The following is a 72,089-nucleotide window of genomic DNA, read 5'->3' as shown; positions in this document are numbered from 1 at the left end:
CCTGGACTACTGAGCCTGCCTCCACTACCTGGACTACTGAGTCTGCCTCCACTACCTGGACTACTGAGTCTGCCTCCACTACCTGGACTACTGAGTCTGCCTCCACTACCTGGACTACTGAGTCTACCTCCACTACCTGGACTACTGAGTCTACCTCCACTACCTGGACTACTGAGTCTACCTCCACTACCTGGACTACTGAGTCTGCCTCCACTACCTGGACTACTGAGTCTACCTCCACTACCTGGACTACTGAGTCTACCTCCACTACCTGGACTACTGAGTCTACCTCCACTACCGGGACTACGGAGCCTGCCTCCACTACCGGGACTATGGAGCCTGCCTCCACTACCTGGACTACGGAGCCTGCCTCCACTACCTGGACTACGGAGCCTGCCTCCACTACCTGGACTACGGAGCCTGCCTCCACTACCGGGACTACGGAGCCTGCCTCCACTACCGGGACTACGGAGTCTGCCTCCACTACCTGGACTACGGAGTCTGCCTCCACTACCTGGACTACGGAGTCTGCCCCCACTACCCGGACCACTGAGTGTCTCCACTACCTGCACTGCTGATTCGTCATGTACTAGCACCATAAACCATTCATTCTCCACTTCCTGCACTACTTGGTCTACCTCCACTTCCTGCACTAGTTATCATGTGTCCACTTCTTGCACTAGTTATCATGTGTCCACTTCCTGAACTAGTTATCATATGTCCACTTACCACATTATTCATCATATGCCCACTTCCTGTCCTGCTGATCAAACCACCACTGCCTACACTAGTCATACGTCTAGTACGTATCATGCTTCCACTCCTCACATTACTGGTGATCTCCACTGCACTCTCCACTGTACAAGCTGGCACTTTTACCACTACACCTGTGGCACTGCTGATCGTATTGTCACTTGCAGCGCTGCTAATCTGTACAACATTGGTGATCAGTTCTGCACTGCTGATTGGAACAGTACCTTCCACTTTCTTCACCTGGATCACAGTTTCCTTAGCCTCGCTTACCGTGCTAATAGCGTTATCGCTGTCAGTAGTCTGACACACGGATGGGAACGAGACTACTACAGTTTCTACAGTGCCTATGTCACCTGTAAAGACAGGGTCAATCATTTGAACATCCCTGCTAATCCTACCTTCACTCTCCATCAAGGTTGTTTGAGCTCTATACTCCCTGTGGACAATTGAACCTCACATTCCGTGTGCTGATCATCTCAACCACACTTGCTGCCATTTTAGTCAGATCACCACCCTCAGCACTGTGGATCTCAACCACACTTCCAGTCAGGTCACCAGCCTCATCAGCACTCTTCATCTCAACCACACTTGTTGTTATGATTGTGCTAGTCAGGTCACCACCCTGAGCAATGCTCATCTGAACTCTACTCTCCTCACAGTTTGTTTGACCTGCATCTTCTGCATCACCAACTACAGAGGTGACTTCCAGCTCATCAACCAGTCTTCCGCTTTCAACCCTGCTGCTCACCACAGCTTCACTCTCTCTGGATATACTGCTTATCTCCTCAATTATAGTTTTTTCTATGATAACAAGCTCTCCATGTTCAACATTTCTCATCTCAAATCGGTCTTCCGAATGGGTGATAATTACCTCTGTTGGCTGACTGCTTGGCTGAGCCTCATTTTCTGTGATGTGTATCTCCAAGGAGCAGAGCTGTGCTCCAGTTTCAACACAGCTGATCTGACTGCCATTTCCTACACTGGTTATCTGAACAACACTTTCCACAACACTCAGAACTCCACCTTCAGGACTGCTTATCTGAGTTTCAATTTGGCAGCTATTCATCTGACTCGTAACCTCCACGCTGTCAATCTGAGTCTCCTCACTTCTGAATTGGTTTTCTTCCTCTGCTGAGATAATCTGAGCATCACGCACAGTACTAAGAATCTGATTTTCACTGTCAATCTTAGTCTCACTTTCCACACTTCTCTCCGGGATCTTAGTTTCCCTACATCTTATCTGACCTGTGCTTTTTACATTACTGACACCAACCACCACTACGGCCTCCTCACTGCTAACTTGTACTGTGTCATTGGCAATGCTTATCTCTTCTTCTTTCACAGTGCTGGCAGTCTGTCCTCCACAGTTAACACTGGTAACATCAACATCACTACTAGTGATCTGAGCAACTTCTGTGTCTTTAATCTGAGATGCATCTTCGCTAATCTGAGTTGTTGAGATAATCACGCTGATATTATCATGTGGTATGTCATTGACTCTACTGACAGTGGGGGATTTACCCTCAACGCTGCTCACAACGTGAGCTCCATGTTGTGCAGAGCTGGTGTTAGCTCTACTCTCAGAATATTCAACCCGATGCCCACTTTCTAAACTCTTGCTTTGGACCTAATTAGTTGTTTGTACACTCGGCCCTGTTTTTATAAAGAGGCATTATAAAGAAACACTTTCTGCAGACGAGTAACCTGCTCCCCAATGGCTACACCTACCACTTGTCCTCCATTTTCTAAACTGCTTGAGGTCTCTCTTGAGGTCTCATTAATACTTGGCACACTAATGGAGGAACTCTGAATTGGCATGACGATGTGTTGGAAGGCAGTTCCATTACTCATTGCGTTGGAGCTTGATTTCCTGCTGAAGACAAAAATATCAGTCAGACCTCGGACATGGATTTAGCTTCTGTCAAATCACCTGTTGACTCTTTTCTTGGGTAATCACTAGTGACAACCCTTTTCTTGGCCTTACCTGGCTCCCCCTCCATCCAGCAGCCTCCTGTACTCAGCGATCTCCATCTCCAGCCTGGTCTTGATGTCCAGGAGCATCTGGTACTGGACAGCCTGCTGCTCTGTGGCTGTACGTAGCTGCAGCAGCTCCTCCTCCAGGCTGTCTAAGTGCTGCTGAAGCTGACTGAGGTGAACACTGTGTCGCTCGTTCACTTCCATCTCGTCCCTCTCCGTTGACAGATTCTGTAAGCGAGCGAGTGAAGTGAAAGAGCAGCCATTTTAAAACCTGTAAATCTCTGATTCTGTCTCCAGAGTTTCAGTGCAACAACAAAGACTGCAAACTTCATAGCGTAAAAAAAAATATGTGTATGTGGTTTCTTACCTGGGTCTCCATTAGCTTCAACTCCAAAGTTAGATCCTGGACTATTCTCTTTAGGTCGGCTATCTATGTCTGCCTGACCTAGGACCCATCAGAACAGGCGGTCACCTGGGTCTTCATGCTGTCCACCTGAGGTGTCAAAACAAACATGGAGAATATATGATATATTCTGTATCTCTAACATCTTCAGGACTCAGTATTTATGTGTTGACAGTGGCCCACCTTGCTCTGAAACCAGCTCTCAGCCTCTGTTTTGTTCTTCAGGATCATCGCCCCACACTGCTCCCTTAGGAGATTCAGTTCCTCATTCAGGTCCACTGAGTGAGCACAGTCCATATCCATGTTAACCAACCCAGACATCTGGGCTATCACTCCCTGCACTTCCTATACAGACACAGGAAATACAAATGTGGATGTCATTGTTGTGTCCAAAAGCTCTCAAACAACATTGACAATAGAAAATCAATGCAAACAGTATGTGCCATAATGGTACTAGACCTATGGAACCATACGATACATAAAATGTCATTGAAACAGTAACAGTATAAGGACCCCAACTTGTCATGGTTTCTCTTGAGGAGGTCCATTTCCTCTAGGTTTCCATCCAGTTGGATGTGCAGATCTCCTTCCCTATAGATTAACTCAGGGGCGGTGTGTTCAATAGGGCGATATGGGCGACGCACTGCCAAACGGGAAAAGGAAGGGATTTTTTTTCTAATCAATTATATCACGGCAACAGTAGTTATCAGTGTTGTAATCTAGACGTCTGATCTGCCACAGTGCCACTAAATGTCCAATCAGGCTAAAGTCGTGCTTCAAATGCCCCCCCCCCCCCCTTTTGGGGCGATTTCAGTCAGGTTGAAAATCGCCCAGAAGTCTGTCATAGACTCCCATGTAAAATCTATTTTTTTCAAATATCAGAGCTTTCAATACAATCTCTATGGGTTTCTGAGGGCTTGCACTTACGCGCTTTCGTCATACGTAACATATAACCATGAACGTAACTAAGAAAAGAGCGGGTAGCAGCGTCAATCAATTCACTACTTCTATCAAAATGGCTAGGCTTCAGTGCAACTCGATTGTGTCTTTGAAAGAAGTTCCTTTTTGTCGGCGAACAAATGAAGATAAATTGGCAACGAAACAATTAGGACCTCCCAGACCAAATTTAATAATTCAACAGGTTTCTACTAAAGGGGGGAAGTCCTACACCCGAGGATTTTCCAAAAATTGGTACGAACGAAAAACCTGGCTAGCAGGCTGCGATGTAGCTAATGCAGTCTTCTGCTACCCCCTGCTTACTCTTTCACCCTGAAGGCGGCACGGCAGACAGCACCGCTTGGACAGCGACTGGTGTGTAACGGACATGCACCATCTTTCAGGAAAGATTAAGAAACATGAGCTGTCAAAGACCCACATGGATAGCTGTTTGAGATTGTCTGCTTTGGGGAGAGTGAACATTCCCACTCAACTGGATGAGGGATACAGGTTAGCTGTCCGCCGCCACAACGATGAGGTTAGTGTTGATAATCACAAGTTTACTGGAGAACTGAAACTGACAAGGCTGACAAGATAGGACCCTTTTGTCCATTGTTATTGGATAGGAACAGAACTTATAACCAGCTCCTGACCTAAATAGATCTTAGCACAACATTTTACTCAACATATCATATTCCATATTCACTATAACAAATATATTTACTACGACATTAGCAAGAACCGCCACATCCTCAGCCGGCTAATCCAGTGTGTAAAGTTTTGCGGAGTGTTTGAGTTAGCTTTGCGAGGCAAAGATGAAACTGAGGGCTCCACCAACCCTGGTAAGCCAACACTTTTGAGATCAGTCAATAAATGCTTCTGGTATTGACTTATATGCTGCCCCTGTCTTCATGTTGTTGCTGGACATATCTTTTTTAAAATGTGTGTAGGTCACCTAAATCATCAGAAAAATTGCCCCCCCTGAGAATTTTTTTAGGAGCCGCCACTGGATTAACTCATGCTGAATACTCTGCAGGTGGCTCGGCTCAGCTCTGCCTCCGCTGCCAGGAGACACCTCTCCTCCTGCTCACACCTATACCAGACTGCAGATTAACTATAGAGTGTGTGTGTGTGAATTGCATTCTTGTCCATAGACGTGTGACCTTTAAAAGATCACATGAGTAAGGAAAATAATGCAATTTACTTGTGACCAAAATTCAGGCCCTTGTTTGCGGAATCCTTCATGGTGGACCCACAAGACACAGTGGATCCACACACATACACATATACTATAAACAAACTAACTTGGATTTAGAGTCATAGACTTCCAGTTGAGCATTGACGACCTGCAGGCTGAGTTGGGCATGGGTTGTGTACCAGTCAGAAATCTATGGGAGAAACACAGATAGGCAGAAGATAATACCTTTCATTAACTTGTTTACTATCAATCTTCGTCATTACAAATCAGTGATGATGCAGTTCAGCTGTTCCAATTAAATGAGTAATCTGACATTTTAATTTAAGAGCACATGCACTCAAGTCAAAACACGTCTGACATATAAGGACTTTGCCAAGAACTTTGTCTTTTTAATTGTTTTTCCCCATGAGATTTTGTCTGTATCCCACAACTCTGTTACAACTTTCTTCCCACTGGGCACACACTGGTTGAATCAACATTGTTTCCACGTCATTAGATTATTCAAATATGTAATACAAATGTATTTTTGTTTAGTTTTATAGCATTACTAAATGTTCCAGGGAAAATGTTGCTAGCATTTTGGCATGTTTTTCTAGATTTAGAAGATTAATAGATAGATAAAATAACATTTATAAAGCAAACATTATCCCTGCATTGATTACAAAAAAATATCAGAATATTGACCCAAAAAAAGGTGGTTAGCCATCAGTGAAGGAGTTGACAAGCCACTGACGGAGTTGACAACAGATACAAAAAACAGACTTATTTTTGCCTCTAAAAATAAAAGTTCAATACAAACATTTGTAAAATATGGAAAACGATTCATTTGAAAATCCCCAATAAAAACATAACTATTCTATCAAATCGTTCAGCACTCTGATGGAGTTGACGTTAGACAAAAATCTGACGGAGTTTATGTTTTACGGAGTTGACAAAAATTGAATTTTTTTTCTTTATTCAAGTGGTATACACAGTAGCAATTAGGTTTTTCCTCAGTTGCTTCATGACTCTAAAACCTAATTAAATGTAACATATTTGAACCAAAATTCATATTCCATTTTAATCTATAAGGAAGATGATTATGGTTGTGACCATGGTGATTCCAATATTGTTTGTTTAAATCTATCAAAAGTAGAGAACTTTACAGACCATGAGTGGTCTTGTTGCAGTGCATGTAATGAGGACATGAATAAGGGGTCCTTATGGTATAGCTGACCCTGCTCATTCCTGATTAATTTAGGATTTTAGACTAATCTGACGGAGTAAACAAAATCTCCAGACACATCTTTTAGGAATCTAAGTTTTGAGAGAAATATTATATAAAGTCACAGAGGGCTATTGCAAGAAACTATACTGAACCAAAATATAATGAGCTGTTTAATTAGCATTTCTCTATGCCAAGATAATCCATTCACCTGACAGGTGTGGCATATCAAGAAGCTGATTAAACAGCATGATCATTACACAGGTGTACCTTGTGCTGGGGACAACAAAAGGCCACTCTAAAATGTGCAGTTTTGTCATACAACACAATGCCACAGATGTCTCATGTTTTGATGGAGCGTGCAATTGGCATGCTGACTGCAGGAATATCCACCAGAGCGGTAGTCAGAGAATCAAATGTTAATTTCTCTACCATAAGCCGCCTCCAACGTACATTTTAGAGAATTTGGCAGTACGTCCAACCGGCCTAACAACCGCAGACCATGTGTAACCACGTCAGCCCAGGGCCTCCACATTCGGATTCTTCACCTGTGGGATGGTCTGAGACCAGCCACCTGGACAGCTGATGAAACTGTGGGTTTGCACAACCGAAGAAGTTCTGCACAAACTGTCAGAAACCGTCTCAGGGAAGATCATCTGCGTGCTCGTCGTCCTCACCAGGGTCTTGACCTGACTGCAGTTCGGCGTCGTAACCGACTTAAGCAGGCAAATGCTCAGCTTTGATGGCCACTGGTACGCTGGAGAAGTGTGCTCTTTACGGATTAATCCCGGTTTCAACTGTACCGGGCAGATGGCAGACAGCGTGTATGGCGTTGTGTGCGCGAGCGGTTTGCTGATGTCAACATTATAAACAGAGTGCCCCATGGTGGCGGTGGGGTTATGGTATGGGAAGGCATAAGCTACGGACAACGAACACAATTGCCTTTTATCGATGGCAATTTGAATGCACAGAGATACCATTATGAGATCCTGAGGCCCATTGTCATGCCATTCATCCGCTGCCATCACCTCATGTTTCAGCATGATAATGCACAGCTCCATGTCGCAAGGGTCTGTACACAATTCCTGGATGCTGAAAATGTCCCAGTTCTTCCATGGCCTGCATACTCACCAGACATGTCACCCATTGAGCATGTTTGGGATGCTCTGGATCGATGTGTACGACAGCGTGTTCCAGTTCCCGACAACTTTCCACAGGCCACAATCAACAGCCTGATCAACTCTATCCGAAGGAGATGTGTAGCGTAGCATGAGGAAAATGGTGGTCACACCAGATACTGACTGGATTCAGAGGCATGGATCAATCTTTTTTTTTAAGGCATCTGTGACCAACAGATGCATATCTGTATTCCCAGTCATGTAAAATCCATATATTAGGGCCTAATGAATTTACTTAAATTGACTGATTTCCTTATATAAACTGTAACTCAGTAAAATCTTTGAAATTGTTGCATGTTGCATCAATATTTTTGTTCAGTGTACATACCATAATTTTGTCAGTTAATATAAATTTTTGCCAATTTTAAACACTTTTTTTGGAGAGTTTGAAATTGGGATCCTTCGCATTTCCAGGCAAAGAGCCGACATGAAAATTAATAATATTTGAAAATTCCCCAAACAAATATTTTCCCTTATAAAATTCACATAATGTACATTTTAAGCTTAAATAATGCAACAAAATTAATTCATTTAAACTATCAAAAAATTATGTTTCCTTGCAGGACAAGGATTGTCCCGACTTTCATCGATATGAGTCAGAAATATTAATCCTACTGTCAAAATTGACTACAAAGTGTCAATCGGATAATTTTGGTCATAAAGTCAGTCTCGTCCAAAATGGAGTTTTTTGAGATTTGTGGTTGTGATTGCATCACAATGGAAATGAAGGTTGGGTTTGTTTCAATCCTGCCCACATCCCCACAGCACACAAGTAATCATCAATTTGGAGTGCAGCTACACGCAACCCAATCGTAATGCCCATGATAAATTTGGGTCAACTTTGGATATCCCTATGGGGCTAGCTAGGGACCATCGGTAAATTACACAATGTACATGGGAGAATATGTTAAATTCTAACTGCTCCAAATTTCAAGATTTAAAAACCTCGAACCGCACACCAGCCAGCTGAAGCCAGTTAAAACTAATTGGCGAAATAATTTGTCTAACTCTGCAAACACACACAAGAGACACCCACATAAAACCACACTCCGAAACCAACTCACGTTTGAATTCAGTCATGGCCATTCATTTAAACTATCAAAAAATTATGTTTCCTTGCAGGACAAGGATTGTCCCGACTTTCAATCATTTTTTATATTTTGGGGGGAGTGGGGGGCCCCCAAAGCTCGTGGGCAACCCTGTTTTTCTGGGGGGAGGGGGGGGGGGGGGGGGTGCTACGCCAGTGCCTGTTATGTCTGACAAAAACAATTCTAGCTATCAACCGCACATAATCTTTAAGGTCAAAAGATCACTTTCAGTTTTTCTTCCATGAGTAATTTACACTGCCACAGAAAGATTAATGACTTGTTTATTCGGTGGGAAAATGTTCTCAGACCAGCTTGACATTATTTATAAGTGAAGATATGAAAAGTGACAATGACGATAAAAGCCACTGGCTCGGTGGATGCCATTCTGTCTCTACACCAGTTTTTCCCAAGTGGTGCGTCAGGACTTGGGACCAATTGATGGGTTGAGGACAGTTCCTAATGGGTTACGGACCCCAACAAAAGAGTGAGTAGAAGTGAGGGGGAGGTCACAAGACACAAACAACAGTAGCCTACTGCAAGACCATTGAGTGCCAATGGGTGTGTTGTTTACAGCAAGAAAGCCACTCATGACACTTTTCTCCTTTGGTGGCACTACACCAAACCAATGTTGGTGTCAATGATGTACAACAACAGTAATCTCTTAATTATCCTTTTGTGTCACTGTCAAAAGATTACCTTTAAAGAGCAACTGCCGTTAAATGACTTATCATTAAGAAAACAGCCTATATGGCATCGATATGAGTCAGAAATATTAATCCTACTGTCAAAATTGACTACAAAGTGTCAATCGGATAATTTTGGTCATAAAGTCAGTCTCGTCCAAAATGGAGTTTTGTGAGATTTGTGGTTGTGATTGCATCACAATGGAAATGAAGGTTGGGTTTGTTTCAATCCTGCCCACATCCCCACAGCACACAAGTAATCATCAATTTGGAGTGCAGCTACACGCAACCCAATCGTAATGCCCATGATAAATTTGGGTCAACTTTGGATATCCCTATGGGGCTAGCTAGGGACCATCGGTAAATTACACAATGTACATGGGAGAATATGTTAAATTCTAACTGCTCCAAATTTCAAGATTTAAAAACCTCGAACCGCACACCAGCCAGCTGAAGCCAGTTAAAACTAATTGGCGAAATAATTTGTCTAACTCTGCAAACACACACAAGAGACACCCACATAAAACCACACTCCGAAACCAACTCACGTTTGAATTCAGTCATGGCCATTCATTTAAACTATCAAAAAATTATGTTTCCTTGCAGGACAAGGATTGTCCCGACTTTCAATCATTTTTTATATTTTGGGGGGAGTGGGGGGCCCCCAAAGCTCGTGGGCAACCCTGTTTTTCTGGGGGGAGGGGGGGGGGGGGGGGGTGCTACGCCAGTGCCTGTTATGTCTGACAAAAACAATTCTAGCTATCAACCGCACATAATCTTTAAGGTCAAAAGATCACTTTCAGTTTTTCTTCCATGAGTAATTTACACTGCCACAGAAAGATTAATGACTTGTTTATTCGGTGGGAAAATGTTCTCAGACCAGCTTGACATTATTTATAAGTGAAGATATGAAAAGTGACAATGACGATAAAAGCCACTGGCTCGGTGGATGCCATTCTGTCTCTACACCAGTTTTTCCCAAGTGGTGCGTCAGGACTTGGGACCAATTGATGGGTTGAGGACAGTTCCTAATGGGTTACGGACCCCAACAAAAGAGTGAGTAGAAGTGAGGGGGAGGTCACAAGACACAAACAACAGTAGCCTACTGCAAGACCATTGAGTGCCAATGGGTGTGTTGTTTACAGCAAGAAAGCCACTCATGACACTTTTCTCCTTTGGTGGCACTACACCAAACCAATGTTGGTGTCAATGATGTACAACAACAGTAATCTCTTAATTATCCTTTTGTGTCACTGTCAAAAGATGACCTTTAAAGAGCAACTGCCCTTAAATGACTTATCATTAAGAAAACAGCCTATATGGCATCGATATAGGCTGTTAGCATTTCTTAATTAACCAAATCTAAAATGAGGCCAAATCAGGTAAACAGAAGGACCTGTTGTTTGGAAAGGTCAAAATAACATTAAGAGGAGTTGTGCCTTCATGGGGCTGGTCTAGCGGCCAGATAGTGTCACCTGCAGGACATACAGTGTCTTGCGAAAGCATTCACCCCCCTTGACATTTTTCCTATTTTGTTGCCTTACAACCTGGAATTTAAATGGATTTTTTGGGGGGTTCGTATCATTTGATTTACACAACATGCCTACCACTTTGAAGATGCAAAATATTTTTATTTGTGAAACAAACAAGAAATATGACAAAAAAAACAGAAAACTTGAGCATGCATAACTATTTACCCCCCCAAAGTCAATACTTTGTAGAGCCACCTTTCAAAGCAATTACAGCTACAAGTCTCTTTGGGTTAATGTCTCTATAAGCTTGGCACATCTAGCCACTGGCTTTTTTTTGGCCACTCTTCCGTAAAGCCCAGCTCTGTGGAGTGTATGGCTGAAAGTGGTCCTATGGACAGATACTCCCTTGCTTAGTGGTGTTGCAGACTCTGGGGCCTTTCAGAACAGGTGTATATATACTGAGAACATGTGACAGATCATGTGACACTTAAATAAAGTCCACCTGTGTGAAATCTAACTAATTATGTGACTTCTGAAGGTAATTGGTTGCACCAGATCTTATTTAGGGGCTTCATAGCAAAGGGGGTGAATACATATGCACACACCACTTTTCCGTTATTTTTTTTTTAGAATTTTTTTTAACAAGTTATTTTTTTCATTTCACTTCACCAATTTGGACTATTTTGTGTATGTCCATTACATGAAATCCAAATAAAAATCAATTTAAATTACAGGTTGTAATGCAACAAAATAGGAAAAACGCCAAGAGGGATGAATACTTTTGTAAGGCACTGTACAAGATACAGTTGAAGTCGGGAGTTTACATACACCTTAGCCAAATACATTAAAACTCAGTTTTTCACAATTCCTGGCATTTAATCCTAGAAATAATTCCCTGTCTTAGGTCAGTTAGGATCACCATTTTATTTTAAGAATGTGAAATGTCAGAATAATAGTAGAGAAAATGATTTATTTCAGCTTTTATTTATTTCATCACATTCCCAGTGGGTCAGAAGTTTACATACATTCAATTAGGCCACTCCAATACCTTGACTTTGTTGTCCTTAAGCCATTTTGCCACAACTTTGGAAGTATGCTTGGGGTCATTGTCCATTTGGAAGACCCATTTGCGACCAAGCTTTAACTTCCTGACATCTTGAGATGTTGCTTCAATATATCCACATAATTTTCCTTCCTCATGATGCCATCTATTTTGTGAAGTGCACCAGTCCCTCCTGCAGCAAAGCACCCCCACAGCATGATGCTACCACCCTCGTGCTTCACGGTTGGGATGGTGTTCTTAGGCTTGCAAGTGCCCCCTTTTTCCTCCAAACATAACGATGGTCATTATGGCCGAACAGTTCTATTTTTGTTTCATCAGACCAGAGGACATTTCTCCAAAAAGTACGATCTTTGTCCCCATGTGCAGTTGCAAACCGTAGTCTGGCTTTTTTAAGGCGGTTTTGGAGCAGTGGCTTCTCCTTGCTGAGCGGCCTTTCAGGTTATGATGAGTTTTCTCTGGTATCGAGTACTTCAGGATGTAAGAGAATTGTTAAACACTTAGATGGAGAGTTGATTCATAGTTATTTAATATTACAGTACTGGATTCGCATGACAAGCGGTACGGGCGTAGCCTATTGTCATCCGAATGATTTACATAGAAAACCTCTCAGTTTATATAATGCTTTCCGAGCTAATTCCATCCAACAGTTGCCAAACATTATTGAGTGTCACTCATCACCTACAATAGGATCCCCCTACATGGTATCGTGTTGCACCCTAGCCAGGATATTCCATCACGTACTCCTTATAAGATTAGCACAAGTGGCCCCCAAGCTATCTTGGCACGCAGACCTTCTGGCACCCACCAGTGACAGAAATAATTACATGGCATATCCTCATCCTCTCACTTCCATACCGCAAATACTGTATAAAAAGACGTTATATCAGTCGATATAGAACTCGTTTTACTGTGGATATAGATACTTTTGTACCTGTTTCCTCCAGCATCTTCACAATGTCCTTTGCCGTTGTTCTGGGATTGATTTGGACTTTTCACACCAAAGTACATTCATCTCTATTAGACAGAACGCATCTCCTTCCTGAGCGGTATGATGGCTGCCTGGTCCCATGGTGTTTATACTTGCGTACTATTGTTTGTACAGATGAACGTGGTACCTTCAGGCATTTGGAAATTGCTCCCAAGGATGAACCAGACTTGTGGAGGTCTACAATTTTTTTTCTGAGGTCTTGGCTGATTTCTTTTGATTTTCCCATGATGTCAAGCAAAGATGCACTGAGTTTGAAGGTAGGCCTTGAAATACATCCACAGGTACACCTCCAATTGACTCAAATTATGTCAATTAGCCTATCAGAAGCTTCTAAAGCCATGACATCATTTTCTGGAATTTTCCAAGCTGTTGTCGTATATGATGAATGGTGGCCATTATTGCTGATGAACAAAAGAGTTCGCTATGCTGCATCGTGTTAGAGGCTTTTATTAAAATCACGAATTTACAGCATAGATACAGACTCGCGATGTCCGGAGAACGGCTCCCAGATTGCTATGGCCGTTCTAACTCTCCCGCGCCTAACCCCCTTATTTATAAACAATGAAACTACCTCCTCTGGCCAATCACCAGTCTCCCCTTTATATAGCCTTCCAAGAGTTGAATAGCTCCCTCTACTGTCCAATCCCCATATCTTACAAACCCCTTCCTGTCTGTCATATGTCATTATACTAAACATTGCCTTCTGATACTAACATAACCAACATTCCATTTCTTCATGAAAAACATTTAACAAAGGCATAATCTTCAGATACGATATTCCCCCCTTTCGAGACGACATAAACGTCTCGAAAACAAACAGAATAAGATTATGACTATTAACCATTTATCTTATTGAGTATCTTTAACATTAAACCAAACACATTCTCCTCCAGAGTGTAAATACCTTTCTATGAAATACCTGTTTATGAAGTGAGAATACATTACTATGACATATGAAGAAATCTCTATGGAGTGTAAGAGCGAAAAACTGTCCAGCAGCCATCCATCCATATCAATCAAGACAGTAAAATTCTCTCACGGTCCCTCTGCCCCAGGCAACCACCGTCGGTACTCCAGATAACCTCATTAACCATGTAAATGCATTTGAAACTATGATGTAATTAAATACCCATGTAAACAAAATCCTATCCATAAATATCCATTGTACGACTGGTCCACCCATCGAATCGTACAATGAATCTCTCCCTTCCTAGACCTTCTGTCCCTAACCCCATCGAAATAAACAAAAGCATCTAAGATCCTCATCTGCATTCAATAACATCAAACATCATTCTACTAAAATCAATACCTAAGAATATGACACAATTATGTATTACACATCAAATATGTCTATATTTCATTGCAGACACTGGAATGTAGTCCACTACACTTCCTCTCCCTGTAGTGTCCTCTTCCAATGGACTTGTTGATGATGGAATCAGCCACACCCTCCTTGTTTCATCTCCTCCAGTCATATTGTCCCTTCATATTGTCTTTGTTTGAGTATTCCAATCTCCACATGTTCTCCCAAATGCTTCTGGAATGACAAGAAAATAAACGACCAAACAGTATCCTTTGCAAAACAACCACTTTCAAATTAAACCTCCATTTCACCTAAGAATTTAAAAAATGATACATAAATGATGTATGAATCACATTAACCTATCCCCCCCTTGATTCATAAATCATACCAACATCACCCTATTATTGAAAAAAATTTGAAAAATAATCAACTCATAAAAAAATGATATTTATCCATCAGTTCCACTTGTCCATCTTTATCCAGATCAGGAACAGTCAACACCGGCATCTGAGTGTTGTCTCCAGGCACCACGTCTCCAACCTATCTCAATCTCATAACTTTCTCAAAAGTCAGTACAAACATCACACAGTGTTATCAAAGCTTAAATTAGAATCTGACCCATCACTGCCCCTACTGGCCTAATTGATCTTGAAACCAAATCTTCTCAAATCTCCCAAACACATCCCTTATAATCATCTATAACCCCAGTGATATTATCTGAACTATCTGGACTCAAAGTATAACTAATATTTATCAATATTATCTTCCCAAATGTTACACCATACCATGAATGAAGTCCCCCCTTCTCCCTTAAACTTATTCTTCAATGATAGGCTTGAAGACTATGACATGTCGCCATGTGTCTGCTAAATGACTAAAATGTAAATGTAATGTCACCCTTTTAACCCTAGAGTTAGCTGTGTCCAATGCTATCCCTCTTATAATGGTAAAACCTCATATGGAAGCTTAAACGTTGACCTGTAACAACATCCTATCCCCCATAGGGTAAGAATATACTCTATCATCACAAACCCACCAAATATGTCTATATTTCCCATAGTCACATTGTCAGTCAAAAGCTAATCTTTTAACCATCAAAGTCCTGCTCTTCTTACTACCTGATATATAAAAAGTTACCTATTATTTGTCATTACTACCCTTAAGGTCATACTTATCCAAAGTTATCATCTAACATCCCAATCTGATCTTCCCATAAACACACCCTTTACCTCATTTATTAGAACAAAAACAACTTTTATCCCTCAATATTTCACCTGAATACTTCAGGTTTCCACTGTTACCTGACTTTACTTTCCATCTAACAATTCCCATGGGGTAATCCATTTACCCAAGAACACTTAAACCCTACTGGTCTGACAACTACATTATTTTATCTGTCAATGACTGTTGCCGATACCACAGCCATGACAAAGCATAACCCTGACCCACACCTGCCAGAGGCCGCGCGACCGTCTAACACGTCTTGGGCTGGCATCCCCAACAGACATCAACCCTCAAGATTCCTCACTGATTCTTACAGAATGAGTTAATCTATCTCTAATTTTCACAACAGAGGAACGAGCAGCACTGATCAGATGCCCCCCCCCTCTGTCATCAAAATCAAAAGACCTCATCCTGCAGCTTCCATGATGAATCTCTCTTCTCCATTTCAGATTAATCTATATTGCTCTCTACTACTATCTGCTCTACTTTTTTAACCCTATTCGTAGTAACCTGAACCCCTGAGTCTCTCTTGCTGCCTCCTTTAATTTCAGAAAAGTTGTTTTCATCCTTCCTACATTTGCTATTACCATCGTATCATTAATCCCTTCCCAAAGTTACCATTAACGTTGTTGATTTAGTTGATGAATTAAAACCCTTAATTCCCTCTAGTGGGAAACTACCAACATCCTATTCGATTATTCCCTGTTGGAGTGACTACTGTAATAAACTTATCCTTAACTCCCTCTGTGACTGTGGAAAGTTTTACAGACTTCAAATCTTCCATTATAAGCATCACCTTACAAATTACATAGCCCTTTAACCAATAATTCTTAACCGGAACAAATTTCTATGCTTTCACTAGATAAGTACACATATTCTCCCTGATCTTTATCTGTAACCTTACGCAAAATAATCCCTTATTTGAGTAGGTGCAACAGCTCCTACTTCTGATCCTGCTAACAATACTTATCCTCCCTAATTATCTCTCTCTCTCTCTCTCTGTGAAAGAAACGTCATCATCCTAAATGGCATATTATAATTATTATTCTCCTAACCCTCATAACAGTATTTTCCCCCTATAATTGATGCTGGACCCTTAATCAAATGCGCTATATTTATGGCTTTAATAACTATCAATGTTGAAAGAGTTAAATTACTTCTACCTGTTGTTTTAATAGACTCACATGTTGATGTCATTATTGTTACTACCTCATCCCTAGTTTTCCCCTAAGCTCTGAACTCTTTCCTTGTACTTCCATCCATCACCACTAGTGTCACTTTTTCCCCCTTTCAGTTCTACCTCTAAACTTTAAACCTTCTGATTATACAAAAGGTACCCACAATTACCTTGATCTTCCTATTCTAAAGTGTCATTCATTACGGTTCTCTCTCACTACTAACTTTGAAACTTAGCTTACTGTCTCAGAGTCCCTTCAACCTAGCCTAGCCCTAACTTATTTTAATCTAATCTTTTCTCTCATAACATTTAAAACCTTTTCCCCTGACTTATTGACAAAATCTCTTACCACCAAATTTTTGGAATATGTGATTGGGAAAGTTCCCCACCTGCTTCTGACTCATTACACACAGACTTGGCAAAACCAACTAAACACCTTTAGCCTAACCTCAAATCTCTTTGTGTCAGGATGTAACCCAGAATAACAGTCACTCTATTAAGTTTATTTTCCCAGACAGATTGTCTAACAGGTAATCTAATACATTATCATCCTTCCTATGATATTATCTTTTAAGCAAATGATTCCCAAAAAAACCCTACTTCGTAAAATATTCTACCAGACAGTCAGTCGTCTAGTGTGCATCTTATTGTACGCTTCAATTCTCTTCCCAACACTACAATAACAGTATCTTCTAATATTAGTACTTTAAGAGTAAGTACTACCTCAAATCCCTATCCTAATTAGTTATCAATTAGTGAGATGTTTAACCTCTTTAGGCTGAACACAGATAGGTTTTCCCCTATTCACTATCACTTCTAATGGCCAGTGGTTTCAACTGTTAGCTATTTTCTCTTCTTCTCTAATCGATGCTCTCAGCAATGCACCCCTTCCGGATATTCTAGGCACTCTAGAATATTTAGTGTTCACCTGAAGCACAGGTGATCTTCACTTGCTCCTTGATCTTCCTCTGTTTCTTCTTCTCCAATTCTGTGTCTGTCCAGAAACTGACAGTCGATATGGAACATCTGGTCCCCCCTTGGCTGGTACAATTGCCTTTGATATTGTTCAGTTAAAGCTGTAACAGTGATTGTTGATTTGATTCACTCTGATTCTTCATAACCAACACTTCTTTTCTTCTTCTCCACCACCAGTTATAAGTTGTATTTGATAGAGTTTTCTTCGTCCGGTTCTTCTCGTTGTGGACCTATCAGTATTCTTCAAAAGGTTATCTTCTAAGTTCTGTCCTTGAAATATCATCTTCTTACCAGTGGCCTTTCCTTTGGCCTCACTGTATTATTCTTCTCCTTCAATTCTTGGGATTAAAAATGTTCTCCGCAGGTTTTCTCCTTATCTCTTCTGTATCTTCAGCGTCTCGAGCTGTTACTTCTTCTAAACTATTCGCTTTATCCAGGCATGATAAGCATCGGTCTATACCTCCATTTCTTCTTTGCTAGTCATTGTAGGATAAAATCCTCTTGAACATACAACACCCTTAATCTCCAAATCTTCATCAGAACTCGAATCTCTTGTCTCCTTCTTCGTTCAACTTTCATCAGAGATCAAGTCTCCAGTATCCTTCTTTCCTCTCTTGCCACTTCCTTCTGATCACAGAGTCACCTCCACCCATGACCTCTCATCATCATCATCCTCTTCTCCTTAAGTTCCCAGACATCCCGATTTTCCTTCCTTCTTCTGGATTCATCTTCATCGTTGTTTCTGCTCATATTCGTCTTCATCTCTGATGCCATAATCACCCTGCTGGATGATGTCTTTCTGCTGAATCCATATGTGAGAAAGGTGTACTAACTTCTGCCATTAGTCTCTCCTAACACTACTCTAACCCTACTTTGATTACTTTGATTAAAAAATGACTATTTTAATCAATTTTCCCCTATATCAAGCCCTTTTAAATTCCTTTATTGTGAACTATATTATTCTAGACTGTATATCCTAAGGCTTACCCCCTTAAATTATTAATATAACCCTAACAACTCCAAATAAATCCTGAATAATTAAACCCAATTTTTATTCCTATATCCTATGTCACCAACTTATCCATTAGTGTTGAGTATATTACCACAACCCATCAAATGCAAGTAAATGCAAGTTAGTAATCTTCAGACTAAAATACCCATAAACAAAGCCTTCTAACCTTACAACCCTTCAATACTCCAATTCCCATAACCCCTTGCTCTATTAGCTCTAATTATCATAAATTTACAGAAGAATCCTCAATCCATCCTGGATTCCCAACACATCTGTAATTAAACCCCAGTGATGCACATAGCCTCCAAAATGCAATTTTTAATGAAATAGTATTTGCCAAGTCTCTGTAAAATCGTCATAACATCACATATCTTGTTAGGGAAAGATCTTGTAACCATAATCAGTACCAAAACCTTTTTGACTTGATCCTCTGCCACGTGACGTGATCACTTCCTGTATCTCCTCGCTCCCCCTCTCTCCTTTGCTCTCGTCTGTCGTCTAGTCCTATTGCTCCTCTCATATGACAGAAGAACATACACAGAAAAAGACTTTAGTAGTTAATGCAATCACTGAGTATTTCCAACCGTTCAATATTCATTCGTTCTACATTCTTCACTCTAAGACTTTAACTCAGAATTAAATAGATCGCTCAAAAACCTTTTTTTATTTTAATCCGTTATTTAATTATTTAATTCAATCTATTATAATCCGTTATCCTATATTTAATGTATAAATTCAATAGGCTACAAAACAAGTTTCATCTTTAACCAATCGCAGTTTAAACTAGAATCATCGTGTTAAAATCTCTTTATGCGTATTTGTTCCGTCGTCTGTGTTCCTCTGTCTCCCCCTGCAGTTTAACCAATGTGTTGTTTTGCAGAAATCCACGCATGCGCAAATATCATTTTAACCTCATGCTTGAGTTTCAGCATCCCCTCGTGGTGCCGTCTAGTGCCGTAAAACAAAACGTTCCCTAATCTCGTGCCATAAACTCCAACTCCCCCGTTCTGTAGTGTAGTGTCACAAAATTAAATGCATGCCCATACATTTATTACATAAATCGCTCCAAAACATTTCATTTAATTTTAATCGTCTTTTAATTTAATTAATTATACTCCGTCAACATATATTTGATTTATAACTTTACTACATCTCGCCAAATAGTTTCACGTTCGACCAACAGCCGTTTAACACCTAAGAGATTTTTCCCCAAAATCTCTCTTATTCTGTGACTATTGTCCCTTGGGGGGGGGACCTATGACCCTTACCCATAATGCCGTGCTTTGTAGGCTTAGCACATAACCACATGTTGTAGTTTTTAGCCCCGTAAAATCACGCATGCGCAAATATCATTCAAAAATACCTTTTCACCGTGAAAGAATGATTCTCTACTCTCTCTCCCCAACCAGAAAAAATAACAGCCAGCTGTAATTTCCCATTTCCCCCTTATAGTCAAACAACATTTAACAGCGCTCACAAGACATACAACCTGACTTACAGACAGTGACAAGTTTAAGAGACTTTAATCCATCGCAATGGAATCTCTAAGGATACATTAGCATGTAGCACACAACACAATTAGCCTTTAGCCTCTAGCCACGATGTACCATGTAGCATGAAACACACTCCCATTTAGCCTTGTAGCCTTAGCCTCTAGCTAACGGCAGCCTACAACATGTAACAAACCCTGCACTGCCCTATCAATTTTAACATATTTATCCTACCGTTTTTGCTACCGGGACTAATGACCATTACACCGAGAAATCAGACCCAATCAAACGCCCCGTCGGACGAGAGTCAAATCATAATTACAATCAGATAAACCCCATGAATCCGAGCTCTCTTTAAGAAAAGAAACCCACCGTCCACCCATTCTATCGTGTAAACGGATTTGTCGGCCCGACATCTAAAATGGCCCCCCCTGGAGGTCTTAAGTGGTACAGTGCCCTAAAGAATGCGCATATCTGCCTTAATCGTCACTTCAATACTTAAATCCTACCGTTTCATGCTCTAAAAACTCCCAATTATCTGCCGTTTCCCCTGGGATAAATTTTAGCAGACTCTAGTCGACCAGCAACAACGCCACCTGAGGCCAGGTTATAATGGAACATCTCTTCAATGTACACAAGTCATATCCAATCTAACAAACTCCGAAGCGGTAAGAACACTCACCCTTTTTTCGGCCATGCTTCAGAGAGAGTTAGGCCGGCGGTTGACTGAAACAAGGAAGAGACGCAAAACCAGCCCCACGTTGGGCGCCATTATGTCGTATATGATGAATGGTGGCCATTATTGCTGATGAACAAAAGAGTTCGCTATGCTGCATCGTGTTAGAGGCTTTTATTAAAATCACGAATTTACAGCATAGATACAGACTCGCGATGTCCGGAGAACGGCTCCCAGATTGCTATGGCCGTTCTAACTCTCCCGCGCCTAACCCCCTTATTTATAAACAATGAAACTACCTCCTCTGGCCAATCACCAGTCTCCCCTTTATATAGCCTTCCAAGAGTTGAATAGCTCCCTCTACTGTCCAATCCCCATATCTTACAAACCCCTTCCTGTCTGTCATATGTCATTATACTAAACATTGCCTTCTGATACTAACATAACCAACATTCCATTTCTTCATGAAAAACATTTAACAAAGGCATAATCTTCAGATACGATACTGTTTAAAGGCACAGTCAACTTTGTGTATGTAAACTTCTGACCCACTGGAATTGTGATACACTGAATTATAAGTGAATAGAAAACAATTGTTGCAAAAATTACTTGTGTCATGCACAAAGTAGATGTCCTAACCGACTTGCCAAAACTATTGTTTGTTAACAAGAAATTTGTGGAGTGGTTGAAAAACGAGTTTTAATGACTCCAACCTAAGTGTATGTAAACTTCCGACTTCAACTGTAGATACTACGCCAAACAGTACCTTTCCTGTAACTCCCAGTAAAGGATACCACTAATATTTGGTTAAATCACATTATCTGGTGTAACAATCTGTACCTAAATTGGAGTAGGACGCAAATTACTCTGCCTCTGTCCTTAGCCTAGTTGTTGTAACATGTCAGGATGTTCATTTCTAGCATAAACTACCCACTGGGCACACCACGTCATTTCAACGTGGATAATTGGGTAATATTTGGTTGAGACGTTGATCAATGGGATTACAACCTATATTCACCCACTCGAAAAGACAGACAAAAGTTAGTTGAATTTATTTGATATTGAGATACAAATGGCAGCATTGGACCTTTAAGAGGAGTGTGAATTTCCAATACGTTATCACTATGCTTCAACAATCTAAAAGCACAACCAAATTCCAATGGAAAAACAATGTCTGATTTTTGGTTTAGTTGTCACCCAAATGTCTATCACTGTGCTTTCAACCATTTAAAAGCACATAAAAGTTCAAATGGGAATACAATGTCAGATATTTTGTTTATTTATACAACACAATGTGTCATCACTGTGCTTCAACTCACAGCAGAACCAAATACCTTGGATTACATTAAAAGTACATGTTGCAAATGATTAATGCCGTTCTAGATTCTGTGCAGATTTTTACAGCAATTGTGAAGATTTCCACAGACCTGAGACAACCTATGCATGCTATCTTGAACATGCACGCTTTATATGATTACATATTAATATGACATTTATAGTTACAGTAACCTCAATGTGTCCATGGATGTGTTACTCATTTTAAGGTTGGATGTTACATTAGTTTGTAAGATAGCCTTAACTTTAGGCTATTTACTGTATTACAAAAGTGATATTGAATTGTGTTTGGTTGTCAACGCAATCAAATATTAACATTTGAAGATTTATCTTCTTTTTGGATAGCTCCGTCTGTGCCACTGACTTAGTCTACAAATTAATAATTTATATGTTGGATTCATGTCTCCATCTCAACCAAAACTCCAAGTTAAAGAATAGGCCTAAATCAAATCAAACTTTATTTGAAGTGCATTTAAAGTTTTCATTGGATTTAACTTTGATTTTTTATTGAGATGGAGACGTGAATCCAACGTATCAATTATTAATTTGTAGACAAACTGGAATTAAAGCCAGACTAAGTCAGTGGCACAGATGGAACTATCCAAGCAGAAGGTACAGTGGGGAAAAAAAGTATTTAGTCAGCCACCAATTGTGCAAGTTCTCCCATTTAAAAAGATGAGAGAGGCCTGTAATTTTCATCATAGGTACACGTCAACTATGACAGACAAATTGAGAAAAAATAATCCAGAAAATCACAATGTAAAAATTTATATGAATTTATTTGCAAATTATGGTGGAAAATAAGTATTTGGTCACCTACAAACAAGCAAGATTTCTGGCTCTCACAGACCTGTAACTTCTTCTTTAAGAGGCTCCTCTGTCCTCCACTCGTTACCTGTATTAATGGCACCTGTTTGAACTTGTTATCAGTATAAAAGACACCTGTCCACAACCTCAAACAGTCACACTCCAAACTCCACTATGGCCAAGACCAAAGAGCTGTCAAAGGACACCCGAAACAGAATTGTAGACCTGCACCAGGCTGGGAAGACTGAATATGCAATAGGTAAGCAGCTTGGTTTGAAGAAATCAACTGTGGGAGCATTTATTAGGAAATGGAAGACATACAAGACCACTGATAATCTCCCTCGATCTGGGGCTCCACGCAAGATCTCACCCCGTGGGGTCAAAATGATCACAAGAACGGTGAGCAAAAATCCCAGAACCACACGGGGGGACCTAGTGAATGACCTGCAGAGAGCTGGGACCAAAGTAACAAAGCCTACCATCAGTAACACACTACGCCGCCAGGGACTCAAATCCTGCAGTGCCAGATGTGTCCCCCTGCTTAAGCCAGTAATTGTCCAGGCCCATCTGAAGTTTGCTAGTGTGCATTTGGATGATCCAGAAGAGGATTGGGAGAATGTCATATGGTCAGATGAAACCAAAATATAACTTTTTGGTTCGTCGTGTTTGGAGGACAAAGAATACTGAGTTGCATCCAAAGAACACCATACCTACTGTGAAGCATAGGGGCGGAAACATCATGCTTTGGGGCTGTTTTTCTGCAAAGGGACCAGGACGACTGATCCGTGTAAAGGAAAGAATGAATGGGGCCATGTATCGTGAGATTTTGAGTGAAAACCTCCTTCCATCAGCAAGGGCATTGAAGATGAAACGTGGCTGGGTCTTTCAGCATGACAATGATCCCAAACACACCGCCCAGGCAACGAAGGAGTGGCTTCGTAAGAAGCATTTCAAGGTCCTGGAGTGGCCTAGCCAGTCTCCAGATCTCAACCCCATAGAAAATCTTTGGAGGGAGTTGAAAGTCCGTGTTGCCCAGCGACAGCCCCAAAACATCACTGCTCTAGAGGAGATCTGCATGGAGGAATGGGCCAAAATACCAGCAACAGTGTGTGAAAACCTTGTGAAGACATACATAAAACGTTTGACCTGTGTCATTGCCAACAAAGGTTATATAACAAAGTATTGAGAAACTTTTGTTATTGACCAAATACTTATTTTCCACCATATTTTGCAAATAAATTCATTAAAATTCCTACAATGTGATTTTCTGGATTTTTTTTTCTCATTTTGTATGTCATAGTTGATGTGTACCTATGATGAAAATTACAGGCCTCTCTCATCTTTTTAAGTGGGAGAACTTGCACAATTGGTGGCTGACTAAATACTTTTTTCCCCCACTGTACATCTCCTTCAAATGTTGATATTTGGTTGCGTTGACAACCAAACACAATGCATTATAGGTAGGCAATGCATGCTCTAGAGTGCCCTTCAAGCCAATCAGAAACGAATATTAAACAATGCATTGGTATAACACTAAATATCATTTCATTTGAAATCAACCAGAGCTTGAAACCCTAGGCCAATTGTTTTGTCTATTTTTAGTTGACTTCTGGGTTGGAATGAAACAATAGCTGTTGATGACTTTGTAAATGCGATGTAGGCCTAAATAGCATCATTGATGATGAGTGATAAAGTATGGTCACATTTCATTTGCTCTGTTAAACCTACCCTTTGGAATGACTTCTATAGCAACAGTGAATGTATCTCTCTCTACATCGGTTGGCTACATTGGTGACCAGGATGGGATCCTTTCAATACACACCTATGGGGCCTGGGCATACACATGCTCCTAGAGAGAGGGGGGAATACTGAAGCATGTCTTGATGAGTTCTACTGTTTCAATCAGAATCTCAGGCTTTTGGCACTTCTCTCTCTATATACATTGATTGGTAGGTTACACTATATTCAGATATTTTAAATACTGCCTGAGACACCTTTGCTATTTTGCACATTATGGACAATATGGCTGACACTCAGTCATAGTTAGTAGTAGAATAATGGATTGGCAAGAATTTGGCGCCATCAACTTTTAGGTTAGTAGGAACGTTAGGCTAATAATTTAAACCCACTAAATATATTCACATTCACTGAACATTTAGTATTTGAAACTCAAACATTCATTTCCCAACTGCTTTTTCTATAATCCTGCAGACTCCTTATAATTTTCCATACCTTAAATTATAATGCATCCAACATTATGAATGCCCACCATGGTATTGGGAAGCTGCTGACATTTGAGAACTCATCTGGTTTAGAAATCAAACTCTAGTCATCTTATTGCAGAGCACAATTTAAGCTATACATTTTGCCCAGCTGTTTTTAGAGAAGATTGTATTGCACGGTATGCTATATGTGTAGGATATGCTGTGTTGGCTAATATATATATGCAGTAGAGGTCTTCACGGATCCACCTGTACCCGAATACCCGAGACCCGATCCAGGACACGAGTGGGTATGGATCCAGAATTCTAAATAATATCACGGGTCTGGGTCAGATCTGACATGATTGTCACGGGTTTCAGGTATGTGTAATTTTAACTGACTTGTCCGGAAGGGCCTGTACAGATCCGAACATGACTGCTGCAGTAGGGAGAGAAATGTTATAATTTATGCTGCTGCTCTTGCTTTTCACAAGAGGAGTGTGGCGCATGTAGCTTGTTGTTGTTGTTGTTGGACAATCATGAGTCATCAAAGTGGCAATAGGCTACAGTCTCTGTAGCTCAGCTGGTAGAGCACGGCGCTTGTAACGCCAAGGTAGTGGGTTCGATCCCCGGGACCACCCATACACAAAAAAAAAAAATGTATGCACGCATGACTGTAATTCGCTTTGGATAAAAGCGTCTGCTAAATGGCATATTTTTATTTATATTTATAGAGTCTTCATGTGTGGCAAAAGTTAGGAGATATCTAATCAATGGAAGATGTAATTAAAATAATGGAATTAAAAGTTAAAGGAGAAGGATAGGCTACATCGACCAAGAGCCAACAGGTAGGCTGCTCCTTAATATTCTGAATTGAGTTGTTGTAGTTATTTATAACTGTAGGATGAGCAAGCGCATGCACTGCAGCCTCAATTAGCCTAGCTAGCTAACTTAACTAGCTTCTCCCGGTTTGATGCAGTCAAGACCGGTACTACTTAATCATATTTGATGATAAATAACCTAGCTATGGCTGCTATTAGTCTACTATATTGTGAGTCGGCTAGGTTGTTTGCTGTCTCTCATCTCTCCCTCCCTGCTCCCTGTCTCACTCGCTGATAGTATTGCCCCTCATAGCCCTCGCCCACCTGCTAGAGAGGCACCTCTCTCTCCCTCCTATCACGCTTTATCAGTTCCGGTTAATAAAGTAGCTTAAAAAATGCCTTTTCTGCTGCTTCCATCACTTGGATCGGTCCGGTTCTGGATTCAACCAGGTCTATATGGAACGGGTCTAGTTGTCCTCGGGTCCGTTTGGAACGGGTCTCTATATTTAAAAAATGTATTTATGCATATTGGGTCTGGATGGGAAAGCCTCAGGTCCATTTCGGAACTTGGATCCGTGAAGACCTCTAATATGCAGCTGTCGTTTTTAAACCTCCATTCTAGCAAACATGACACACAGTTGGCGACGGGCGTCAAGTGTAAAAAGAGGGATACGCACTCCAGTAGTTCAGAGATGGAACCTGACGTAAGTGAGGATGAAGTACCTGCGGTGAGGATCGCCGCGTTGGTTGGAGAGTTTGGTGAAACGGAGAACATATTGTCTGTCCTGCTGAGTTTTGATGCAGAGTCTTTTTTTGCATATCGCCCCAACAGATCCACAAATGATGCAATCTCTGTTGCACTCCACACAGCCCTTTCACACCTGGACAAAAGGAACACCTACGTGAGAATGCTATTCATTGACTACAGCTCAGTGTTCAACACCATAGTGCCCACAAAGCTCTTCACTAAGCTAAAGACCCTGGGACTAAACACCTCCCTCTGCAACTGGATCCTGGACTTCCTGACGGGCCGCCCCCAGGCGGTAAGGGTAGGTAACAACACATCTGCCAAGCTGATCCTCAACACAGGGGCCCCTCAGGGGTGCGTGCTCAGTCCCCTCCTGTACTCCCTGTTCACCCATGACTGCATGGCCAAGCATGACTCCATCACCATCATTAAGTTTGCCGACGACACAACAGTGGTAGGCCTGATCACCGACAACGATGAGACAGCCTATAGGGAGGAGGTCAGGATAACAACCTCTCCCTCAACGTGACCAAGACAAAGAAAATGATTGTGGACTACAGGAAAAGCTAGACCGAGCACACCCCCATTCTCATCGACGGGGCTGTAGTGGAGCAGGTTGAGAGCTTCAAGTTCCTTGGTGTCCACATCACCAACACACTATCATGGTCCAAACACCCCAAGACAGTCATGAAGATGGCATGACAAAGCCTATTCCCCCTCAGGAGACTGAAAGGATTTGGCTTGGGTCCTCAGATCCTCAAAAAGTTATACAGCTGCACCATCGAGAGCATCCTGACTGGTTGCATCACCGCCTGGTATGGCACTGCTCGGCCTCCGACCGCAAGGCACTACAGAGGGCAGTGCGTACGGCCCAGTACATCACTGGGGCCAAGCTTCCTGCCATCCAGGACCTCTATACCAGGCGGTGTCAGAGGAAGGCCCTAAAAAGACTTCAGCCACCCTAGTCATGGACTGTTCTCTCTGCTACCGCACAGCAAGCGATACCGGAGCGCCAAGTCTAGGTCCAAAAGGCTTCTTAACAGCTTCTACCCCCAAGCCATAAGACTCCTGAACAGCTAATCAAATGGCTACCCGGACTATTTGCATTGTCCCCTACCCTCCCCACTCCCTCTTTTTACGCTGCTGCTACTCTCTGTTTATTATCTATGCATAGTCACAATTACCTCAATTACCTCCACTAACCTGTGCCCCCCGCACATTGACTCTGTACCGGTACCCCCTGTATATAGCCTCGCTACTGTTATTTTACTGCTCCTCTTTAATTCTTTGTTATTCTTCTTCTTTTGTATTTTTACTTATCTATTTTTTACTTAGCATTTTTCTTAAAACTGCATTGTTGGTTAAGGGCTTGTAAATAAGCATTTCACTGTAAGGTCTACCTACACCTGTTGTATTCGGCACATGTGACAAATACAATTTGATTTGATTTATCTGAGAAAGTTGTGTGTGTAATCTGTGGGGGTGCCCATGTAGATCGGAGGTGTCTGGTGAGAGAAAGGCAGGTTGAGGTTGCCAGGGTCAGAGTAGTACAGAAAGTGTTGTATGCTGAAGTAGTGAAGAGAGTGGTAGAGGAAGATGGGTTCAGGGTGAAGGATCCTGAGAGGATTCCTGTGTGTAGGCAGAGACCAAAAGAGTGATGGGAAGAATATGTGCTTCAGTAAGGTGAGTTTCTTAGCATTCATAGCCATGGTTGTGAACTGTACTGCAGAAATTGAATGTAAGTCACAGAAAATATAGGTTGTGGTGGCAGCTGCAGAGAAGTACTTGAGATTGCATTGTACTGGAGAAGCATTGCAGGGGGTGTTGAGTGTTAGTGTTCTGTCCTCCCAGACCATTGGCCGGGAGTAGGATTAGATAGGGTTAAATAGTGGAATGGGGTGGTGTTTTTCTTTATTGAGGGCTAATATTTGGCAGGGTAATTTTCCTTTTTCCCAATTTCGTATTACCAGAATTTAATGTAGGTAGGCTGTGAATGGCCTCACACTCCAGTACAGTACGTGGCGGTGTATGCACCTAATTGTTGGATGCGATCCGCCAGCCCAATCTCAAAGAAGAAGATGACACACTTCTTTCTACACAGTATCTACATGCTTTCCTTTGGGTTCCTATGCAAAATGTCTGATTGAATGTTTCTTTAAGCCTGCAGTTAGTTACTTGAAATTAGACATATAGGGGGGTTTCATGGACAGAGTTTAATTTAAATCAGGACTAGGCTAATTCTACTTAAATTAATCCATATGTAAAAAATGGCTTTCTAAGACGTTGTTTAATTAGTTCTCGACTAGGGAGTCCCAGACTAAGGTAAGTAAGGACTAAACAGTTAGTCTTTGTGAAGCCTTATTAGATTAACAATGTGCACTTGGTGCTGACCTGAGGATGCTTCAAAAACAAGGGATGGGACACTAATACATAAGCATTGTGTGGAATTGGAGGAAGTCACCTAAATCAAACAATGGACGGAGGTAAAAGAAAACATTAAAAGAATTTCAGTGACTTAAAAAAACAACTCTTGAAGCAAATTATGTCAAACCACCCAATTATCGAGAACAAACATCATGATTGATCAACAGAATACGAAAATAATGCCTCGATAGCAATTTTTTATGAATTCAACTCAAGCTGATATGGCTGACTTGCTTAAACAAATGTGGTTTCTACTGACAATTGATATGTACAAACTATGGCATAAGGGGACGACGAGCGGATAAGAGGCAATCCATAGTTTTGATTAAGACATTAATGAGCGAGCTAGGACGGACATACTGTAGTCAATATAACTATTTGTTCAGCACTTTTGAAAAGTACAGCGACAGTATCCAGAACATGGGCCGTTCTTACAGTATTATCCCTGTACAAGTCAGAACCGTAGGATAAATAAAGGGGGCATGTAAGCAGACAATGAAAGCTCTTACAATATTCAATGTTGACATTCCCCTAAAACAGGCTATAGGCTACATGTGCACCATCAAGTCAGAACAGTAGGCTCAGTTATGAGGGAGGAAACTGACCAAATTATTAGGGTGAGGCACATGGGCTACTAATGGCTTACTACACAACATACATTTAGTATTACTTTCTTAGCCACAGTATACATATCTCCCTGGCATATTACATCATTTACGCAGCAGCATACAATACGTTTTTGGACTCACCTTGTTGTGCAGAACAGATAGGTGGCGCAGTGGACCTTCTTGTGGGCTCTAGAAAGAGGCCCAAAATCCTGACATGGAATTCCGAGTTGGATGACCGTAAAAAAAATATTTGTCTTGAACTCACTGAAGTTTGAGATTTCCCAGTTCCGAGTTTCCAGTTGTTTTGAACGCGGCAGAAGTCATGCTGGATTGACAGCATGGCCAATGTATTCAAATATTTCTGTCTCATGGCGTTACCCCCTTTTTCGTGATATCCAATTGGTAGTTACGATCTTGTCTGATCGCTGCAACTCCCCTACGGACTCGGCGAAGTTCGAGAGCCAAGCCGCACTGCTTCTTGACACACTGCTCGCTTAACCCGGAAGCCAGCCGCACCAATGTGTCAGAGGAAACACTGTCGAACTGACACCAGTCAGCTTGCAGGATCCCGGCCCGCCACAAGGAGTCGCTAGAGCACGATGAGGCAAGGACATCCCGGCCGGCCAAACCCTCCCCTAACTCGGATGACGCTGGGCCAATTGTGCACCGCCTCATGGGTCTCCCGGTCACAGCCAGCTGTAACACAGCCTGGGATCCAACCCGGGGCTGCAGTGGCGCCTTAGTACTCATTGTTGAATTTGCGATTTCAAACTTGTTGTGTAACGTTTATGTCCAATGGCTGATGAGCACCGATACGTTTTATCTATAATTTCTCTTCATATGACAAGGATTGAAAAGGATTTGCCAGTAGATTGCCGTCTTGATGCATAATTATGACTGCTTTTCTAGCTTGCTAGCTAAGATTTTGAAAGTGTGATGTTGACATGATCAGTCCAATCAAAGCTACTGTAGATATAACGTGATTTGGCGTCATTTTATCTGTGGCCAATGACCTTGAGCCTTCTTGGATGGGCACTTCTAATGTAAATCTATGGCAGCAGCCAATGGGCTTGAATTTTTCGAGCCCTACCTGTAGATTTTGCAGTGACGTTGTGTCCTCATGAGTGACAGAACACTGAGCCAATCACAGCGCAACTAAAGAACATTACCAACCCCTACGTATTTCCTCTGGCTGCCCCACCACACAGAAAGCAGTGAGCTAGGCTGAAACACCTGCATTTTGGAGCTGCCTTACTCAAGAAAGCAAAAAAGAGACCAAGTTTGAATGCGGCTTTATTATTATTTTTACATTGTTTGCAAACTGATATGTGACACGTATTAATGCCAAAATAATAACATGCAAAACAGGGAAAATTAAATAAAATGCTGTGTCGCCACTGCACTTTCCATTATTTAATCTATCAATAACATTGCTGTATTAGCTAAGGTCTTCTTCAAGGTTTTATGGCAGACTACCCACCTGCTGTACTGCAGCCTAGGCTGGTGTGGATATTTTCCCCTTAGAAATACCAAAATAATTATGTAATTCTTCCAGAAAAATAGGGTGTGGCGTGGCGCACGTCCCTACGTGCGTCGTCCAAAACGTCGATGATCCTGGTTTTGGGGAGGTACTGGAAAGGGTTGTTTACCTCTTTGGAAGCTGTACGATGTCCATTTTGTGAAACCCGGTCATTCGAATAGAGCTTCGTCCCCGGAAAATAAGATTCAAAGAAAATAAATATTAAGCATACCAGTCGAACGCTAACCAGTTATTATCCGAAAGGAAAGGAAATCTTATCATATGTCCGCTATCCAGAACCTCCAAACTTTCGGTAAGACATTTCAACCATCTCAGCTAACGACGTGTGAATGTAAGTGGGGGAATGGCGGTTGGTAACGTTACAACAAAATATTACGTTTGGTTTTAATAATAAATTGTTAATAAATGTCTAAAACATCTGGTTAGTTATATCGAGAACATTCCCTCCCGATTACAAATAAGTTAATAGCATGCCAGGTTTTTTTTGTAGTTAACGTTGACCAGCAAGACCGGCAACACCTATCAGACTTCAACCAGGCCGAAGTTAATTTCCTTGGCTAACGTTAGGTCACAACACGGATTTGTAGCCGATATATCAAACTAGTCTGTATTATGGACACAATAATCAATGTACATTACCGATTCCGGTTAACAAGTGGTTACTGCCGGTTGTCTTTCTGTCCAATTTCCATGTAGTAATTTGCTGACAAGCATCTGAGGAGCGTTTTGCTTAGGCCTGATTTGCTGACTAGGCCTAGGCCTGATTTGCTGACTAGGCGTCCGCCAAAATATAATATAATAATATGCCATTTAGCAGACGCTTTTATCCAAAGCGACTTACAGTTATGCGTGCATAAATTTTTGTGTATGGGTGGTCCCGGGGATCGAACCCACTACCTTGGCGTTACAAGCGCCGTGCTCAACCAGCTGAGCTACAGAGGACCACATCGCGCGCATGTTGATGTTGGCCATCCACATCAGACGCGATCAGGACACGCAGGTTGAAATATCAAAACGAACTCTGAACCAACTATATTTATTTGGGGACAGGTCGAAAAGCATTAAACATTTGTGTCAATTCAGCTAGCTTGTAATTCGTCCAGGGATATAAACATATAAAGTCCAAAAAAGAAGAAGCCTGAAAGAGGAGAGATTACTAGCAACTAACTTGGTTTACCGTTTTATATGTGGATTCATTGTTGGAGTAGAGGACCTTGTACATTTCAGGTAAAAAAAACAACCTAATGTTTATATCCCAGGACAAATTAGCTAGCAACAGCAAGCTAGCTAGCTAAATTGCCATAAAATAATATAAATAATATGCCATTTAGCAGACGCTTTTATCCAAAGCGACTTACAGTCATGCGTGCATACATTTTTGTGTATGGGTGGTCCCGGGGATCGAACCCACTACCTTGGCGTTACAAGCGCTGTGCTCTACCAGCTGAGCTACAGAGGACCACACATAACTGTCCCCAAGTTAATCAAATCACATTTTATTTGTCACATGCGCTGAATACAACAGGTACAGTGAAATGCTTACTTACAAGCCCTTAACCAACAATGAGGTTTTAAGAAAGAATACCAAAAATAATACGAAATAAAAATAATATGAAATAAAAGTAACAAATAATTAAAGGACATAATATAGTTGGTTCACAGTTCGTTTTGATATTTCAACCTGTGTGTCCTGATCGTGTCTGGTGTGGGAGGGAAAGATCAACATGCGCGTGATGACGCACGCGTGCTGTCTGGTCAGCATGTAAGACTCATGGATAGGACATTACATCACCAGTTCATCGGCCTGGATCTTTTGTTATCTAGGTCAAACAAAACAGTGCCATCTTAGCTATCGCTTAATGTTGCTTCCTTGTAATTTTGTTTTGAACTTTATTTGTGTCTTAAGTATTTGTTTTTAAATAGTATTGTTCTTCCCACAGACCCCTTTGCTGATGCAACTAAGGGTAATGACAGGCTCCCATCTGGGACTGACGACTACATCCACATAAGAATCCAGCAGCGTAACGGCAGGAAGACTCTGACCACGGTCCAGGGCATAGCCATCGACTATGATAAGAAGAAGCTAGTCAAGGCCTTTAAGAAGGTATGTTATGGCAGGGAGTTGAGACAGACACTAGCTGGTATACTAAGAAAGGTCCATGTTTTGTTCTACAGGCCTTTTGACTAGTTCTGCTTTGTCAACAGAAATTTGCCTGCAATGGGACAGTGATTGAGCACCCAGAGTATGGTGAAGTGATTCAGCTGCAAGGTGACCAGCGCAAGAATATCTGCACATTTCTAATTGAGGTAGGTTTGACTCCTGTCCCTGCTATAGCACATTGCACCCAGCATATACTCCACACTTGTGTGTACTAAGTGGTCATCTGTCATGGCCCCTACAGAAGGCTCCCATAGAAAAGCGCCTGTTTGTAAACAGTCCAGCTGCTATGGTAGTAAATGTTTTGTGACTGGAGTGCAAAGTTCCTTTGTGTAATGTCTCTTCTCCCCTCATCCCACTTCCAGATTGGCCTGGCTAAAGAGGAGCAGCTCAAGGTCCACGGATTCTAGGAGCTCTCAGCAGCCTCCTCTTCCCTGGTCCTGATACTTTTGGCCATGTAGTGTATGTGGACACCCCTTCAAATTAGTGGATTCGGCTATTTCGGCCACACTCGTTGCTGACAGGTGTATAAAATCGAGCACACACCATTCAATCTCCATAGACAAACACTGTCAGTAGAATGGTCCGTACTGAAGAGCTCAGTGACTTTCAACGTGGCACCGTCATAGGATGCCACCTTTCCAACAAGTCAGTTCGTCAAATTTCTGCCCTGCTGGAGCTGCCCCGGTCAACTGTAAGTGCTGTTATTGTGAAGTGGAAACGTCTAGGAGCAACAACGGCTCAGCCACGAAGTGGTAGGCCACACAAGCTCACAGAAGGGGACCGCCAAGTGCTGAAGCGCGTAGCGTGTAAAGATCGTCTGTCCTCGGTTGCAACACTCACTACTGAGTTCCAAACTGCGTCTGGAAGCAACGTCAGCACAATAACTGTTCGTCGGGAGCTTCATGAAATGGGTTTCCATGGCCGAGCAGCCGCACACACGCCTCAGATCACCATGCGCAATGCGAAGCGTCGGCTGGAATGGTGTAAAGCTCACCGCCATTGGACACTGGAGCAGTGGAAAGGTGTTCTCTGGAGTGATGAATCACGCTTCACCATCTGGCAGTCCGACGGACGAATCTGGGTTTGGCGGATGCCAGGAGAACGCTACCTGCCCGAATGCATAGTGCCAACTGTAAAGTTTGGTGGAGAAGGAATAATGGTCTGGGGCTGTTTTTCATGGTTCGGGCTAGGCCCCTTAGTTCCAGTGAAGGGAACTCTAAACGCTACAGCATACAATGACATTCTAGATGATTCTGTGCTTCCAACTTTGTGGCAACAGTTTGGGGAAGGCCCTTTCCTGTTTCAGCATGACAATGCCCCAGTGCACAAAGCGAGGTCCATACAGGAATGGTTTGTCGAGATCGGTGTGGAAGAACTTGACTGGCCTGCACAGAGCCCTGACCTCAACCCCATCGAACACCTTTGGGATGAATTGGAACGCCGACTGCGAGCCAGGCCCAACCGACCAACATCAGTGCCCGACCTCACGAATGCTCTTGTGGCTGAATGGAAGCAAGTCCCCGCAGCAATGTTCCAACATCTAGTGGAAAGCCTTCCCAGAAGAGTGGAGGCTGTCATAGCAGCAAAGGGGGGACCAACTCCATATTAATGCCCATGCTTTTGTAATGAGATGTTCGACAAGCAGGTGTCCACATACTTTTGGTCATGTACACAGAACAAAAATATAGATAACAATAACAATTTCAAAGCTTTTGCTACGTTAAAGTTCATATAAGTAAATTAGCCAATTGAAATGAATTAATTAAGCCCTAATCTATTGATTTCACATGACTGGGCAGGGCCGCAGCAATGGGTTGGTTCTGGGAGGGCATAGGCCTACCCACTTGGGAGCGAGGCCCATCCAATCAGAATGAGTTTTTCCTAACAAAAGGGCTTTATTATTGACCGAACCTCCTCCTCACCCCCTCACTAACAGGGATGTAAACATATTTGTTGCTAAAATTTGAGAGAAATAAGCTTTTTCTGCGTTTGGAAAAATTCTGGGATATGTTATTCCAGCTCATGAAACATGGAACCAACACTTTACATGTTGTGTTTATATTTTTGTTCAGTATAGTTTATAAGGACTGTGCCAAGACCTTCGTCTTTTTAAATGTTTTTCCACATTATATTTTGTCTGTATCCTACAACTCTGTTACACCTCCTTCCCACTGGGCACACACTGGTTCAATCAACGTTTCCACGTCATTTCAATGAAATTACGTTGAATAGACGTCTGTGCCCAGTGGATTCCTTCCTTCACTTATCTGCTTTCCCGCCTTCCCACTACTGTTTGCTGAAAGGATGGGATAGAATTCCCATCCTTTGGTCCTCTGTAGCTCAATTGGTAGAGCATGGCGCTTGTAACGCCAGGGTAGTGGGTTCGATCCCCGGGACCACCCATACGTAAAAATGTATGCGCACATGACTGTAAGTCGCTTTGGATAAAAGCGTCTGCTAAATGGCATATTATATTATTATTATATATTATATCAAGTCATTTCTAAATCAGTGGTCACCGGTCACAAAGGAACAAGAGCATGAGGCTGGTCACAAGATGATGCTTAAGAGGAAAATGAGAAGGTAAACTGCAAGGTGTTCAGTGATAGGTCCCAATATAGGCCTACCTGGTTTTAAAGGCTATCGATCATCTCCAAGTGTCCACCCATGTCTTTACGGTCACCAAGGGAGCTTCTCTCCAGATGTTCCTTGATCTGTAACTCAAGCTGTGCGTTGGCTGCCTCTAGTGAGTGCACCTGAGCCACACAGACACCCACAAATCAACATAGAGCCTCACACATTCATACAACACACATCCTAGGTAGGCTTCTCACTGTTTTAGCCACTAAGAGAGAAATCACACCAGAGCAACTGAGTGTACTTGAAAGCAGCGGGTGGCTGTTCTATCGCATCTGACCAGAATATCAGCCGATTCTACACCTAATATACCCTAAAGAACTACCATTCACTTTCTCCTAACAGTGAAAAAAGAAAACCCTACATTTGTGAAGTGAAAAGGTATCTCATTTACCTTCTCAATGTAGGACGCAAAGCGACCATTAAGATCTTGCATGTTCTCGTTGACGCACAGGGAGCCTGAGAAGTTTGTTGCGCTCACCGGGTCACTTGATGCATAAAGTATTGAGATGCGGGTCTCATATCCTCCTGCGCCACCGCAAACACTGTTCCAGCGTCCTCCTCTGTGGTCATGGGAGAGCTGCTTAGCGCCACTGTCACGCAACAACTGCATTGATGCTGCCATGACTGCTGTCAACATACTCCAACCTGCGGTCTGATGGGATGCTATGAAGGGCTTTTTTGAACTGCAAGTGTAGGTGTGATAAAACCCTGCCCACTACAAGATCTACCAAAAAACATTTGTGGGCATGTCTAGGGTGGAATTATCTTTTCTGTCTTTCAAATGTAAATTGGATGGTGCCGAAGGCACAATCGCTGTCAAAAAGGTCTGAGACAAATACCTTGTAAAACTGTTCTTCTTTCAGGATGTGGACCAATAAATCTTAATTTTTAAGTTGCCTACAGTGAAAAATACATTAACCGGTTAAGTCAAATTTAAATAACGCAACATCAAAAGTCACATTTTCAGTGGTAAATTGAATAAAACATTAGGCTCTTTATTCTTTATTATAAACTGGGTGGTTCGAGCCCTGAATTCTGATTGGCTGACAGCTGTGGTATAGCCGACTGTATACCAATTACGTTGGTAACCAGTTTGTAATAGCAATAAGGCACCTCAGGGGTTTGTGGTATATGGCCAATATACCACGGCTAAGGGCTGTGTCCAGGCACTCCGCTTTGCGTCGTCAATAAGAACAGCTCTTAGCCGTGGTATATTGGCCATATACCACACCTCCTGAGGCCTTATTGCTTATTTAGGACACTATCCTAAAGTCACCAGAATAATATTCCTTTCCAAAATGTTGACACATTGCTTAAAGAAAATGTTTGGTTGAAATGTAATAATTTTCACCCAAAATGACAGGTACTTTTGACATGTTATGTCTGACAAAAACTGTTTTTGCTAAATTCTAGCTATCAACAGCATATCATCTTGGAATTCAATGAAGTTCAAAAGATCACTTTCAGCTTTTCTTCCATAATGAGAGTAATTTACACTGCCACAGAAAGATGAATGACTTGTTTATTGGGCGGGAACATTTTATCAGACTTATCAGACCAGCTTGACATTATTTATAAGTGAAGATATGAAAAGTGACAATGACAATAAAAGCCACTGGCTCGGTGGATGCCATTCTGTCTCTACACCAGTTTTTCCCAAGTGGTGCGTCAGGACTTGGGACCTATTGGTGGGTTGAGGACAGTTCCTTTTTTTTCTTGGTGGGGGTTAAAAGACAACTTTAGGAGGCACTACACGGATGAACAGTGGGCTAACTGCAAAATCATTGAGTGCCAATGGGTGTGTTGTTTACAGCAAGAAAGCCACTCATGACACATTTTTCTCCTTTGGTGGCACTACACCAAACCAATGTTGGTGTCAATGATGTACAACAACGGTAATCTCTTAATGATCCACTGTCATAAGATGACCTTTAAGGGAGAGGTTAGCAGTAAGGCCTGATTTCCTGTTGTTTTGAAAGGGCAAAATAACAGTAAAGGCCCAGTGCAGTCAAATACATGATTTCCCTGTGTTTTATATATATTTCTACATTATGAGGTTGGAATAATACTGTGAAATTTGACAAATTTGGATAATGCCCTTTTAGCAAAAGAGCTGTTTGAAAAGGCCGCCTGAAATCTTGGTGGGATGCAAAATTGTTACCCAGAAATTATTTGATATTGAGATACAAATGGCAGCATTGGACTTTTAAAATTTCCAATACGTTATCACTATGCTTCCACAATCTAAAAGCACAACCAAATTCCAATGGAAAAACAGTGTCTGATTTTTGGTTTAGTTGTCACCCAAATGTCTATCACTGTGCTTTCAACCATTTAAAAGCACATCAAAGTTCAAATGGGAATACAATGTCAGATATTTTGTTTATTTATACAACACAATGTGTCATCACTGTGCTTCAACTCACAGCAGAACCAAATACCTTGGATTTCATTAAAAGTACATGTTGCAAATGATTAATGCCGTTCTAGATTTGGCACAGATTATTACAGCAATTGTGGAGATCTCCACAGACCTGAGACAACCTATGCATGCTATCTTGAACATGCACGCTTTATATGATTACATATTAATAAGACATTTATAGTTACAGTAACCTCAATGTGTCCATGGATGTGTTACTCATTTTAAGGTTGGATGTTACATTAGTTTGTAAGATAGCCTTAACTTTAGGCTATTTACTGTATTACAAAAGTGATATCGAATTGTGTTTGGTTGTCAACGCAATCAAATATTAACATTTGAAGATTTATCTTCTTTTTGGATAGCTCCGTCTGTGCCACTGACTTAGTCTACAAATTAATAATTTATATGTTGGATTCATGTCTCCATCTCAACCAAAAATCCAAGTTAAAGAATAGGCCTTAATCAAATCAAACTTTATTTGAAGTTCATTTAAAGTTTTCATTTGATTTTCAACTTTTATTTTTTATTGAGATGGAGACGTGAATCCAACGTATCAATTATTAATTTGTAGACAAACTGGAATTAAAGCCAGACTAAGTCAGTGGCACAGATGGAACTATCCAAGCAGAAGGTACATCTCCTTCAAATGTTGATATTTGGTTGCGTTGACAACCAAACACAATGCATTATAGGTAAGTAATGCATGCTCTAGAATGCCCTTCAAGCCAATCAGAAACGAGTATTAAACAATGCCTTGGTGTAACACAATATCATTTCATTTGAAATCAACCAGAGCTTGAAACCCTAGGCCAATTGTTTTGTCTATTTTTAGTTGACTTCTGGGTTGGAATGAAACAATAGCTGTTGATGACTTTGTAAATGCGATGGAGGCCTAAATAGCTTCATTGATGATGAGTGATAAAGTATGGTCACATTTCATTTGCTCTGTTAAACCTACCCTTTGGAATGACTTCCATAGCAACAGTGAATCTATTTCATTTTGAAGTGGAGATCTCTCAACAATCATTCTCACGATAGCTCATTGGTAAAAGTCAATGACAAACATCATAGGTGGGCTTGGTTTAACCCTGGATGGGAGTCTGAAGGGTAGCTGTAGACAGATACATTCTCCAGTAGGAGGTGCTGCCCAGCCTATTGTTTTTTTTTTCTGATAGTGTATATAACGTTAAAGATCTGACATAGTTTTAAAAGTACAAATTCAACATATTTTATACAAGGTTTGTCTGTTGAAATTTGGTTACCATAATGACATAATCCTGTGGTTTAAATTATGGTTTGCAACTGCACATGGGGAGAAAGATCGTACTTTTTGGAGAAATGTCCTCTGGTCTGATGAAACAAAAATATAACTGTTTGGTCATAGTGACCATCTTTATGTTTGGTGGAAAAAGGGGGTTGCTTGCAAGCCGAAGAACACCATCCCAACCGTGAAGCACGGGGGTGGCAGCATCATGCTGTGGGGGTGCTTTGCTGCAGGAGGGACTGGTGCACTTCACAAAATAGATGGCATCATGAGGAAGGAAAATTATGTGGATATATTGAAGAAACATCTCAAGACATCAGTCAGGAAGTTAAAGCTTGGTCGCAAATGGGTCTTCCAAATGGACAATGACCCCAAGCATACTTCCAAAGTTGTGGCAAAATGGCTTAAAGACAACAAAGTCAAGGTATTGGAGTGGCAATCACAAAGCCCTGACCTCAATCCTATAGAAAATGTGTGGGCAGAACTGAAAAAGCGTGTGCGAGCAAGGAGGCCTACAAACCTGACTCAGTTACACCAGCTCTGTCAGGAGGAATGGGCCTAAATTCACCCAATATATTGTAGGAAACTTGTGGAAGGCTACCCGAAACGTTTGACCCAAGTTAAACAATTTAAAGGCAATACTACCGAATACTAATTGAGTGTATGTAAACTTCTGACCCACTGGGAATGTGATGAAAGAAATAAAAGCTGAAAGAAATAATTCTCTCTACTATTATTCTGACATTTCACATTCTTAAAATAAAGTGGTGATCCTAACTGACCTAAAACAGGGAATTTTTACTAGGATTAAATGTCAGGAATTGTGAAAAACTGAGTTTAAATGTAGTTCGCAAAGGTGTATGTAAACTTCCGACTTCAACTGTACATTGATTGGTAGGTTACACTATATTTAGATATTTTAAATACTGCCTGAGACACCTTTGCTATTTTGGACATTATGGACAATATGGCTGACACTCAGTCATAGTTAGTAGTAGAATAATGGATTGGCAAGAATTTGGCACCATGAACTTTTAGGTTAGTAGGAAAGTTAGGCAAATAATTTAAACCCACTAAATATATTCACATTCACTGAACATTTAGTATTTGAAACTCAAACATTCATTTCCCAACTGCTTTTTCTATAATCCTGCAGACTCCATATCATTTTCCATACCTTAAATTATAATGCATCCAACATTATGAATGCCCACCATGGTATTGGGCAGTTGCTGACATTTGAGAACTCATCTGCTTTAGAAATCAAACTCTAGTCATCTTATTGCAGAGCACAATTTAAGCTATACATTTTGCCCAGCTGTTTTTAGAGAAGAGTGTATTGCACGGTATGCTATATGTGTAGGATATGCTGTGTTGGCTAATATGCATATGCAGTAGAGGTCTTCACGGATCCACCTGTACCCGAATACCCGAGACCCGATCCGGGACACGAGTGGGTATGGATCCAGAATTCTAAATAATGTCACGGGTCTGGGTCAGATCTGACATGATTGTCACGGGTTTCAGGTATGTGTAATTTTAACTGACTTGTCCGGAAGGGCCTGTACAGATCCGAACATGACTGCTGCAGTAGAGAGAGAAATGCTATAATTTATGCTGCTGCTCTTGCTTTTCACAAGAGGAGTGTGGCGCATGTAGCTTGTTGTTGTGGTTGTTGGCCAATCATAAGTCATCAAAGTGGCAATAGGCTACAGTCATAGAGTCTTCATGTGGCAAAAGTTAGGAAATATCTAATCAATGGAAGATGGAATTAAAATCATGGAGTTAAAAGAAAAAGGATAGGCTACATCGACCAAGAGCCAACAGGTAGGCTGCTACTTAATATTCTGAATCGAGTTGTTGTTATTTGTAACTGTAGGATGAGCAAGCGCATGCACTGCAGCCTCAATTAGCCTAGCTAGCTAACTTAACTAGCTTCTCCCGGTTTGATGCAGTCAAGACAGGTACTACTTAATCATATTTCATGATAAATAACCTAGCTATGGCTGCTATTAGTCTACTATATTGTGAGTCGGCTAGGTTGTTTGCTGCCTCTCATCTCTCCCTCCCTGCTCCCTGTCTCACTCGCTGACAGTATTGCTCCTCATAGCCCCTCCCCCGCCTGCTAGAGAGGCACCTCTCTCTCCCTCCTCTCGTGCTTTATCAGTTCCGGTTAATAAAGTAGCTTAAAAAATGCCTTTTCTGCTGCTTTCCTCACTTGGATCGGTCCGGTTCTGGATTCAACCAGGTCTATACGGAACGGGTCTAGTTGTCCTCAGGTCAGTTTGGAACGGGTCTCTATATTTAAAAAAATGTATTTATGCATATCGGGTCCGGGTGGGAAAGCCTCAGGTCCATTTCGGAACTTGGATCCGTGAAGACCTCTAATATGCAGCTGTTGTTTTTAAACCTCCATTCTAGCAAACATGACACACAGTTGGCGACGGGCGTCAAGTGTAAAAAGAGGGATACGCACTCCAGTAGTTCAGAGATGAAACCTGACATAAGTGAGGATGAAGTACCTGCGGTGAGGATCGCCGCATTCGTGCCTTGTCCCGATGATGACAAGGAGGATTCTGGACCAGTGGGAGTGAGATTTGTGGAGAGAATGGATCCTTGTATTCTGGCTGATCCAGAAGGTTGGGGACTGTTGAGTTAGTGAAAGTAACGCAAAGTGGACTCCTGATGATTTATTGTGTTTCTTCTGGCCAGAGAGAGCGGGTGCTCCGGACCACGCGACTATGGACTAGAACTGTGACTTGCTTTGCCCTCCGGAGCAGAGTGCCGTTGAAAGGAGTGATAACGGGGGAGGCATTAAGTGTTGAGGAGGATCAGCTGAAATGGAAGATTCCTGGTGTCTGTGACACCCACCGTTTGGTGCGACGCAGACCCGTTGGAGAGTGTGGTGAAATGGAGAAGACATTGTCTGTCCTGCTGAGTTTTGATGCAGAGTCTTTGCCCGACAAGGTCAAGTTGGGATGTATTAGTTATCCCGTGAGAGCTTTTGTTCGGAAAATATTATGGTGTTTTAGGTGCCAAGCTTATGGTCATGTTGCAGTAGTGTGTAGGAGGGAGATTCCTAGATGTGAGAAGTGTGCAGGAGGGCATGAAACAAGGAATGTGTAGTATCTTTGAAAGGCTGGTCATCGCTCACACCAACACCATTATATCAGAAACCCTAGACCCACTCCAATGTGCATACCGCCCCAACAGATCCACAAATGATGCAATCTCTGTTGCACTCCACACCTGGACAAAAGGAACACCTACGTGAGAATGCTATTCATTGACTACAGCTCAGTGTTCAACACCATAGTGCCCTCAAAGCTCTTCACTAAGCTAAGGACCCTGTGACTAAACACCTCCCTCTGCAACTGGATCCTGGACTTCCTGACGGGCCGCCCCAGGTGGTAGGGGTAGGTAACAACACATCTGCCACGCTGATCCTCAACACGGGGGCCCCTCAGGGGTGCGTGCTCAGTCCCCTCCTGTACTCCCTGTTCACCCATGACTGCATGGCCAAGCACGACTCCATCACCATCATTAAGTTTGCCGACGACACAACAGTGGTAGGCCTGATCACCGACAACAATGAGACAGCCTATAGGGAGGAGGTCAGGATAACAACCTCTCCCTCAACGTGACCAAGACAAAGGAAATTATTGTGGACTACAGGAAAAGGAGGACCGAGCACACCCACATTCTCATCGACGGGGCTGTAGTGGAGCAGGTTGAGAGCTTCAAGTTCCTTGGTGTCCACATCACCAACACACTATCATGGTCCAAACACCCCAAGACAGTCGTGAAGAGGGCACGACAAAGCCTATTCCCCCTCAGGAGACTGAAAAGATTTGGCATGGGTCCTCAGATCCTTAAAAAGTTATACAGCTGCACCATCGAGAGCATCCTGACTGGTTGCATCACCGCCTGGTATGGCAACTGCTCGGCCTCCGACCGCAAGGCACTACAAAGGGCAGTGCGTACAGCCCAGTACATCACTGTGGCCAAGCTTCCTGCCATCCAGGACCTCTATACCAGGCGGTGTCAGAGGAAGGCCCTAAAAAGACTCCAGCAACCCTAGTCATGGACTGTTCTCTCTGCTACCGCACGGCAAGCGGTACCGGAGCGACAAGTCTAGGTCCAAAAGGCTTCTTAACAGCTTCTACCCCCAAGCCATAAGACTCCTGAACAGCTAATCAAATGGCTACCCGGACTATTTGCATTGTCCCCTACCCTCCCCACTCCCTCTTTTTACGCTGCTGCTACTCTCTGTTTATTATCTATGCATAGTCACAATTACCTCAATTACCTCCACTAACCTGTGCCCCCCGCACATTGACTCTGTACCGGTACCCCCTGTATATAGCCTCGCTACTGTTATTTTACTGCTCCTCTTTAATTCTTTGTTATTCTTCTTCTTTTGTATTTTTACTTATCTATTTTTTACTTAGCATTTTTCTTAAAACTGCATTGTTGGTTAAGGGCTGGTAAATAAGCATTTCACTGTAAGGTCTACCTACACCTGTTGTATTCGGCACATGTGACAAATACAATTTGATTTGATTTATCTGAGAAAGTTGTGTGTGTAAGCTGTGGGGGTGCCCATGTAGATCGGAGGTGTCTGGTGAGAGAAAGGCAGGTTGAGGTTGCCAGGGTCAGAGTAGTACAGAAAGTGTTGTATGCTGAAGTAGTGAAGAGAGTGGTAGAGGAAGATGGGTTCAGGGTGAAGGATCCTGAGAGGATTCCTGTGTGTAGGCAGAGACCAAAAGAGTGATGGGAAGAATATGTGCTTCAGTAAGGTGAGTTTCTTAGCATTCATAGCCATGGTTGTGAACTGTACTGCCGAAATGGAATGTAAGTCACAGAAAATATAGGTTGTGGTGGCAGCTGCATAAGTACTCGAGATTGCGTTGTACTGCAGAAGCATTGCAGGGGGTGTTGAGTGTTAGTGTTCTGTCCTCCCAGACCATTGGCCGGGAGTAGGATTAGATAGGGTTAAATAGTGGAATGGGGTGGTGTTTTTCTTTAGTGAGGGCTAATATTTGGCAGGGTAATTTTCCTTTTTCCCAATTTTGTATTACCAGAATTTAATGTAGGTAGGCTGTGAATGGCCTCACACTCCAGTACAGTACGTGGCGGTGTATGCACCTAATTGTTGGATGCGATCCGCCAGCCCAATCTCAAAGAAGAAGATGACACACTTCTTTCTACACAGTATCTACATGCTTTTATTGGGGTTCCTATGCAAAATGTCTGATTGAATGTTTCTTTAAGCCTGTAGTTAGTTACTTGAAATTAGACATATAGGGGGGTTTCATGGACAGAGTTTAATTTAAATCAGGACTAGGCTAATTCTACTTAAATTAATCCATATGTAAAAAATTGCTTTCTAAGACGTTGTTTAATTAGTTCTCGACTAGGGAGTCCCAGACTAAGGTAAGTAAGGACTAACCAGTTAGTCTTTGTGAAGCCTTATTAGATTAACAATGTGCACTTGGTGCTGACCTGAGGATGCTTCAAAAACAAGGGATGGGACACTAATACATAAGCATTGTGTGGAATTGGAGGAAGTCACCTAAATCAAACAATGGACGGAGGTAAAAGAAAACATTAAAAGAATTTCAGTGACTTAAAAAAACAACTCTTGAAGCAAATTATGTCAAACCACCCAATTATCGAGAACAAACATCATGATTGATCAACAGAATACGAAAATAATGCCTCGATAGCAATTTTTTATGAATTCAACTCAAGCTGATATGGTTGACTTGCTTAAACAAATGTGGTTTCTACTGACAATTGATATGTACAAACTATGGCATAAGGGGACGACGAGCGGATAAGAGGCAATCCATAGTTTTGATTAAGACATTAATGAGCGAGCTAGGACGGACATACTGTAGTCAATATAACTATTTGTTCAGCACTTTTGAAAAGTACAGCGACAGTATCCAGAACATGGGCCGTTCTTACAGTATTCTCCCTGTACAAGTCAGAACCGTAGGATAAATAAAGGGGGCATGTAAGCAGACAATGAAAGCTCTTACAATATTCAATGTTGACATTCCCCTAAAACAGGCTATAGGCTACATGTGCACCATCAAGTCAGAACAGTAGGCTCAGTTATGAGGGAGGAAACGGACCAAATTATTCGGGGGAGGCACATGGGCTACTAACGGCTTACTACACAACATACATTTAGTATTATTATTATTATTATTATTATTATTATTAGCCACAGTATACATATCTCCCTGGCATATTACATCATTTACGCAGCAGCATACAATACGTTTTTGGACTCACCTTGTTGTGCAGAACAGATAGGTGGAGCGGTGGACCTTCTTGTGGGCTCTAGAAAGAGGCCCAAAATCCTGACATGGAATTCCGAGTTGGATGACCGTTAAAAAAAAGACATATAGGGGGGTTTCATGGACAGAGTTTAATTTAAATCAGGACTAGGCTAATTCTACTTAAATTAATCCATATGTAAAAAATTGCTTTCTAAGACGTTGTTTAATTAGTTCTCGACTAGGGAGTCCCAGACTAAGGTAAGTAAGGACTAACCAGTTAGTCTTTGTGAAGCCTTATTAGATTAACAATGTGCACTTGGTGCTGACCTGAGGATGCTTCAAAAACAAGGGATGGGACACTAATACATAAGCATTGTGTGGAATTGGAGGAAGTCACCTAAATCAAACAATGGACGGAGGTAAAAGAAAACATTAAAAGAATTTCAGTGACTTAAAAAAACAACTCTTGAAGCAAATTATGTCAAACCACCCAATTATCGAGAACAAACATCATGATTGATCAACAGAATACGAAAATAATGCCTCGATAGCAATTTTTTATGAATTCAACTCAAGCTGATATGGTTGACTTGCTTAAACAAATGTGGTTTCTACTGACAATTGATATGTACAAACTATGGCATAAGGGGACGACGAGCGGATAAGAGGCAATCCATAGTTTTGATTAAGACATTAATGAGCGAGCTAGGACGGACATACTGTAGTCAATATAACTATTTGTTCAGCACTTTTGAAAAGTACAGCGACAGTATCCAGAACATGGGCCGTTCTTACAGTATTCTCCCTGTACAAGTCAGAACCGTAGGATAAATAAAGGGGGCATGTAAGCAGACAATGAAAGCTCTTACAATATTCAATGTTGACATTCCCCTAAAACAGGCTATAGGCTACATGTGCACCATCAAGTCAGAACAGTAGGCTCAGTTATGAGGTAGGAAACTGACCAAATTATTAGGGTGAGGCACATGGGCTACTAACGGCTTACTACACAACATACATTTAGTATTATTATTATTATTATTATTATTAGCCACAGTATACATATCTCCCTGGCATATTACATCATTTACGCAGCAGCATACAATACGTTTTTGGACTCACCTTGTTGTGCAGAACAGATAGGTGGCGCGGTGGACCTTCTTGTGGGCTCTAGAAAGAGGCCCAAAATCCTGACATGGAATTCCGAGTTGGATGACCGTAAAAAAAATATTTGTCTTGAACTCACTGAAGTTTGAGATTTCCCAGTTCCGAGTTTCCAGTTGTTTTGAACACGGCAGAAGTCATGCTGGATTGACAGCATGGCCAATGTATTCAAACATTTCTGTCTCATGGCGTTACCCCCCTTTTTCGTGATATCCAATTGGTAGTTACGATCTTATCTCATCGCTGCAACTCCCCTACGGACTTGGCGAAGGTCGAGAGCCAAGCCGCACTGCTTCTTGACACACTGCTCACTTAACCCGGAAGCCAGCCGCACCAATGTGTCAGAGGAAACACTGTCGAACTGACACCAGTCAGCTTGCAGGATCCCGGCCCGCCACAAGGAGTCGCTAGAGCACGATGAGGCAAGGACATCCCGGCCGGCCAAACCCTCCCCTAACTCGGATGACGCTGGGCCAATTGTGCACCGCCTCATGGGTCTCCCGGTCACAGCCAGCTGTAACACAGCCTGGGATCCAACCCGGGGCTGCAGTGGTGCCTTAGTACTCATTGTTGAATTTGCGATTTCCAACTTGTTGTGTAATGTTTATGTCCAATTGCCGATGAGCACCGATACGTTTTATCTATAATTTCTCTTCATATGACAAGGATTGAAAAGGATTTGCCAGTAGATTGCCGACTTGATGCATAATGATGACTGCTTTTCTAGCTTGCTAGCTAAGATTTTGAAAGTGTGATGTTGACATGATCAGTCCAATCAAAGCTACTGTAGATATAACGTGATTTGACGTCATTTTATCTGTGGCCAATGACCTTGAGCCTTCTTGGATGGGCACTTCTAATGTAAGTCTATGGCAGCAGCCAATGGGCTTGAATTTTTCGAGCCCTACCTGTAGATTTTGCAGCGACGTTGTGTCACCATGAGTGACAGAACACTGAGCCAATCACAGCGCAACTAAAGAACATTACCAACCCCTACTCTCCGTATTTTCCGCTGGCTGCCCCACCACCACAGAAAGCAGTGAGCTAGGCTGAAACACCTGCATTTTGGAGCTGCCTTACTCAAGAAAGCAAAAAAGAGACCAAGTTTGAATGCGGCTTTATTTTATTTTTTTACATTGTTTGCAAACTGATATGTGACACGTATTAATGCCAAAATAATAACATGCAAAACAGGGAAAATAAAATAAAATGCTGTGTCGCCACTGCACTTACCATTGTTTCATCTACGAATAACATTGCTTTATTAGCTAAGGTCTTCTTCAAGGTTTTATGGCAGACTACCCACCTGTTGTACTGGGTATTGAAGAAGCTAAGGTCTTCACATTTAATTTAGATATGTGCTATATTTTTTTATGTAGCCTAGGCTGCAGGTGTGGATATTTTCCCCTTAGAAATACCAAAATAATTATGTCATTCTTCCAGAAAAATAGGGTGTGGCGTAGATCACGTCCCTACGTGCGTCGTCCAAAACGTCGCTGATCCTGGTTTTGGGGAGATGCTGGAAAGGGTTGTTTACCTCTTTGCAAGCTGAAGGATGTCCATTTTGTGAAGCCCGGTCATTCGAATAGAGCTTCTTCCCCGGAAAAGAAGATTAAAAGAAAAACAAATATTAAGTATACCAGTCGATCGCTAACCAGTTATTATCCGAAAGGAAAGGAAATCTTATCATATGTCCGCTATCCAGAACCTCCAAACTTTCGGTAAGACATTTCAACCATCTCAGCTAACGACGTGTGTTGGTAACGAATGGCGGTTGGTAACGTTAACAAGCATTTGCAAACGTTACAACTAAATATTACGTTTGGTTTTAATAATAAATTGTTAATAAATGTCTAAAACATCTGGTTAGCTATATCGAGAACATTCCCACCCGATTACAAATAAGTTAATAGCATGTCAGGTTTTTTTTGTAGTTAACGTTGACCAGCAAGACCGGCAACACCTATCAGACTTCAACCAGGCCGAAGTTAATTTCCTTGGCTAACGTTAGGTCACAACACGGATTTTTAGCTGATATAACAAACTAGTCTGTATTATGGACACAATAATCAATGTACATGACCGATTCCGGTTAGCAAGTGGTTACTGCCGGTTTGTCTTTCTGGCCAATTTCCATGTAGTAATTAGCTGACCAGCATCTGATGAGCGTTTTGCTTAGGCCTGATTTGCTGACTAGGCCGTGCGTCCGCGTGCGCCATCGCGCGCATGTTGATTTTGGGCATCCACACCAGACGCGATCAGGACACGCAGGTTGAAATATCAAAACGAACTCTGAACCAACTATATTTATTTGGGGACAGGTCGAAAAACATTAAACATTTATGTCAATTCAGATAGCTTGTAATTTGTCCAGGGATATAAACATATATAAAGTACAAAGAAGAAGAAGCCTGAAAGAGGAGAGATTACTAGCAACTAACTCGGTTTACCGTTTTATAATTATTGGAGTAGAGGACCTTGTGCATTTCAGGTAAAATAACAACCTAATGTTTATATCCCAGGACAAATTAGCTAGCAACAGCAAGCTAGCTAGCTAAATTGCCATTACTGTCCCCAAGTCAGCTAAATTGCCATAAATGTCCCCAAGTTAATCAAATCACATTTTATTTGTCACATGCGCTGAATACAACAGGTGTAGACCTTACAGTGAAATGCTTACTTACAAGCCCTTAACCAACAATGCAGTTTTAAGAAAGAATACCAAAAATAATACGAAATAAAAGTAACAAATAATTAAAGGACATACTATAGTTGGTTCAGAGTTCGTTTTGATATTTCAATCTGTGTGTCCTGATCGTGTCTGGTGTGGGAGGGAAAGATCAACATGCGCGCGATGACGCACGCGTGCTGTCTGGTCATCCTGTAAGACTCATGGATAGGACATTACATCACCAGTTCATCGGCCTGCATCTTTTGTTATCTAGGTCAAACAAAACAGTGCCATCTTAGCTATGGCTTTATGTTGCTTCATTTTGTTTTGAACTTTATTTGTGTCTTAAGTAAAGTGATTTGTTTTTAAATAGTATTGTTCTTCCCACAGACCCCTTTGCTGATGCAACTAAGGGTAATGACAGGCTCCCATCTGGGACTGACGACTACATCCACATAAGAATCCAGCAGCGTAACGGCAGGAAGACTCTGACCACGGTCCAGGGCATAGCCATCGACTATGATAAGAAGAAGCTAGTCAAGGCCTTTAAGAAGGTATGTTATGGCAGGGAGTTGAGACACAGACACTAGCTGGTATACTAAGAAAGGTCCATGTTTTGTTCTACAGGCCTTTTGACTAGTTCTGCTTTGTCAACAGAAATCTGCCTGCAATGGGACAGTGATTGAGCACCCAGAGTATGGTGAAGTGATTCAGCTGCAAGGTGACCAGCGCAAGAATATCTGCACATTTCTAATTGAGGTAGGTTTGACTCTTGTCCCTGCTATAGCACATTGCACCCAACATATACTCAACACTTGTGTGTACTAAGTGGTCATCTGTCATGGCCCCTGTTTGTAAACAGTCCACCTGCGACGGTAGTAAATGCTCTGTGACTGGAGTGCAAAGTTCCTTTGTGTAATGTCTCTTCTCTCCTCATCCCACTTCCAGATTGGCCTTGCGAAAGAGGAGCAGCTCAAGGTCCACGGATTCTAGGAGCTCTCAGCAGCCTCCTCTTCCCTGGTCCTGATACTTTTGGCCATCACTCTGTCATGCTGATTGAGTTAGAATAACAGACTGGAAGCTTTAAAAGGAGCGTGGTGCTTGAAATCATTGTTCTTCCTCTGTTAATCATGGTTACCTGCAAGGAAACACGTGCCGTCATCATTGCTTTGCACAAAAAGGGCATCACAGGCAAGGATATTGCTGCTAGTAAGATTGCACCTAAATCAACCATTTATCGGATCATCAAGAACTTCACGGAGAGAGGTTCAATTGTTGTGAAGAAGGCATCAGGGCGCCCAAGAAAGTCCAGCAAGCGCCAGGACCGTCTCCTAAAGTTGATTCAGCTGCGGGATCGGGGCACCACCAGTGCAGAGCTTGCTCAGGAATGGCAGCAGGCAGGTGTGAGTGCATCTGCACGCACAGTGAGGCGAAGACTTTTGGATGATGGCCTGGTGTCAAGAAGGGTAGCAAAGAAGCCACTTCTCTCCAGGAAAAACATCAAGGACAGACTGATATTCTGCAAAAGGTACAGGGATTGGACTGCTGAGGACTGGGGTAAAGTCATTTTCTCTGATGAATCCCCTTTCCGATTGTTCGGGGCATCCGGAAAAAAGCTTGTCCAGAGAAGACAAGGTGAGCGCTACCATCTGTCCTGTGTCATGCCAACAGTAAAGCATCCTGAGACCATTCATGTGTGGGGTTGCTTCTCAGCCAAGGGAGTGGGGTCACTAACAATTTTGCCTAAGAACACAGCCAAGAATAAAGAATGGTACCAACACATCCTCCGAGAGCAACTTCTCCCAACCATCCAAGAACAGTTTGGTGACGAACAATGCCTTTTCCAGCATGATGGAGCACCTTGCCATAAGGCAAAAGTGATAACTAAGTGGCTTGGGGAAAAAAATATTGAAATTCTGGGTCAATGGCCAGGAAACTCCCCAGACCTTAATCCCATTGAGAACTTGTGGTCAATCCTCAAGAGGTGGGTGGACAAACAAAAACCCACAAATTCTGACAAACTCCAAGCATTGATTATGCAAGAATGGGCTGCCATCAGTCAGGATGTGGCTCAGAAGTTAATTGACAGCATGCCAGGGCGGATTGCAGAGGTCTTGAAAAAGAAGGGTCAACACTGCAAATATTGACTCTTTGCATAAACATAATGTAATTGTCAATAAAAGCCTTTGACACTTATGGAATGCTTGTAATTATACTTCAGTATACCATAGTAACATCTGACAAGAATATCTAAAAACAATGAAGCACCAACTTTCTGAAGACCAATACTTGTGTCATTCTCAAAACTTTTGACCACGACTGTATATGGACACCCCTTCAAATTAGTAGATTCGACTATTTCGGCCACACCCGTTGCTGACAGGTGTATAAAATCGAGCACACAGCCATGCAATCTCCATAGACAAACATTGCCAGTAGAATGGTCCGTACTGAAGAGCTCAGTGACTTTCAACGTGGCAACGTCATAGGATGCCACCTTTCCAACAAGTCAGTTCGACAAATTTCTGCCCTGTTGGAGCTGCCCCGGTCAACTGTAAGTGCTGTTATTGTGAAGTGGAAACGTCTAGGAGCAACAACGGCTCAGCCGCGAAGTGGTAGGCCACACAAGCTCACAGAAGGGGACTGCCAAGTGCTGAAGCGCGTAGCGTGTAAAGTTTGTCTGTCCTCGGTTGCAACACTCACTACTGAGTTCCAAACTGCGTCTGGAAGCAACGTCAGCACAATAACTGTTCGTCGGGATCTTCATGAAATGGGTTTCCATGGCCGAGCAGCCGCACACACGCCTCAGATCACCATGCGCAATGCGAAGCGTCGGCTGGAATGGTGTAAAGCTCACCGCCATTGGACACTGGAGCAGTGGAAACGTGTTCTCTGGAGTGATGAATCATGCTTCACCATCTGGCAGTCCGACGGACGAATCTGGGTTTGGCGGATGCCAGGAGAACGCTACCTGCCCGAATGCATAGTGCCAAATGTAAAGTTTGGTGGAGAAGGAATAATGGTCTGGGGCTGTTTTTCATGGTTCGGGCTAGGCCCCTTAGTTCCAGTTAAGGGAACTCTAAACGCTACAGCATACAATGACATTCTAGATGATTCTGTGCTTCCAACCTTGTGGCAACAGTTTGGGGAAGGCCCTTTCCTGTTTCAGCATGACTGCCCCTGTGCACAAAGCGAGGTCCATACAGGAATGGTTTGTCGAGATCGGTGTGGAAGAACTTGACTGGCCTACACAGAGCCCTGACCTCAACCCCATCGAACACCTTTGGGATGAATTGGAACGCAGACTGCTAGCCAGGCCCAATTGACCAACATCAGTGCCTGACCTCACGAATGCTCTTGTGGCTGAATAGAAGCAAGTCCCCGCAGCAATGTTCCAACATCTAGTGGAAAGCCTTCCCAGAAGAGTGGAGGCTGTCATAGCAGCAAAGGGGGGACCAACTACATATTAATGCCCATGCTTTTGTAATGAGATGTTCGACAAGCAGGTGTCCACATACTTTTGGTCATTTACACAGAACAAAAATATAGATGCAACAATTTCAAAGATTTTACTACGTTACAGTTCATATAAGGAAATCAGCCAATTGAAATGAATTAATTAGGCCCTAATCTATTGATTTCACATGACTGGGCAGGGCCGCAGCAATGGGTTGGTTCTGGGAGGGCATAGGCCTACCCACTTGGGAGCCAGGCCCAGCCAATCAGAATGAGTTTTTCCTAACAAAGGGCTTTCTTACAAACCGAACCTCCTCCTCACCCCCTCACTAACAAGAATGTAAACAAATTTGTGGGCAATATTTGAGAGAAATAAGCTTTTTGTGCATTTGGAAAAATTCTGGGATATTTTATTCCAGCTCATGAAACATGGAACCAACACTTTACATGTTGTGTTTATATTTTTGTTCAGTATAGTTTATAAGGACTGTGCCAAGACCTTCGTCTTTTTAAATGTTTTTCCACATTAGATTTTGTCTGTATCCTACAACTCTGTTACACCTCCTTCCCACTGGGCACACACTGGTTCAATCAACGTTTCCATGTCATTTCAATGAAATTACGTTGAATAGACGTCTGTGCCCAGTGGGTTCCTTCCTTCACTTATCTGCTTTCCCGCCTTCCCACTACTGTTTGCTGAAAGGATGGGATGGAATTCCACTTCGGTGCCTATATCTATCAAGTCATTTCTAAATCAGTGGTCACCGGTCACAAAGGAACAAGAGCATGAGGCTGGTCACAAGATTATGCTTAAGAGGAAAATGAGAAGGTAAACTGCAAGGTGTTCAGGGATAGGTCCCAATATAGGCCTACCTGGTTTTAAAGGCTATCGATCATCTCCAAGTGTCCACCCATGTCTTTACGGTCACCAAGGGAGCTTCTCTCCAGATGTTCCGTGATCTGTAGCTCAAGCTGTGCGTTGGCTGCCTCTAGTGAGTGCACCTGAGCCACACAGACACCCACAAATCAACATAGAGCCTCACACATTCATACAACACACATCCTAGGTAGGATTCTCACTGTTTTAGCCACTAAAGAGAAATCAAACCAGAGCAACTGAGTGTACTTGAAGATCTTGCATGTTCTCCTTCTCGTTGACGCACAGGGAGCCTGAGAAGTTTGTTGCGCTCACCGGGTCACTTGATGCATAAAGTGTTGAGATGCGGGTCCCATATCCTCCCGCACCACTGCAAACACTGTTCCAGCGTCCCCCTCTGTGGTCATGGGAGAGCTGCTTAGCGTCACTGTCACGCAACAACTTTATTGATGCTGCCATATACTGTCAACACCACTCCAACCTATGGTCTGATGGGATGCTATGAAGGGCTTTTTTGAACTGCAAGTGTAGGTGTGATAAAACCCTGCCCACTACAAGATCTACCAAAAAACATTTGTGGGCATGTCTATGGTGGAATTATCTTTTCTGTCTTTCAAATGTAAATTGGATGGTGCCGAAGGCACGATCGATCACTGTCAAAAAGGTCCGAGACAAAATACCTTGTAAAACTGTTCTTCTTTCAGGATGTGGACCAATAAATCTTAATTTTTAAGTTTCCTACAGTGAAAAATACATTAACCGGTTAAGTGAAATCTAAATAACGCAACATCAAAAGTCACATTTTAAGTGGTAAATTGAATTTAACATTTTATTCTTTATTATAAACTGGGTGGTTCTAGCCCTGAATTCTGATTGGCGGACAGCTGTGGTATATTCGACTGTATACCATGGGTATGACAAAACATTTATTTTCACTGCTCCAATTACGTTGGTAACCAGTTTATAATAGCAATAAGGCACCTCAGGGGTTTGTGGTATATGGCCAATATACCACGGCTAAGGGCTGTGTCCAGGCACTCCGCTTTGCGTCGTCCATAAGAACAGCTCTTAGCCGTGGTATATTGGCCATATACCACACCTCCTGAGGCCTTATTGCTTATTTAGGACACTATCCTAAAGTCACCAGAATAATATTCCTTTCCAAAATGTTGACACATTGCTTAAAGCTATTTTTTTGTTGAAAGGTAATCATTTCCACCCAAAATGACAGGTACTTTTGACATGTTATGTCTGACAAAAACTGTTTTTGCTAAATTCTAGCTATCAACAGCATATCATCTTGGAATTTAATGAAGTTCAAAAGATCACTTTCAGCGTTTCTTCCATAATGAGAGTAATTTACACTGCCACAGAAAGATGAATGACTTGTTTATTCGGTGGGAAAATGTTCTCAGACCAGCTTGACATTATTTATAAGTTAAGATATGAAAAGTGACAATGACGATAAAAGCCACTGGCTCGGTGGATGCCATTCTGTCTCTACACCAGTTTTTCCCAAGTGGTGCGTCAGGACTTGGGACCTATTGGTGGGTTGAGGACAGTTCCTTTTTTTTCTTGGTGGGGGTTAAAAGACAACTTTAGGAGGCACTACACGGATGAACAGTGGGCTAACTGCAAAATCATTGAGTGCCAATGGGTGTGTTGTTTACAGCAAGAAAGCCACTCATGACACATTTTTCTCCTTTGGTGGCACTACACCAAACCAATGTTGGTGTCAATGATGTACAACAACAGTAATCTCTTAATGATCCACTGTCATAAGAAGACCTTTAAGGGAGAGGTTAGCAGTAAGGCCTGATTTCCTGTTGTTTTGAAAGGGCAAAATAGCATTAAAGGCCCAGTGCAGTCAAATACATTATTTTCCTGTATTTTATATATATTTCTACATTATGAGGTTGGAATAATACTGTGAAATTTGACAAATTTGGATATTGCCCTTTTAGCATTTTGGTGGGATGCAAAATTGTTACCCAGAAATGATTTGATATTGAGATACAGATGGCAGCATTGGACCTTTAAGAGGAGTTGTGCCTGCATGGGGCTGGTCTAGAGGCCAGGTAGTGTCACCTGCAGCGCATAAACATTACCCTGTGAGCATGGGAACAAAACCTGGTCCCACTGTCTCTCTTTCTCATCTGATTCTTTCTCTGTTAAAAAACATAGAGGACTCATGTTGAGATGGCAAACAAGTCCTATTACTGTTTAGGGCTATGACATAGTGTAGTATTATTACAGTTGGCAGCATCTGTATGCTTTTAGATTCACCTATTATGTTCAATTTTATAAAGAAAGTAGTCAAGTCAAGTGATGGATTTCATAACAGAGATGAGTTAGGCTTTTCTGTGCATGTTAGTGACAGTGTGTTTACCAATTAATTGTTCTATTGGCATAATGAGATCAGAGTAAAGTACTGTAAATACCTAACACTCCCAAAGTGATCTGTCAATCTTCAACATTTGAACACACATGCGATGAAGATTCTGCTTTAATTATATGTAAATCTACTCGGTTCAGAAAGCATCAAGGTATGAAAAGAAAGGCACCTTGCAAGAGACAGACAAGTTGATGCACAGGATCAGTGTTAAATGTTTATAACCACCCATGGCAGAAAGGTTAATCTGTGACTTTTTGCATCAAATGTCACATGTCCCACTAATTTCCCAAACACAGCCAAAAGGTTAGGTTGAGTTGTGACATGTTGTGTTGTGCTTATTACTGTTCTGACAAGGTGCTACATTAAGGACTGTTGAAAAGGTGTGGCTTGTACAGTTCACTCTGGGTCAGGCAGCCATACCATCAGTGAATTTACACTAGGCTTTGGCCTGGCTGCAATATCAATCCTACCCACAGGACTATGTGAGTTATACAAAAGGTCCTTGAGGTCATCCCAGCTGATGACAACACTGTTATAAACTACCAGACGGTGTAGTGAAGTTGGTATTTGTCAGATGAGCCAAGTTTACCCATGATGCACCTCCAGAGAATGGCGAGGTAAAGGTAATGTTCCCTGATCAGACGTTGCATGCATCAACCAATGGTTGCGTGCCACGTCATCGACTGGCAATAGATTGATGTAACGTGGTTAGCTGATACGTAAAATACTTATCCAGGCGTTGTAAGATCTGGCATGCGTCAGCAATGTCTGAGCACAGGCCAAAATCTTTGGGTGTGCTATACAGTCGTGGTCAAAAGTTTTGAGAATGACACAAGTATTGTTCTTCACAAAGTTTGCTGCTTCAGTGTTTTTAGATATTTTTGTCAGATGTTACTATGGTATACTGAAGTATAATTACAAGCATTCCGTAAGTGTCAAAGGCTTTTATTGACAATTGCATTAAGTTTATGCAAAGAGTCAATATTTGCAGTGTTGACCCTTCTTTTTCAAGACTTCAATCCGCCCTGGCATGCTGTCAATTAACTTCTGGGCCACATCCTGACTGATGGCAGCCCATTCTTGCATAATCAATGCTTGGAGTTTGTCAGAATCTGTGGGTTTGTTTGTCCACCCGCCTCTTGAGGATTGACCACAAGTTCTCAATTGGATTAAGGTCTGGTGAGTTTCCTGGCCATGGACCCAAAATTTGATGTTTTGTTCCCCGAGCCACTTAGTTATCACTTATGCCTTATGGCAAGGTGCTCCATCATGCTGAAAAAGGCATTGTTCGTCACCAAACTGTTATTGGATGGTTGGGAGAAGTTGTTATTGCTCTCGGAGGATGTGTTGGTACTATTCTTTATTCATGGCTGTGTTCTTAGGCAAAATTGTGAGTGAGCCCTTGGCTGAGAAGCAACCCCACACATGAATGGTTTCAGGATGCTTTACTGTTGGCTTGACACAGGACTGATGGTAGCGGCAGGTAGCTTAGTGGTTAAGAGCGTAGTGCCAGTAACCGAAAGGTCGCTGGTTCTAATCCCTGAGCCGACTAGGTGAAAAATCTGTCGATGTGCCCTTGAGCAAGGCATTTAACCCTAATTGCTCCTGTAAGTCGCTCTGGATAAGAGCGTCTGCTAAATAATGTAAATGTAAATGTAAATTTAGCGCTCACCTACTCCGGACAAGCTTTTTTCCGGATGCCCCAAACAATCGGAAAGGAGATTCATCAGAGAAAATGACTTTACCCCAGTCCTCAGCAGTCCAATCCCTGTACCTTTTGCAGAATATCAGTCTGTCCCTGATGTTTTTCCTGGAGAGAAGTGGCTTCCTCGCTGCCCTTCTTGACACCAGGCCATCCTCCAAAAGTCTTTGCCTCACTGTGCGTGCAGATGCACTCACACCTGCCTGCTGCCGTTCCGGAGCAAGCTCTGCACTGCTGGTGCCCCGATCCCGCAGCTGAATCAACTTTAGGAGACGGTCCTGGCTCTTGCTGGACTTTCTTGGGTGCCTGAAGCCTTCTTCACAACAATTGAACCTCTCTCCTTGAAGTTCTTGATGATCCGATAAATGGTTGATTTAGGTACAATCTTACTAGCAGCAATATCCTTGCCTGTGAAGCCCTTTTAGTGCAAAGCAATGATGACGGCACGTGTTTCCTTGCAGGTAACCATGGTTAACAGAAGAAGAACAATGATTTCAAGCACCACCCTCCTTTTAAAGCTTCCAGTCTGTTATTCTAACTCAATCAGCATGACAGAATGATCTCCAGCCTTGTCCTCGTCAACAATCTCACCTGTGTTAACGAGAGAATCACTGACATGATGTCAGCTGGTCCTTTTGTGGCAGGGCTGAAATGCAGTGGAAATGGTTTTTGGGGGATTAAGTTCATTTTCATGGCAAAGAGGGACTTTGCAATTAATTGCAATTCATCTGATCACTCTTCATAACATTCTGGAGTATATGCAAATTGCCATCATAAAAACTGAGGCAGCAAACTTTGTGAAAATTAATATTTGTGTCATTCTCAAAACGTTTGACCACGACTGTACAGCCGGGAGCGGTGAATGTTGTAACTAATTAAACGACAGAAGAAGAAAAAGATCGGTCTCTGGCAAGGGAGGAGCTGGTTTTTAAATATTGTGTATATTTATTTATTGTGAACACATTTCCATTTGTTGCCAATGTCAATTAATTTTTTCAACATACTTTTATTTTTGCTAGCTGGACAGGCAGACACTGCCAAGTGCTAAACAGTAAACCAATCAAAAATGGTGTACTATCCAACAGGGGTGTAGTGCTGCTGGAGCACAGAGGAGCGGCATTCCTCATTTTTTTCAATTTGAGAATTATTTCTGACAAATTCTAAATAAATGATATTTAATTACCATTAAAATTCCATGAAAAACGATAGAATGACAAACCAAATAAATATGTATACAGTTGAAGTCGGAGGTTTACATACACCATAGCCAAATACATTTAAACTCAGTTTTTCACAATTCCTGACATTTAATCCTAGTAAAAATTCCCTGTCTTAGGTCAGTTAGGATCACCACTTTATTTTAAGAATGAGAAATGTCAGAATAATAGTAGAGAGAATGATTTATTTCAGCTTTTATTTCTTTCATCACATTCCCAGTGGGTCAGAAGTTTACATACACTCAATTAGTATTTGGTAGCATTGCCTTTACATTTTATAACTTGGGTGAAACGTTTTGGGTGGCTTCCACAAGCTTCCCACAATAAGTTGGGTGAATTTTGGCCCATTCCTCCTGACAGAGCCTGTGTAACGGAGTCAGGTTTGTAGGCCTCCTTGCTCGCAAACGCTTTTTCAGTTCTGCCCACAAATGTTCTATAGGATTGAGGTCAGGGCTTTGTGATGGCCACTCCAATACCTTGACTTTGTTGTCCTTAAGCCATTTTGCCACAACTTTGGAAGTATGCTTGGGGTCATTGTCCATTTGGAAGACCCATTTGCGACCAAGCTTTAACTTCCTGACTGATGTCTTGAGATGTTGCTTCAATATATCCACATAATTTTCCTTCCTCGTGATGCCATCTATTTTGTGACGTGCACTAGTCCCTACTGCAGCAAAGCACCCCAACAGCATGATGCTGCCACCCTCGTGCTTCACGGTTGGGATGGTGTTCTTCGGCTTGCAAGCCGCCCCCTTTTCCTCCAAACATAATGATGGTCTTTATGGCCAAACAGTTCTATTTTTGTTTCATCAGACCAGAGGACCTTTCTCCAAAAAGTACGATCTTTGTCCCCATGTGCAGTTGCAAACCGTAGTCTGGCTTTTTTATGGCGGTTTTGGAGCAGTGGCTTCTTCCTTGCTGAGCGGCCTTTCAGGTTATGTTGATATAGAACTAATTTTACTGTGGATATAGATACTTTTGTATCTGTTTCCTCCAGCATCTTCACAAGGTCCTTTGCTGTTGTTCTGGGATTGATTTGCACTTTTAGCAATAAAGTACGTTCATCTCTAGGAGACAGAACGCGTCTCCTTCCTGAGCGGTATGACGGCTGCGTGGTCCCATGGTGTTTATACTTGCATACTATTGTTTGTACAGATGAATGTGGTACCTTCAGGCGTTTGGAAATTGCTCCCAAGGATGAACCAGACTTGTGGATGTCTACAATTATTTTTCTGAGGTCTTGGCTGACTTCTTTGGATTTTCCCATGATGTCAAGCAAAGAGGCACTGAGTTTTAAGGTAGGCCTTGAAATACATCCACAGGTACACCTCCAATTGACTCAAATGATGTCAATCAGCCTATCAGAAGCTTCTAAAGCCATTACATAATTTTCTGGAATTTTTCAAGCGTTTTAAAGGCACCGTCAATTTAGTGTATGTAAACTTCTGACCCACTGGAACTGTGATACCGTGAATTATAAGTGAAATAATCTGTAAACAATTGTTGGAAGAATTACTTGCACAAAGTAGATGTCCTAACCGACTTGCCAAAACTATAGTTTGTTAACAAGAAATGTGTGGAGTGATTGAAGTCTAGAAGTATAAAATGGTGGTTTCATCCTTGTCTTCTCTCTGGCGCAGGCGAGAATGTGTGCACTACGGAAGCCTGTCTGAGACTTGACCACTTTGGCCAATCAGAACGTTGAAAAAAAAATCGAATTTACTTTGGGTCTGCCTTGATAAAATTAAACTCTATGGACTCCTCTTGGTCATTGAAACTCAGAATGATATGTGATCACTTGGTTACAGTGACACCCTTCTGCCAAGGACAACCAAACCAGAGAGGCCACCGCAAAGCCCAAGGAGCCTGACCCTCTCTGGAAGTTGCTGTATCTATGCTTGGAATATTTAGCCTACATTGGCTATTGTTTGAGACGTAGGCCCCATTCTATCTTGGTATGTCAGGGTGGGCAATTGGAATTGTGAATTGGGCCAAGTTGGAGGTCATGTATTTAGATGATAGTTTATTGAGATGCATGAATAAACAACACCAAAAGCTTGATTTAAAATGAATGTCCTGCATTTCTACGTAGTAATGATTTATATTCACTATTGGTCAATTGATTTGATAGCATGTTTAATCCATGCAAATAAATTCTATGAATAGTTCACCTCTCTGTTTTCTTTTATTCTGTAATAGTGTCACGATCGTTATGGGAAGAAGCGGACCAAGGCGCAGCGTGAGAAGCGTACATCTTTATTACTTGTACACACAACGAACCAAAACAATAAACGATACGTGAAGTCCTAGGTTAAATACACAAACCTTCCGGAACAAGATCCCACAATTAACTGTGCCAAACAGGCTGCCTAAGTATGGTTCCCAATCAGAGACAACGAGAATCAGCTGCCTCTGATTGGGAACCACCCTGGCCAACATAGATCTACACGAACTAGAACAAAACATAGAAAATACAACATAGACAATCCACACCCTGGCTCAACATATAAGAGTCCCCAGAGCCAGGGCGTGACAGTACCCCCCCCCCCCCCCAAAGGCGCGGACTGCGACCGCGCCAACTAAACCCAACAGGGGAGGGGCCGGGTGTGCATTCCGCCTCGGAGGCGGATCCGGCTCCGGGCGTGACCACCACTCTCTCGCTACCCCCCCGTAGCGCCCCTGGTCTAGTCTGGCCCCGCTGGCCGGAGCTGGACTGGACACCGGTGGAGCGGATTGCTCAGGCTCCGGTGTGGAGCAGCTGACCGGTGCCTGACCAGGCACCGGAGGAACAGGCACGGGCTGTGCCGGACTGACGACGCGCACCACTGGCTTGGTGCGGGGAGCAGGAACAGGCCGGACCGGGCTGGCGACGCGTACCACTGGCTTGGTGCGGGGAGCAGGAACGGGCCGGACCGGGCTGACGACGCGCACCACTGGCTTGGTGCGGGGAGCAGGAACAGGCCGGACCGGGATGACAACACGCACCACTGGCTTGGTGCGGGGAGCAGGAATGGGCCGGACCGGGCTGACGACGCGCACCACTGGCTTGGTGCGGGGAGCAGGAACAGGCCGGACCGGGCTGGCGACGCGCACCACTGGCTTGGTGCGGGGAGCAGGAACGGGCCGGACTGACGACGCGCACCACAGGCTTGGTGCGGGGAGCAGGAACGGGCCGGACCGGGCTGGCGACGCGCACCACTGGCTTGGTGCGGGGAGCAGGAACGGGCCGGACCGGGCTGACGACGCGCACCACTGGCTTGGTGCGGGGAGCAGGAACAGGCCGGACCGGGCTGTGGAGACGGACTGGAGGTCTGGAGCGAAGAGCTGACACAACCCGTCCTGGCTGAATGCCTATTTCTACACAATCTGTGTGAGGCATCAGCACAGGACGTACAGGGCTGTGCACTCGTACTGGCACTATAGCACGTGGCACTGGCACAGGATATCCGGGACCGAGGAGGGGTACTGGAGGCCACGAGCGTTGAGCCGGCACACTCCGTCCTGGCTGCATGCCCACCTTAGCACGACACGTGCGTGGTGCTAGCACAGGACGTACAGGACTGTGCCGGACCACTCGCGGCACAGTACGCAGCTCCGCATAACTCGGAACCTGCCCAGTCTCACGCTGCCTAGCCTGAGTACGGGGAGTTGGCTCTGCTCTACCTCTAGGCTCCGCCAACCTCCCTTCCAGCCCCCCAAACCAGGTGGCCTCCTCTCCTAATCCGCCGATATGTCCTGTAGCTGCCTCCAGCAGCCCCGTCGTCCATGCCGTGTGCCCCCCCCAAAAAAAAATTATTAGGGTTGCCTCTCGCCTGTCCGACGACGGCACGGTTGGCGCCGAACCTCCTCTCTCGCCAGGGCCTTAACTTTTGCCCATGGCCCTCTGCCCGCGAACATGTCCTCCCAAGACCACCATTCGCCCACCTGGGATATCGCCAACTTCTCCAGTTCCTTTCCCGGTGTCTGCTCCTGAACACGCTGCTTGGTCCTTCTTTGGTGGGATCTTCTGTCACGATCGTTATGGGAAGAAGCGGACCAAGGCGCAGCATGAGAAGCGTACATCTTTATTACTTGTACACACAACGAACCAAAACAATAAACGATACGTGAAGTCCTAGGTTAAATACACAAACCTTCCGGAACAAGATCCCACTATTAACTGTGCCAAACAGGCTGCCTAAGTATGGTTCCCAATCAGAGACAACGAGAATCAGCTGCCTCTGATTGGGAACCACCCTGGCCAACATAGATCTACACGAACTAGAACAAAACATAGAAAATACAACATAGACAATCCACACCCTGGCTCAACATATAAGAGTCCCCAGAGCCAGGGCGTGACAAATAGGGTATATTGTCACCATGTGTTCAAGCTAATCAAATCAAAGTTTATTTATGATACAGCGTGTAAGCTACGCAATAAAATGCCTACAAATGCTTAGTCGCAATAAAGCTCTCCTCGCAAACATTGCAATGATATTAAGCTATATGTATTTGTATTTACATTAGGCTATAGCCCTCAAACTCAACTCTGGACCTCAAAGCCAGTTCCACTGCATTTTTTTATTCTTCCCCTCTAATCAGGGATGGATTTAGACATGGGTGCAATTCATTATCAGGTAGAACAGAAAAACAGCTGGCTCCGGACCTCATAGGGTAAGAGTTGAATACCACTGGGCTATAGCCTACAAATAGCTATACCACATAGTCATAGGCAATGATCATAATGTCCTTCAGACAAGGAGGTGACTGAAAATGTTGTGTTGTTTGATGCAAGAAACTACTTTACAAAATAAAATGCTACTTACCTTATTCAAGAGCGTCTCAAAATACAACAATGCCCCTTTAAGACATAAAAAAAGCTCTTTACCTGACTTGCTTGTCAAAGACGGCTAGAAATGCACACATTTTGTGCTCTTGTAGGAAGTAACCACTCCCCCATTGTTGAATAGAAATTAGCTATAACTGGGCTAATAACTCACTAACTAGCAAAGAATATGAACAAATGTGCACTGGTGGCTACATGCAGCTCTAGCTTAGATCTCAAAACAAGCGCATCTACTCACAATGTCTCGCAAGATCACATAATGATTAATTTGCGTTTTACATAACAGAACCCAATATAATACCAAAGCATAGTCGGCCTATAACGTTACTGTTACACCAAAAATACCTCCTAATTTCTAATGAGATTTTAGGATGGTTAGCTGAAGCTGAATATTTTTTATTTCATTATAATGCGCCAAAACTCAACAGAGCGCACCAAAAGGCAGGCTATATGCTTTGATTTAAACAAAATACCAGGCTAAAAGTTTGTTAACGCCATCTGCTCTAATTCACTCACAAAACAGTAATTCAAGAAGATCTAAATGCAAATTCCCATGAAACTGATTGCGATCAATCAAATGATTGGCATGGAGATGCAGTTTGGACATTTCACGGGTAAAACGTGAAGAATGATCATTCACAGTTGACAGTGATGATGACCTATTTTGAAATTAGGTAGCCTAACTTGGTGTTTGAGGGTATTAAAAAAAGAAAAATGTATTGAGATAATATGTGTGGGCATAGGTAGACGTTGCAATTGGAAGAGGCATTTTCGATAATGATAGGCTATTCAGTTGACTACATCTGTCGGTACAAACTTTGATTGAGGAAATTATATTGTCATAAAAAAAAGAACACTACACCACTGCTATCCAGGTCTGTCAATCACGTTCTCCGTACCTAAGGTACTAAACACAGCTGGTGACAGCTCGAGAGAGATCTCTGTCTGACTCACTGCTATCAGGTAAAGTATTTTTTATATTTGTAATCTATTTAGTTATAGAGCTTGATACCATCAAGCTTTAAAATAACTCCCAACTTGACTTAGAACGCAAAAACTTTAGCAATGTAGCTAGCTACAACAAGTAGACCTGTTGCTAGCCAGCAAGAGCATATAGCTTTATCACTACTACCATGTCATTCCGGGACAGGGAGCTTTAGCTATCATTATTCCAAGTAATAATTTAAAACTACAAAAATCTACTAAGCTATATGGACGCATTTTAAGAAGGTCATACCCAGGATCATTTTGCTATTTGAGTTTGAATTTTAAGACCACTTGGAGTATAAAATAATATTTATAAAAAATGAATTTGATGAAAAGTTATTTTTGGCCTTATTGCTATTAGCCCATACAAACACATTGAATAAGATATTCACTACAGGGAACAACAGATAGTCCCCCCCCTGAGAGATATAAGTAAGATCAGGAAACTATTTTTATTTAATTTTGTAATGTATTTAACCCCTTATTTTTGTCACTAAACGGTCTCCATGTACTTCCATAAATTTTTTCAACTGGTACCGGGGGACCTTCAGATGAGTCTTATGAGGCATGTGGGTGTCCTAGAGCAAGACAACTGACATGTACATGTTCGTGTGACTCACCTTTCCACAGAGGGGTCACATTAGTGTGTAGCCCAAACTGTTCGGACGTTACAGACAGAAGTTGGCAGATTGGCTGTACCAACTTCAGACTAGTCCCAAAACGCTTGTGGGGGTAGAGTAAACCGTTCGGACGCTACAGACGATTTTGTGAGAAGACCAATTTTCGGGATGTCTCATGGTCTGACAAACACCGCCCTAGCTCTGTCACCTTTCACCGCAGATGCGGAAGTGCGATATAGGCGGATGCGGTGGATTGAGACCAGTGGAGGTTCCTCAGAGGAGGAAGGGGAGGACCATCCTCCTCAGTGAATTTCATAAACATTTAAATTGGGGCTGTACTCCTCTGGGTACATTGACTTCAATACAAAACCTAGGAGGATCATGGTTTTCACCCCCTTCCATAGACTTACACAGTAATTATGACAACTTCTGTGTTGTCCACCCAATCAAAGGATCAGAGGATTAATCTAGTACTGAAAGCATAAACTACAGCTAGCTAGCACTGCAGTATATAAAATGTGGTGAGTAGTTGACTCAAAGAGAGAGAAAGACAATAGTTGAACAGTTTTGAACAAATTAATTTCTTCCAAAATGAAGGAGAAGCAAGAGAGAAATAGAGAGAGAGAGATTTCTTCATTTTATTTCACTTTCAGTTTCACTTACTTAGCTAGCAAATGCAGCTAGCTAGTTTAGCCTACTGAAACACCCTGCTCAAACAGAGGGATGCTATGTTAGCTAGGTGGCTATGACTTTCCAACACAACACTGGAACTCTTCCAAGTCAAGGTAAGCTTTTGGTATTACTAATTTATTGCCACTGGGGCCCGCCGGTGTAACTGCTTACTGACTGTACACTAATGTTTCTAATGTTACTGCACCAATGTTACTGATTGTAGCGGGTTTACTAACGCGCTAGTTCTATTAGCTATGCTAACTATAACGTTACTTTAGCTAATATGGTGACAACGGTGTAGGCTGTGTGTAGCGGTTTGGCTTGGAAAGGTTTTTTCGCCTGGTCACATACAGCTGATGTGTTGTGCATTGAAGTCCACAAGCGAAGGGAAGAGAAGGAATACAACATGGCTGTTATGAGAGTGAACTCTGTTTACACGTGATCAGGGGTGTATTCATTCCGCCGATTCTGTTGAAAAACGTTTCTTAAACGGAAGCAAATGGAACAAAACGGGGATAAACATTCCTGAATTTGTCCAATAGAAACTCTCGTTTGCAACTGTTGGACTAATGATTACACCCTATATCAGCTAGATGCAGGCAAGAGTGTGCAGGGTGGTATTGAATGTCACTGTCTGCACCTACGTTGTAAACTTTCATTCATAGGCTAGGTTGTAGCAACCTCATGATGGGTATAGGAAAAATTAGAGTATCATGTAGTAGCCTAAACCTATCGCTGTTACATTGAACTGGTTGAATGGAATATGAATGAGAGTCATCCAATATGCTGTAATAGAAATAAGGCCATGGTCATGAAAAAAAAATGTGTCCTCCCTCATCTTAAACGGCACTGACTGAGACGCATCTAATGCAAAAGAACATATCTCTAGCTTAAACTGACAGATTTTTATGGGAATGTTTTATTATTATGCTAATTAGATTTCAGTGGACATAAATCAGATCGGACCGGGTCTGGATCCGACAAGGTCTATACCGAACGGTTCTAGTTGTCCACGGGTCCGTTCGACACAGGTCTCTATATTTTAAAAGTTGTGAGGGCGGGACATTTTCTGTTGACAGTAATCCTTGCAATGCTTCTGCCGTTAAGTCTTGGAGGCCCAAAAACTTCTCGGCTGCAGATATAATGATGTCCAGCTTTTAGGACTTCTTGGACACTTGTGCAGTGCAAATAATAACTGTGGCTAAAAATGCTACAAAATCCAATCTTCTTCACAATAAGTGTATCCAGCACTTGATTGATGTAAAATATTTGCAACTGGTTGCGATGCATCCACCGCTATATCTTCTTCAGAACTGTGGCCTCTTACCCCTTCAAATCAAATCAAATTTTATTTGCCACATGCGCCGAATACAACAGGTGTAGACATTACCGTGAAATGCTTACTTACAGCCCTTAACCAACAATGCATTAATTATTTTTATAATAAAAAGGTAAAATAAAACAACAACAACAAAAAAGTGTTGAGAAAAAAAGAGCAGAAGTAAAATAAAATAACAGTAGGGAGGCTATACAGTGGAGAAAAAAAGCATTTAGTCAGCCACCAATTGTGCAAGTTCTCCCACTTAAAAAGATGAGAGAGGCCTGTAATTTTCATCATAGGTACACGTCAACTATGACAGACAAATTGAGTAAGAAAAATCCAGATAATCACATTGTAGGATTTTTAATGAATTTATTTGCAAATTATGGTGGAAAATAAGTTTTTGGTCACCTACAAACAAGCAAGATTTCTGGCTCTCACAGACCTGTAACTTCTTCTTTAAAGGGCTCCTCTGTCCTCCACTCGTTACCTGTATTAATGGCACCTGTTTGAACTTGTTATCAGTATAAAAGACACCTGTCCACAACCTCAAACAGTCACACTCCAAACTTCACTATGGCCAAGACCAAAGAGCTGTCAAAGGACCCCAGAAACAAAATTGTAGACCTGCACCAGGCTGGGAAGACTGAATCTGCAATAGGTAAGCAGCTTGGTTTGAAGAAATCAACTGTGGGAGCAATTATTAGGAAATGGAAGACATACAAGACCACTGATAATCTCCCTCGATCTGGGGCTCCACGCAAGATCTCACCCCGTGGGGTCAAAATGATCACAAGAACGGTGAGCAAAAATCCCAGAACCACACGGGGGGACCTAGTGAATGACCTGCAGAGAGCTGGGACCAAAGTAACAAAGCCTACCATCAGTAACACACTACGCCGCCAGGGACTCAAATCCTGCAGTGCAAGACGTGTCCCCCTGCTTAAGCCAGTACATGTCCAGGCCCGTCTGAAGTTTGCTAGAGTGCATTTGGATGATCCAGAAGAGGATTGGGAGAATGTCATATGGTCAGATGAAACCAAAATAGAACTTTTTGGTAAAAACTCAACTCGTCGTGTTTGGAGGACAAAGAATGCTGAGTTGCATCCAAAGAACACCATACCTACTGTGAAGCATGGGGGTGGAAACATCATGCTTTGGGGCTGTTTTTCTGCAAAGGGACCAGGACGACTGATCTGTGTAAAGGAAAAAATGAATGGGGCCATGTATCATGAGATTTTGAGTGAAAACCTCCTTCCATCAGCTAGGGCATTGAAGATGAAACGTGGCTGGGTCTTTCAGCATGACAATGATCCCAAACACACCGCCCGGGCAACGAAGGAGTGGCTTCGTAAGAAGCATTTCAAGGTCCTGGAGTAGCCTAGCCAGTCTCCAGATCTCAACCCCATAGAAAATCTTTGGAGGGAGTTGAAAGTCCGTGTTGCCCAGCGACAGCCCCAAAACATCACTGCTCTAGAGGAGATCTGCATGGAGGAATGGGCCAAAATACCAGCAACAGTGTGTGAAAACCTTGTGAAGACTTACAGAAAACGTTTGACCTGTGTCATTGCCAACAAAGGGTATATAACAAAGTATTAAGAAACGTTTGTTATTGACCAAATACTTATTTTCCACCATAATTTGCAAATAAATTCATAAAAAATCCTACAATGTGATTTTCTGGGAAAAAAATTCAAACTTACAATTGATTTGTCAGAGGACAAACCATCCACATAGACGAACTGATATCTTTCTGACAGATAAGATCTAAACCAGTCAATAACTTGTCCGTGTAGACCAATTTGGGTTTCCAATCTCTCCAAAAGAACGTGGTGATCGATGGTGTCAAAAGCAGCACTAAGGTCTAGGAGCACGAGGACAGATGCAGAGCCTTGGTCTGACGCCATTAAAAGGTCATTTACCACCTTCACGTGTGCAGTCTCATGGTATGATGGAGTCTAAAACCAGACTGAAGCGTTTCGTATACATTATTTGTCTTCAGGAAGGCAGTGAGTTGCTGTGCAACAGCTTTTTTGAAAAAATGTGAGAGGTATGGGAGATTCGATATAGGACGATAGTTTTTTACATTTTCTGGGTCAAGGTTAGGCTTTTACAAGAAAGGCTTTATTACTGCCACTTTTAGTGAGTTTGGTACACATCCAGAGGATAGGGAGTCATTTATTACATTCAACATAGGATGGCCAAGCACAGGAAGTAGCTCTTTCAGTAGTTTAGTTGGAATAGGGTCCAGTATGCAGCTTGAAGGTTTAGAGGCCATGACTATTTTCATGAATGTGTCAAGAGATACAGGATTAAAAGACTTGAGTGTCTCCATTGATCCTAGGTCCTGGCAGTTCTGTGCAGACTCAGGACAACTGAGCTTCGGAGAAATATGCAGATTCAAAGAGGAGTCCGTAATTTGCTTTCTAATGATCATGATCTTTTCGTCAACGAAGTTCATGACTCCTGAAGTGAACGCCATTCTCTCTTGGGGACTGCTGGTTTTTAGTTAGCCATCTGAACTCCCTTCCTCATTTCCAGTCTGTGTCCCTCGCCTCCGTCAATCTTTTATTGATGTGAAGCCTTATTAGATTAACAATGTGCACTTGGTTCTGACCTGAGGATGCTTCAAAAACAAGGGATGGGACACTAATACATAAGCATTGTGTGGAATTGGAGCAAGTCACCTAAATCAAACAATGGACGGAGGTAAAATAAAACATAAAAATAATTTTAGTGACTTTGAAAAAACCCTCTTGAAGTGAATTGTGTCAAACCACCCAATTATCGAGAAAAAACAGCATGATTCATCAACAGAAAACAATAATAATAATGTCAGGACTACCATTTGTAATGATTTCAACTCAAATGAAAAAGTTAACAAAAGAACGCTACAACAACATCAGGTAAGATACTGTATTTATTGTTGGCCCACTTTTACAAGTCACTTTGAAACACAACACAGTGGGGCGTAAATGTATTTGTGAGACAGAAATGTAAGACACAATATCATACATAATTACTAATATAATTTATATACTGTCTTGTCTTTCTAAGGTCCTGTGAAAAACATAAAAATCTACTTAAAGAAGACAAATGTTGTTGCTCGTGGGGAGCGTTTCAAGACTGGTAAGACCAGAGACAGATGAGCTGGGGTACTTGTTGACCAGGATCATTGATAGCCAGCTACCCCTGGAAGAGATCCCTGATGATCACCATTTGGACAGTTCAGATGGGGGACCGTTCCAATCCTCATTTGGTAGGACACATTCATTCAACATATGCCATCCCTGGACTGCAGGGAATATGTAACGTCAGTCATCTCTTGCACTCCCATAATAAAAATTATGTAATGAATGCAACTCTTGAAGAAATAATGTTATCTTATGCAGCAATGTAATCATTTTTTAGAGGCAGATGATCACCATAGCTTGGAAGGAATAAGACAAGATGAAGGTTAGCCCACTACATCTACAGCAGCCAGAAGGGAAGATTGTGTCACTAACCCGGGCTGGAGGACAAAGACAAAGAGGCTGAGCATGAATGAGAAACTAGCACTAAATACATTAGTTTCATGAGCGCAAACTAATGTATTTAACAGAAGAGCATGCTTCATTAGCCATGCAAACATTAGCCATGAAATTTACATTTACAGTAGCAGGCTAGGCTAGTCAAACTGTAACACTGGCTAGCTTTCAATAAATTGGCTAAATATGGTCAACGGAGATACCTCTTCATACGATCAAGATAATTCGGATTGTTTGCTGCATATTTCAAGTGCACTCCAAAACAGATATTTTCCTTATTTCAGTCTTTGGGAGCTCATCACACACGGCCCGTTCTATCCGGGTGTCACGATCGTTGAGAGACGGGTCAGACCAAGGTGCAGCGTGGTATGCGTACATGTTTATTAAACTGATAAACACTCAACAAAATCAACGAAACCGTGAAGTCCTATGGGCTATACCCAAAACAAGCCAAACAGGAACACAAACAAGATCCCACACTAAGGTAGGCAACCAGGCTACTTAAGTATGATCCCCAATCAAAGACAACGAGCGACAGCTGCCTCTGATTGGGAATCACACCCGGCCAAACATAGAAATATAAAC

General features: G+C 42.3%; 1 protein-coding gene, 1 long non-coding RNA gene and 1 pseudogene across 3 annotated transcripts in view; 2 read left to right on the top strand and 1 right to left on the bottom strand.

Annotated features, from left to right (window-relative positions):
* LOC311138954 overlaps positions 1-3,436 on the bottom strand; it is a 4,408-nt pseudogene extending 972 nt beyond the window's left edge. The window contains exons 1-5 of the transcript in view: positions 3,317-3,436; positions 3,203-3,223; positions 2,738-2,958; positions 639-2,327; positions 1-316 (exon numbers count right to left, since the gene is read on the bottom strand). The exon at positions 1-316 is cut by the window's left edge and continues 683 nt beyond it. The product of the transcript in view is annotated as an uncharacterized misc_RNA (transcript). The remainder of the gene's footprint in view (positions 317-638; positions 2,328-2,737; positions 2,959-3,202; positions 3,224-3,316) is intronic.
* A 27,951-nt stretch (positions 3,437-31,387) lies between these two features.
* On the top strand, positions 31,388-35,574 carry LOC311143684 (eukaryotic translation initiation factor 1b-like). The gene is made up of 4 exons (XM_084179556.1): positions 31,388-31,576; positions 33,225-33,388; positions 33,490-33,591; positions 33,808-35,574. The coding sequence occupies exons 1-4, from the start codon at positions 31,546-31,548 to the stop codon at positions 33,850-33,852; spliced, it is 342 nt and encodes a 113-aa protein (XP_084035682.1). The 5' UTR covers positions 31,388-31,545; the 3' UTR covers positions 33,853-35,574.
* A 14,985-nt stretch (positions 35,575-50,559) lies between these two features.
* LOC311143676 lies at positions 50,560-53,887 on the top strand. Its single transcript, XR_014614431.1, has 2 exons — positions 50,560-50,661; positions 50,851-53,887. It is a non-coding gene; the product is annotated as an uncharacterized lncRNA (long non-coding RNA).
* Positions 53,888-72,089: the final 18,202 nt, after the last annotated feature.

Source organism: Coregonus lavaretus, assembly GCF_964263955.1.
Source record: "Coregonus lavaretus genome assembly, chromosome: 2".
Taxonomy (NCBI): Eukaryota; Metazoa; Chordata; class Actinopteri; order Salmoniformes; family Salmonidae; genus Coregonus; species Coregonus lavaretus.
This window is presented reverse-complemented; position numbering and strand designations above follow the sequence as displayed.

Bases quoted from the DNA above. Each gene is read 5' to 3' on its own strand.
- LOC311143684 (XM_084179556.1), top strand. From the start codon at position 31,546: ATGTCCGCTATCCAGAACCTCCAAACTTTCG. The intron at 33,389-33,489 runs GTATGTTATGGC...CTTTGTCAACAG, and splicing joins TAGTCAAGGCCTTTAAGAAG to AAATTTGCCTGCAATGGGAC. The intron at 33,592-33,807 runs GTAGGTTTGACT...TCCCACTTCCAG, and splicing joins TCTGCACATTTCTAATTGAG to ATTGGCCTGGCTAAAGAGGA.